Here is a 71323-nt window from a genome sequence, read left to right as displayed (position 1 = left end):
AGAATCGTCTGATTCCAGCTCTTCATTTGTTTCGCTGCTGACATGATGCTGATGTTTGACTTGACGTATTTATTAAAACAGGAAGGAAAACAGCGAGACGAGTTCATGAATATTAGATTATGATGCTGCGGGTTCAGATCAACCTCCTCAGTTTACATGAAACCCTTAAAATGAGGTCAGGGGGTTTTTATGTGACATCATAACATGAAACAGAAATATGTTTAAGAGCAAAACAATCTAATGCTAGAAGTTTTAACACATATGAACCATAAACTAATGTTCAGTATCAGTTTGTTTCTGATCATTTGAATAAACTGACATTAAATTTGTCCTTTTTCTCAAATCCGTTTCTGTTTGGGAGCCGAGGAAATGCTGAGCGTCTGAACCTGCAGAAAAGAGTTGCATCGTTTTTATAAGAGGATTTGAGTTTTAACTGGAACAGCCAGTAAAGTGTGAAACAGCTGCTGATTCACGATTTTTAGTCATTTTATTTTGAAAGGTCACGTTTTGCCCAACATGTTTGAGGTGAAATGAACGTTTATAACGAATTAAATGATTTATGTGAGGAGAATAAAATCTGCATCCTAATAACTGTAAACCGTGTTACTGTCAGACTGAACAGAAACATCATCATGTCTTCATTTACCCAAAACGAGGCAGCAGCTGGGAGAACCAAACACCTGGACTGGTTGAGCCCCGAGTCCAGCAGGACAACCAGAGCTCCCAGTCTGAACTGGTTTCATCAGGGATTGTTGGATCCATAACGGATCCTGCAGCCTGTCAGCCTGGAGAACTGAAAGTTTGATGTTTGCACAAAGAGCATCAGCAGCAGCAGCAGCAGCAGCAGCAGCAGCAGCAGCAGCATCAGCAGTGCTGCAGCAGCAGCATCAGCAGCATCAGCAGCAGCAGCAGCTGCAGCAGCAGCAGCAGCAGCAGCAGCAGCAGCAGCAGCAGCAGCAGTGCTGCAGCCCTTTGTGCCTCTGCTGCCTAGTCAAAGCAAACAGATTCATCTCCCATAAAGGCTGAAGAAGCACTAATGAAACATCCCATTACTGACAGCAGAACCCGATCCGGTTTAAAGGCTTTAATCCAATAAAAGGCCTAATGATGAAGAAGTGACTCTGATCCCCGCAGAGACGGCGGAGCGGATCAGGAGCATCCGGAGCCCGCAGCGACACGGACTGCAGGAGCTGCAGCGCATCGCCAGAGAAACTTCAGGACAAGTCCTGATGTCCTCCAGGAAGCAGCTGCAGCATCAGGACAGCCAGTCCGTGTTGCTGCAGCAGCAGCATGAACCCAGAGCGCCGCACCATCCAACCTGGCAACCCGCAGCCCGCAGCCTCACCTGAGCACTCCTTGCCTCTGCCTTTGCACTCCCCGCTCTGCGGCTGGTAGGAAGCCCGAGCCTCCGGCCCGGCCAGCAGCAGCGCCAGCAGCCAGGCGGACGCCAGGCACCGCACTGCCCCGCCCGGGCGCCGGCGGCACCTCCCAGGGCCCGTCAGCATCATGGAGGAGACCCGAACCCCGCGGTCCGCTCGGTTCGGCTGGGCTCGGCAGCCGCACACGCTTCGGCGTAATTCCTGAAGAAACGCGGCTGTCCTGCAAAGAAGGAGCTCCAAATGCGGGAGAGAGGCAGCGGAGCACCGCTCAGGTCTGAGGCGGAGCAGGAGCGATGATTCCTGCGGGATTCCGGGTTCAGGAAGCCTCAGAGGCGGTCCGGTCCGGCAGCAGCATCCTCAGTCCGAGCCTCCGCCGCTCAAACTCCGAGTCTCTCACAGCGGATCTGATGTCACACCCGCACAGACCCGCAAACCACCGGGGCGCTCCGGCTGCGCGTCCGCCGCGCGGCAGAGAGGCGGTGAGGGGCGAGACGCGGCGCGCAGAGCGAAGCGGCAGCTGCGACCACAACAAAGAGACCCGGACTGAAGAAGAGGAGGAGGAGGAAGAGCAGGGGAGGCGGGATGGTCACGTGAGAGGATGCAACGCTCCCACACACCTCCACGCCTCTTCACGCACGCGCACGCACGCGCATCTCACACACACAGCCAGCTGCTGCAAACCGAAGAAGAAGAAGAGGCGGAAACAGAGGAAGGTCAAAGTTCAACAAGTTCAAGATTCATTTACTGGTTTTCCTCAAGAAATATTAAACAGTGACGACAGGCTGGAATGATTCATTGACTCTACAGAGAAATATATAAAATTACACAATTATTTATTTCTCCTGGTTTTTGTTGCTTGTTTCGATTTTGACTTTTTTCCTGTAAGAATTAAAATGTTTTCTAATTTAAATTGGATTATTTTGTTTTTCTTTTGCATTTTTACATTTAGTCTGGTGTAACAATAATGCATCATTTTAATAACTAAAGTCTTTTTTCAAAGCAACATTTGAGAAAATAAAAAATAAATAAAAATAAATACTTTATTGATCCCAAAGGGATAAATCACGTTTCCTTCCTTCAGGTGGAAACGTGAAACGTTCTGAGTTTTCATGATCTGTGGAAACAGGCAGGAGGATAAAATGTGATAAAGAAACTTCATAAAGAAAAATGTCGGCTGCTTCAGTTCAACCGGAAACTAAAATGAAGCAACTGGATAAAATCCCAGTGAAGCAGCTCAAACCTCCAGTTTATCCTCCACCGGTTCTGGTCCAGTGTTCGCCTCCACTCATTAAGCCCCCGGCAGCGTTTCCCAGCCGGGTCGTCTGTTGGGCCCGGCTGGTTCCACCTGGGCAGCCGCAGCGGTTCCCCTGGGGGCCGTCGCTGCCTGCAGGCGGAGGAGTGAAGGCATCGCGCCGTAAATCACCGCAGAACTGCAGCGGTTTGTTCCGGGCTAAAGACATTTTACAGGGGAAGGAAAAGCAACCAGTTTCATAAATGACGTTATTAACTCATAGAAAACAAGCCTGGAGTTTTGCTTTGATTCTTTCATGCATGTTTGAGAAATCCTTTAGTCTCCATGGCAACCATTCAGCTGTTTAAACGCCTGGTTGGACCTAGCCCCGCCTTCGAGCCGAAGCTCCTCCAGAGCTGCCCTCTGTGTCGCCGTCACTCAGCTCCTTCAGACTAGCCAGCAGCAATTAGCAACAGCTGCTGAGCTCATTATAGGAGCCCCTGCTCAGTGCAAACGCTGTTAAAGGGTTAATAGAGGAGCCATGTTGGGATGACTTCCTGAAGCTTCTTAAAGAGACAGAGGCCCAATATGAAGGTGTTAAATTACGTCACATTTCTCTTAAGTCATATTTTATGTAAGTTTCAGGTCAGTCTGACACCAGAACTCTACAAAATGAGTTAGTTAGCATTTGGTCATAATTACCTTCTTCCTGCTGCTGTACGGGGGAGGCTGCATCATGCTGTGGGGCTGATGCACTCCTTAAAGAAGATCCATAAAGTACTTTTGAAACTTTTAATGGATCCAAAGCAATAATTTCACTGTGATAAAATGAAAGATCCCCTGACCAGGAAGAGCTTCTCCTCTCTCTGATAAACGTTTCTGTCCTGCAGCCTGAAGAATAATTTGAAGCTGGCTAGTTAAAGCAGGTCAGTCCTCAGACAGCCGGTCCTGCTGGACCCGGCGCCGCTCTGACTCATCTGCTCACTCATGACTGGACACAGAGCAGAGAGTTCACATCTCCAGAAACATGCAGGTTCCTGAAAAATGTCAAAAAATCACGTCTGCAGCTTTCTGGACGTAAAAAGTTCTTCATAAATAACTTAAATTCACGAAAGGCGTTTAGGGAAATGAGAGAAAATGTTGTGATCCGTCACAAAGTGGACGACAGAGTAGATCATAAGTTAACAGAACTTTAATTTGACCCAGATATGTTCACTACAAACTGCAGCCACAGATGGCGCCGTATTTATAAACCCAACATTTATCCACACGGAAACAAGCAGCAAAGGAGGAAACAAAGAAACCAGCAGAGAAAGAACAATAGAAAAACTTTGACAGGTTTTCGTTCAGGATTAAACCAGATCACGGATCTGAATCCCAGGCAGCCGGAGCCAAACCTTCCTGATCCTGTTTCTGATCATTTGGTTTGTTACAGGACGTCTGAATATCCTGTAATCTAAAAGTTCAGTCATTTCTCTCTGAGCTTCTGCAGCTTCTGTCTGGGTTTTTATTCTCATCTGATTTGGTTTCACATATCTGACACCCAGACGAGTTTTTAACAGAAACTATAAACTTTTACTCATCGCTGGATTTCATTCAGCTTTTTAGACGACGGCTTTTTACTTCTGCTGGAGTGAAAATAGGTTAAAGTGCCGTGGAGCCCTGGTGTGGCGGGTTAGAGGCCACCTGCAGATCCTAATGCTGTAAATACTTCAAACCTCCTCTAAGATGCTGATAAAACTGCCTGTTTTAACCGTTCAAACACTAAATATACCAAATATCCATCACTATAAGAAACCACCTTAGCGTTGAAGCTAACACCTCCAGCCTTCCTCATCTTCTCTCCACCAGCAGCTCGTTGCTCCACTTTGTTTCCAGTAGATATTAAATATGCTCTAAAATATTTTTCTGCAATAATTAAAAATAAAAGCTACAAATCGGTGACATTTCTGTGAATCCTGAACCGTGAGAAGCCGAGTTTCCACGCCAATGCTGTTCTTACTTGAGTTAAGTTTTTGTACTCGATTGAAAATATTGATCTTTTCCAAAGTATCTGCACCGATTCTGCAGAAAAGCAGAAATCTGACGGTTCCTGAGAGCCCATTCAGACCCGCTGCAGTAACGGAGCAGAAGGTGGGGGGGTCTGGGGTCTGCTGGACCCAAATGGAAAGAGGAGGATTGCAAAGCAGCAATGCTGATTTGATTAGGTTCCGTTATCGTTTTCTGTAATTGGCTTAGAGCGTTTGCTGAGGATTGTGCGGCTCTGAGTTTCTGTCGTCTCGCTGCTCAGATTAAAGCAGGAAACTCCTGGAACCCGACCAGTCCTGGTTCTCCCCCAACACCTGCTCCAATCAGCTGAGACAAATGAGAAGTTTAACGCCCGTCCTCTCAGCGGTGCAGGGGCTGAGTCCCGGCTGGTTCCGGTTCTGGTTCCGACGGTGGCGTGCAGCCTTTAATTTCCTCCACCATCTGTGGCGGCAGCTCGCCGCTCTGCTGCGGGTTTCAGATAATCCCACGCATCCTGCCGGGCCGCAGGGGTTAACTCTGCTAATCACCAGAACCATCTGAGTGCAGGAATTAGGTTTTAATGAGACGTTTAATCTGAAGGAAGCAGAGGACGGAGCGGGTTCGGGTCAGAACCTCTGAGGTTCGGGTCTGTTCAGAACTGAGAGGGAAACCTGCAGGTCGGATTAATAATCCAGACAGAAACGTTCAGAATCTGCTCTCAGCATCATAGATGATGTTTCTGAGATTCTCCAGACTTTGGTTCTGCCTTCAGGTTCTGGACTGGGCTTCCAGTCCAGAACCTGACTGGTTCTGGACAGAACCTGGACTTCCAGCCAGAACCTGAACATTTTCAGAGGAAACGTTTCTGACCTGTGAATCATGATTCATCTGTTGTTTGGGTTTTTGTTTCCATTTGTTCAACAGATGGAAACAAAGATCCATTTAACAGAAAATGGGTTTTAGCTCCAAAAAAGAAGTTCTGCCTTTTTGGTTGAGCTATAAAAACTTGGACACTGGGAGGTTTCAGATGGATTCCCAGTTAAATGTTTGGTCAGTCGATCTGGACACAGCACCACTGAGGAACCAGAGCCTGGCGGTTTGAGCAGAAATGAGTCTGTGACGTTGGCAGACATCCATCCGGCCGTTTGAACGTCTTTCTGAACGTTTTCCGTGATTCCTGACAGTTTCATCTTCCACAGCTGATCTGCTGCTTCCACACCCTGAAGGTAACAAACTGGCGTTTGGCCCACAGTTCAGACAGGAGGCTGCAGAGCATCCATGTTTCAGCCTGGTGACAGGAGGTCCGGACCGGTCCGAACCTTTTTCAGACCCGCGTCATCGAAGACAGAACCAGGTCATCATGAAGAGGCGATGACTCCTTTCTCTAAAACTGTTGGCTCTTAACAGGAAGACGGTGAATCGCTGCTTCCTGGTCGGTGGTAAAACTCTGAATGGCGTCGTGTCCAGATGACAAAATGTAATGATTATTGGTGACTGTGATGTTTTATGATGTAGTAAATAAACTGGACTTGATGGTTTGATGCAGCCAGAGTCAGATCGGCTGGTCAGGTAGTCGGATCGGTCGGTCAGGGAGTCGGATCGGCCGGTCAGGGAGTCGGATCGGCCGGTCAGGGAGACGGATCGGCCGGTCAGGGAGACGGCGGTCAGGGAGTCGGATCGGCCGGTCAGGGAGACGGATCGGTCGGTCAGGGAGTCGGATCGGCCGGTCAGGGAGACGGATCGGCGGTCAGGGAGTCGGATCGGCCGGTCAGGGAGACGGATCGGTCGGTCAGGGAGTCGGATCGGTCGGTCAGGGAGACGTATCAGTCGGTCAGGGAGACGGCCGGTCAGGGAGACGGCCGGTCAGGGAGTCGGATCGGCCGGTCAGGGAGACGGATCGGCCGGTCAGGGAGTCGGATCGGTCGGTCAGGGAGTCGGATCGGTCGGTCAGGGAGACGGATCGGCCGGTCAGGGAGTCGGATCGGCCGGTCAGGGAGACGGATCGGCCGGTCAGGGAGACGGCCGGTCAGGGAGTCGGATCGGCCGGTCAGGGAGACGGATCGGCCGGTCAGGGAGACGGATCGGTCGGTCAGGGAGTCGGATCGGCCGGTCAGGGAGACGGATCGGCCGGTCAGGGAGACGGCCGGTCAGGGAGTCGGATCGGCCGGTCAGGGAGACGGATCGGCCGGTCAGGGAGTCGGATCGGTCGGTCAGGGAGACGGCCGGTCAGGGAGTCGGATCGGCCGGTCAGGGAGACGGCCGGTCAGGGAGTCGGATCGGTCGGTCAGGGAGTCGGATCGGCCGGTCAGGGAGTCGGATCGGCCGGTCAGGGAGACGGATCGGTCGGTCAGGGAGTCGGATCGGCCGGTCAGGGAGACGGATCGGTCGGTCAGGGAGACGGATCGGCCGGTCAGGGAGACGGCCGGTCAGGGAGTCGGATCGGTCGGTCAGGGAGACGGATCGGCCGGTCAGGGAGTCGGATCAGTCGGTCAGGGAGACGGCCGGTCAGGGAGACGGATCGGTCGGTCAGGGAGTCGGATCGGCCGGTCAGGGAGACGGATCGGCGGTCAGGGAGTCGGATCGGCCGGTCAGGGAGTCGGATCGGTCGGTCAGGGAGTCGGATCGGCCGGTCAGGGAGTCGGATCGGCCGGTCAGGGAGACGGCCGGTCAGGGAGTCGGATCGGCCGGTCAGGGAGACGGATCGGTCGGTCAGGGAGTCGGATCGGCCGGTCAGGGAGACGGTCGGTCAGGGAGTCGGATCGGTCGGTCAGGGAGACGGATCGGTCGGTCAGGGAGTCGGATCGGCCGGTCAGGGAGACGGATTGGCGGTCAGGGAGACGGATCGGTCGGTCAGGGAGACGGATCGGCCGGTCAGGGAGACGGCCGGTCAGGGAGTCGGATCGGCCGGTCAGGGAGTCGGATCGGTCGGTCAGGGAGTCGGATCGGCCGGTCAGGGAGACGGATCGGTCGGTCAGGGAGTCGGATCGGTCGGTCAGGGAGACGGATCGGCCGGTCAGGGAGACGGATCGGCCGGTCAGGGAGACGGCCGGTCAGGGAGTCGGATCGGCCGGTCAGGGAGTCGGATCGGTCGGTCAGGGAGTCGGATCGGCCGGTCAGGGAGTCGGATTGGCCGGTCAGGGAGTCGGATCGGCCGGTCAGGGAGTCGGATCGGCGGTCAGGGAGACGGCCGGTCAGGGAGCTGGATCGGTTGGTCAGGGAGATGGATCGGCCGGTCAGGGAGACGGCCGGTCAGGGAGACGGATCGGTCGGTCAGGGAGTCGGATCGGCCGGTCAGGGAGTCGGATCGGCCGGTCAGGGAGACGGATCGGCGGTCAGGGAGTCGGATCGGCCGGTCAGGGAGTCGGATCGGCCGGTCAGGGAGACGGATCGGTCGGTCAGGGAGTCGGATCGGCCGGTCAGGGAGACGGTCGGTCAGGGAGACGGATCGGTCGGTCAGGGAGTCGGATCGGCCGGTCAGGGAGTCGGATCGGCGGTCAGGGAGTCGGATCGGTCGGTCAGGGAGACGGATCGGCCGGTCAGGGAGTCGGATCGGCCGGTCAGGAAGCTGCTCCTGTCTGTCCTGGTGAAGAAAGAGCATTTTGAGAAGAAGATCTGGGAACAAGCAGCTGAATTGAGACTCTGTGTGTTTTAGCTGAGCTCTGGCTTGGAGACGGGAAGCTTCAGCCCACCGGAGAGCTGGGAGCTTCACCAAACGAACGGATCAGAACCGCTCCTGGACTCTTTTCTTTCCAGACGGATCCAACCGGGAGGAGAAGAACGAGCGTCCAGGTTTCACTTCTGGGATAATCTCCATGTGACCTCAGACTGTTGGACCGTTGGGGTTTTTCCTGACGAGGTCCAGACAGATGTCCAGGCCCGTCTCTCGCCGTCTCTCCTGTCCTCCACCAGCTCTGCTTTTCTCCTGGTTCTTTAAGGCTTGATGTGCACAAAGCTCAGAAAACGACAGATTTCATTTCTCCTCCATCGCCTGAACAATAGAGTTGGCCTTCAGAATATCTCAGTACTTAGTTTTGCATAATTAAGGATTCCATAATGTTTTAATAAGCCGATCCCTCCGCACCAAAAAGATCATAAACGGAGTCCCTTCATAAAATCTGTCATAAAAAGATAAACGGCACATAAAGAATCGGTTTTTATGTCGGGTCTGTCAGTCTCACATCAACGTGATTCATTCAGGCTGTAAAGGTGAAATAATGGAGTCAGAGCTTCAGGAAACTGTTGGTTCCGGTCGGGTCCAATCGGGTCAGCGGAGCGGGTTCGTTGGTGATGTAGAAACTCTTAACGTTGCCGAGTTTCCAGCCGTTTCCTCTCTTATAATATCACCTACAGCTGATTGTAGAATATTTAATAGGAAGGAGATTCATGTCTGGCCTGGCCGCTCAGCTGGTACCGTCCTGGTACCGTGAGCGACCCGTTCATCATTAACGCTGGCCGGACTCTGCCCGGCCAAACCCTGGACTTCAGACACCATCGTGGCTCTAAACGGCGCCTAAAGCTTCAGGTTAATTTGTTGGTTTAATGCAGTTTTTATAAAGTTGCAAAACGCCTCAAAAACACACGAATGATGAAAACCACAGAATTTAAATAAAAACGCTGCATCAGCAGGAAGCAGAACCTAAAGGGAAAATAAGTTAAATATCAAAAACAAATGTAATACAGTTAAATAATGTTATTTAACTGTATTAACATGCTGCTGTTTTGCAGTGCAGTGAGAGATAAAGTGTAACAAACCTTTTCTTTCTTCATTAAATCATGACTTCCTGATTCGTTCGTCTGCAGCTCATCTCAGAGTCCTGATCGGTTCTACAGACCCGACTCGGTTCTGCCAGGAGGAATCAGACAGTTTCAGGTCGATAATCCAACAAGCTTGATAACTTTGTAATCCCACTGACCTGAAACAGGATTAATGTTTTCTGCAAACAGATGGTTTTGCATCGTTTTACACAGTTTTGAATTTGTGAATTTTTAGTAAATCACGTGGCGCCGACTGCAGACTCAGATTATCAGCTGATTGAAACGTGGACATAAAACACATATGTGAGTATTGGAGGAACAACCTGAGCACATCTCAGGATTTCACTCCGATAATCCATTTCCTGCCCGGATTCATCCGCCTCCAGCCTGAGGAGGGAATAAATCGCTTCTCGCTCCATCTGTTAGAGACGCAGCTAATTGAAAACTGAAAGCATGAATCCTGTTCGAAACGTTTTCATCTCCATGAAACTAAACTCACCCTGCGGCTGGCGGTGAACGGCTGACATGATGAACACATGAAGCTTCCGGTCAATCAGCCTCTAGTGATGATGGTGACTGTAACTGAGGTCACGGCTCTCAGGTTCTTGGTTTGCAGATTAAATCGACTTTTCAAGCTTCGGTTTCTCTTCCTGTCGTTTATCATCCGTGTTGGTTTTTCAGCCGTTCACCAGAAAAACACACGATCAGCGGCTTTCACAAAAACATGAAGAAAATGAGAAATGCTGGCTTTAACAGCAACGTTTACACCAATAGGAATCATTTTGATGAAGCTACCTGCTACGTTGACGCCGTTTTTTAAGAACTTTGGATATTTAATTGAAGAAAATGCATCAAACCTGAAAACTGAGCTACCGTTGTTCTTTATCGGTTTAAAAATCTGAATGAATTTCCTGTTTTAGGCCTCAAACAGACCAGCAGGTTTCACTGGACCCTGGTCTCCTCCTGACGCCTCACTGGTTGCTCCTGAACCGTTTTATTTTGAAAAGACTAAACCAGCTTTGGTTTATTCTAAAGGCAGAGCTGGTGCTTTGCAGCAGAAGCTCCTGGTTTCTGGCAGAACAGGCAGGTATAAATGATGGAAGGTCGAACCGACGGCGGCGTCTGAACACCGGCTTCCTGCCTCTGATTTAAATGAACTGAAGGTCATTAAAGGTCACAGAAAGTGAATCTCTGAGATGAAAGAGGCTCCAGCTTGGACTGGAGAACCAAACTGTTTCTGTCAGTATTTTTACTCCAGCCATTCTGAAAACACTCATCTTTTTATCTGCACTGGATGAAAAAGTCTTTTCAGAGAAACTGTCAGACCTCCAGGGTTTGACTGTGAACAGAGACCTGAAGGAGGCACAACTTTGTTTTTACCACATAATCACCACCAACATGTTTTCCCACCTCCGTCTGGGAGGCCTGGCCATGATGGGGAGAAAAACACTCAACATTGTTTTAAAGCGAGAATGTTAGCCTGTTAGCCTAAAAGTTGTCGTTTATGATACATAAGGACTCATAAATACAACAAAAATCCTATATCTTTATTGTATTTTTACCCAGGTTTTACTGTCGCCATTGTTTCAGCTGCAGGATGCTGTAACTGCAGGGTCGGTTATAACGCTCCTGACCGAAGCCTTTAATCAAATCACAGGCAAACTGCCTCAAAGTTTTCATGAGAAATCTGGTGAAACAAACTAAATAATCGGCTTATGATGTACTGCTTGTTGTTGCCATCAGCAGGATCTGAAACCATTAGCTAGATCACCATAGGCATGAGCTAACTCCATTAGCATGAGCTAACTCCATTAGCATGAGCTAACTCCATTAGCAGAAGCTAACTCCATTAGCATGAGCTAACTGCATTAGCATGAGCTAACTCCATTAGCATGAGCTAACTCCATTAGCAGAAGCTAACTCCATTAGCATGAGCTAACTGCATTAGCATGAGCTAACTCCATTAGCATGAGCTAACTCCATTAGCAGAAGCTAACTCCATTAGCATGAACTAACTGCATTAGCATGAGCTAACTCCATTAGCATGAGCTAACTCCATTAGCAGAAGCTAACTCCATTAGCAGAAGCTAACTCCATTAGCATGAGCTAACTGCATTAGCATGAGCTAACTCCATTAGCAGAAGCTAACTCCATTAGCATGAGCTAACTCCATTAGCATGAGCTAACTCTATTAGCATGAGGTAACTCCATTAGCATGAGCTAACGTGGAATCTAATATTGAGATGATTAACAGATGTTTAAAGTGAGTCTTTGTAACATCGTTCTGAGAAAATGCTTCGATTAGGATGCTAACTGATGCTAACCGATGCTAACTGATGCTAACAGCTTCAGTTAGAAACTGGAGCTTTCTGACCTTCAGTGTCTGTGAGGCGACATGGACTGGAGGAGGAAACTACTTTGCTCTTCATTTTGTTTTTGTTCATATCAGAAACTGGAGCTTCCTACCTTCCTGTTAGCATTTCCCAGCAGCTCCTTTTTCTGTTGATTTTCTTCAACTGAATTTTACTCACTGCGCTGAAATGACTGTTCTGGCTCCGCTAGCGCTTAGCATGCGTCATCTACCCATGAAGCATTGCAGCGTAAACAACATGGTGGAGTCAGTGTCGTTGCATTTTATTTAAATGCTTAGAAATGAAACAAGCTTCTGTATTTTCACTGTGTTGTTTTTTAATTGTCTCTCAAATAAAGCCTTTTGTTTCGACTCCTTTTGAAGCCATGATGGGGATCAATACTGATCGGTGTGATTGGATTCATCAGCAGCAGCAGGATTCCTGTATTTGTGGGTGGACTATAGGTCAGAGGTCACCCACCCCGCCCTGCGTCTCGCTCTGGTTCCTCCTGCTGGTGACGTTCGATTGAGCCGCGGATCAGAGAGCCAGTTTACCAGAGCGGCCGGTGTTGATCCGGTATTGATCCGACCCGTTATGAAGTCCACTCAGTGCTGACCTGTAGGAGCCGCAGTCGCCCAGGCGGCTGTCAGGCAGGACAGGCGCAGATAAAGGAAGGTAATAACACGGCTGGAGAGCAGAGAGGCCTGAGAGCTGCAGCGCGGCGATAACCGGACACAACCGGACGGTTTTATTTACGGCCCGGCTGCTGACCGTCTGAACCGAGTCCATCTGGATGAAACGGCCGGTTCAGATACTTTATCTACCAAAGGCTCCTCCTCAGTGGATCCCAACAGAAACACGATTCAGGCATTAAACTGCAGGACATTTTAAACAGGTGAAAAATATGCAGATTTACGGTTTTACTGTCATTATGATGACATCATAACATCATATTATATATATGTTGACATCATAACGTCAAATATGAATTTAGATCTGGACAGATGGAAACTGGCCTCAGTGTCGTCTGCAGATTGTCTGGCCTCTCAGGACTCTGATGTCAGACTTTTTCTCCTTTTGTCGGCCATCTGGAAGCGTTGTGAACGGCTGAATATGGCAGCATGAACATTGTCCTGCACAGTAAATGTCCCAATAAATGCTTCACAGTGTGACTGCAGCTCTGATGCAGCCTGCAAGAAAACAACTGACTGGATGTCAAATCTGAATCCACAGCAGTAAAAATGAAATGAAAAACTTTACATTTACTCGTCCAGGTGCAGAAAATATGATTCTGGGATTGTCTGGGAATCTTTATGGAAAAATGAATCGACTTTCTTGTTCTTTCAGGAATTTCTGATTCTTGAAACTAGAGTTTAAAAACTCAATTTTAAGTCTAAAAATGAAGTTTTCTTTAAATGATTAAATAATGTTTGTTGTTTCAGTTTTCAGGTTGGAGTTTTACTGAAACCAAGTCACACCTGTTCATTTCCACAGGTAAACTTTGATGTGGAAGATGCACCAGAACGTCTTGAATAACTGGAAATAAATCCAGGTTTTATTTATCCTCCATTTTTATTAAATGTGAACCGGATCAGATGTTTGACGGCCTGGTGGAACCAGGTGGATCCGACCCAAATCCAGGGCAGGAAAACGGCACAAACTGAGCCGATGAATTCATGTCACTTTGCATTAAATCCCATTTCTGTGCGGCAAAGTGCTGCATAATAAATGAGGCTCAGAAGTGTCTCATTATGGCTGATTAAACCAACGTCGGCAGTAAAAGCTTCTTCATCAGGCCAAACATCTCAGCCTCTGATGAGAATCTGTTGGGTTGGAGCCGCCTGGCAGTAAATGATGCTGACAGCTGCTGCAGCGCCGCCGCCGCCACCGCGGCGTGACCGCTGGCTGCCTGGATACCAGAACCGAACGGAGAAACTGTTGAATCGGGTCAGAACTGTGAGGCTCTGCAGCTGAAGTCTCGTCGTTTCTCAGCAAACAAACTTCAAACCTGAACTTTCAATGTTCATCTCATAACTTGAAGTTATATTGGATGTTATTGAGCATCTGGATTAAGATTAAACATGGAGGTGATTTAATCCCAGGTTAGCAAACATCCAGAGACGGAGCTCAGAGTTTCTGTCTGCCATGAAGATGCAGCTGGACGGCTCACCGTTAATGATGAAGATGATGAAGATGAATGAACCACAGAACTGTCAAGAGACATCGATCACCGATCAATACAGCCAATCAGAGAGTTTACCCGGACTGGCTGAGCGTCAGGCTGAGTTTAAATGCTGCAGGAGGAACGAAGGCGACGCTGAGATGAGACGACGTCTGAGAACCTGTTTCTGTCTGCAGAGGATCAGAAATGACAGAAATATAACCGAGACACACAGAAACACGCTGATCGCACCTCAAGCTGCTTCTTTCCACACACAAAGAAAGACAGAAGTGGAGTTTAATACTCGGCTAATGAAGCTGCTCCCGTCGCCGCAGAAGCATCTGAATAAACCTGGATGTGACGTTTAACGCCAACCAGTGGCGCAAAAAGTGGGTATGCAGGGTATGCAACGCATAGGGGCGCAGCACCAGAGGGGGCGCCAAAACCCCGTCTGGAGGGGGCGGCACACCGATGTTCTCCCATACACTTCAGCGCGCCTTACCTCGCGCACATAACGAGGTAAATGTAGCGAGTTTTACCTTTCACGTATCGTCGCCTCGGGGGGTGGGGGGGTGTTGAGTGAGCGTCGCTCCTTCACCCTGACGTTCCTTCCCTGGGGGGAGGGGGGCGCCGATCTATGTTTTCGCATCCACCTGAATAATGTGTAGTTGCGCCACTGACGCCAACATCTGAGTCCCTCATTCCAATAACTGCTTGACTGTCAGAGCGGCTCGCATGCCGAGTGCTTTTCCCAGGAACGTGGCGGAGAGGAAAACCTGGGAGAAACGTCAGGCGTGGGAGGACAGCTGCAGCCGGAGCCATTGTTCAGAAGCATAATGAGAGCAGCTGCTTTTAAAGTCTGAACAAACCGGGAGATCAGGCAGAGCTGAACGATGATGAGCTGCAGAGCGCCATGACATCCTGTCAGCTTCCCTCAGAGTCAGAGAACATCCTGCATCCTGAGCTCAGAGGTTCATCCAACGGGAGGCAGACAGGCACCGGATCCACCAAGAACCAGACAGGAGCAACAAAACCTCCCGATTTCTGCTCCAAACGCAGCCGAGCGTCTCCAGGAAATGTTGGTTTCTCTGCATGAAACGCAACAAGTAGAAAACTATCCACGTCCGTCTGAACTAAATGATTTATTCATGGTTTATCTGAGGGAGGATGCAGATTATCTGCAGAACGATTGTTTCTGTGGACTTTAACTCATTTGGTTTTACTCACATTTCAGCCACTGAGATCCCAGCTTTGACAGTGAAACCAGAGCAGAAGCCAAGTCTCTATTTGTAATAGTTGTGCAAATTAATATTCTGCACAAATAAAACAGGCTTCAGTATTTAAGCATCTTAACTTTTAACTGTATCAATTGTTTTAACAGACTAACAATGTTTTGTCTCTACAAACCTGAAAAAGTTAAATGTTCCTTACTACTGCGTCTCTAAGCTCCATTACGTTCTCACAGAAGATCATAACAATATGGTTTCTCTGGTTTTTCAAATAATCAATAGAGATGAAAATTTTACAAATAAAGAGACCAAAAAATACGTTTTGAACCGTTTTGAAATGTGCAAAATACAATCATTTCAAAGTGAATTCAGTCCTTCTGCTGTTTCTCAGCTTCCCTAACACACATCCACAAAGTCCGCTAGCATTAGCATCAATTAGCCTTCAGAAAAACGTCCCTAATCAGAACCAGCATCACGTGACTCACTAATTACTCACCATTCAATAACCTCTTCAACTCTAAAAACTAAACAATATTTATGCATCAAAATACATTTTACTGACCTGTGATACAGAAAAGACACAAGTTTAGCTTTCATTAGCATCCAACAGGAAGGCTTCTTCTTCTTCTGTGTCCAACAGTCTCTATGCGACAGGCGCCCCCTAGCGGTTATACGTGGAATCACACAGAATAAGTGAAATAACTGAAAAACTTCCTACGATGAGAAAACAAGGGTATAAATAAATAATGTTGAGTTGCCTATCTATCTATCTATCTATCTATCTATCTATCTATCTATCTTTGATTCAGGTGAAACTTCCCCAGTTAACCAGCAGGAGGCGCTGTTGGTTTGCCATTTTCAACACTGTCTGATTTCTGAAGCTGTTAGTGATGAAGTCCAAAGAATCAAGAACTCCAACGAGTTATGATTAATTACAGAGGAATTATTACACATTATCATGAACATTTCAGTGTATTTTACCGTTGTTCTGCTGTCAGGTTGTTCTTTTTACAGCTGCCAGAATATTGGAGCTTTTCATCCATTAATTCACACAGAGCTGCAGGAGGTGAGAGACATTTTCAACCCACTCACGTCTTTTCTGTTCTCCGAGTTCCTGGAAGCTGCAGGAAGCTGAGCATAAATCCAAAAACATTCACAGAACAAGAAGCTGGAGGAGGGAAGGTGACATGAGATGTGGAGCTTATCTGGGAGGAAACAAACAGCAGAAGGTGGATTTATTCTGAATCAGCTCAGTAAAATCTGCTTTAAGTTTCTTTGTGTTTCAGGGATCTGAAACGTGCGTCGTGCCGGGGTTTACTGGTTTGATCCCTGCTTTAAAAAACGGCCCCAGCAGGACGGGCTCAACTACTAATTAAAGAGTCAAAAATCCATCAAATCAGCCAGAAACCCTGGAAGCTGAGCAGCAGTTAGTCTGAAGTTACTCCCTCCAGCTGCAGGCTGGGATTCCTGCAGATCTTTGGAAAATCGGCTGGAGCTTCCTGACGGGGCTGAGCAGCAAAATAAATCTGGACCTGCTGGTTCACAGAAACATCTTGCACCAGATATTCAACAACTGCAGCCATGTCTGAAAAGTAGTTTTGTTCTTTTGAAGCAAGGATGGAAATGAGAGCAAACAGCCAGACGACTAACAGGAAGTTGGTGCTGAAGCCTCTTCCTGCCTGGATGATTCACAGGTCAGAGTTCAGCTTCTCAGATGAACTGAGAGGGAGAAAATCAGACATGGACCAGAACCGTCTCACATTGACTGTTCATTATTATCCTGGATTCTGCTGAGGCTCAGTGAAAATCCGTTTGGTTCCGGAGGAACAGCAACAAGATGGCCGCCATGTTCGGCAGCAAACATGGAGGACGCTCAAACAGGAAGAGGTTGGAACAAGCTGTAGCTCCGTCACTTCCTGTCGTGTAGATTCCATCACATCCATGGGATTAAAGAGGAGAAAGTTGGTGAGGCAGAAAGGAAAAGTTCTGCCTGCGGTAAACTGGGTCATCCAGAACCGTCATCTGGTCCTAATTATTCCCTCTGTTCTCCTCCAGGTCGGCTCCAAAGCTGCTTCCTCGGTTCCCTTCATCCGACCTCTCAGCGACGGATCAGTGAATCGTTTGAACGGTTTGAGCAGATCACATGTTGGGTTTTCCACAGCGGGCCGAACCGAGCCGACGTTTCAGAACTTCAGAGGAAACATCCGACAGAACTGATCAGAAATCAGATTATTGAGATTAAAGCTGACTTTTTAAATCTGTTTTTAGCTGCATCTCAGTGAAAACTACAAACCAGAGGCTGATGTTTCACTCCTGAGGTTTATCAGTTCATATTCCTGTCAAAGAAAGAGAAAAATCACCAAAAGGCCTTTTTCTAATAACTATATAAACTTTTTTACCACAGAAATGCTCCTCAGATTATTTAATCTGATTAATATTAATAAATAACAGGATCAATAACTGGACTGATGTGAAGCTTCTGGTCACAGATGTCTGGGAAGGAAGGAAACTAGGAAGGAAACTAGGAAGGAAACGGAAGAGCCTCATTTAGCCGGATGTGCTGTGAGGTGGCGCCACCTTGTGGACATGTGGAAAATTACTGGTCATAAATCAAAACTCAGCCCATTTTCACAACAAATCTGGTGTAGAGGAATTTTACAAACAGCAAATAAAGGAAATGGGAGAGAAGTAGAAGAAAAAAGGCGAGGAAAGGTGAGATCATCATAACTTCAGAACAAACTGATGTCATTCAGGTGAATGAAGTTAAAGTTTCATCCATTTTCTCTGGTTAGGTTAAGGACAGAAGGTTGTACCTCCTGACGCTCCAGCAGCAGAACCAGAACCAGAGCCTGGTTCTGAAATGAGTCTCTGCTGTTCTGGAGGTGATTCTAAACCCAGAAGCTCTAATGCTGCTGTTGACGTGTGTTTGGGGCGTCGCCTGCTGCATTATGGGTATTTAACGGGACTTTCTTGGAATTGATTTGAACTAAGAGACCAAATGATCAGAATCTGAAATAATCTTGATCTGTTTCTCTGTGAGCAGACAGGAAGACAGAAAAACCTCCTGGTGTGGATCAAACGCCCTGCAGCCTTTATGTAGAAATGACTAACAGGAAGTGATGAAACATCTGCAGGAGGCGTGACCTTCTGACTCAGTTTGACCCCAGAACATCGTCCAGGTTTGATTCTCCCTGCAGGCGGCGCCTCATCAGACGGACCAGGAGACGTTGGATCAGTTTAATGTTGACAACCAGACAGTCGAGGCTTCATGTGAGGCTGACCGACACCGGGCCCCAGACAGACCCGGCACAGCAGCAGCAGATCAGGAGCTCTACTGCTTCTCGCCATCCTGAAGGCAGGAGAAGCAGCCGGTTTGGTTCAACTCGGTTTCAGACAACAGAACTGGTCTCTGGAGCTTTTAGTTTGAAATGAAAGAACCTGTTGATCTCAGAAAACTGAAACTGTTTCTGTGTTTCTCCTTCATCTGCTGCTTCCACAGGATCAAATCCTAAAGAATAATCGATTATTCTAACAATAACTTGGATTAAATTGGCACTTAAGCCATTTGATGCAGTATTAGAAAAGGAGGTAGCTCAGATTGAAACCTGTTGTAGATGTTGAACTACAGGAAAATCTCCTAAAATCTCAATTTCTTATTGCATTCATGATCAAAAACATTTCCTTTTCGGGTTGTGGGAGTGGAGAGCTGCAGACTGGAAGAGTGAAGAGACGTCTCTTCTGATGAGATGTCTCCTCTGATGTCTCTTCTGATGAGACGTCTCCCCCGAAGAGATGTCTCCACTGATGCGTCTTCAGCCCAGGAGCATCAGAGGTTTAAGACCAAACAGCTTCTCCTCCTCTCAGGTTTTCAGCTGAATGAAGCCAACGGCTTCAGTCAGGGTCGAGTTTTCAGGGTCGGGTTTTCAGGGTCAGGGTTTCAGGGTCGGGTTTTCAGGGTCGGGTTTTCAGGGTCAGGTTTTCAGGGTCAGGTTTTCAGGGTCAGGTTTTCAGGGTCGGGTTTTCAGGGTCGGGTTTTCAGGGTCGGGGTTTCAGGGTCAGGTTTTCAGGGTCGGGTTTTCAGGGTCGAGTTTTCAGGGTCGGGTTTTCAGGGTCGGGTTTTCAGGGTCGAGTTTTCAGGGTCGGGTTTTCAGGGTCGGGTTTTCAGGGTCAGGGTTTCAGGGTCAGGTTTTCAGGGTCGGGTTTTCAGGGTCGAGTTTTCAGGGTCGGGTTTTCAGGGTCGAGTTTTCAGGGTCAGGTTTTCAGGGTCGGGTTTTCAGAGTCGGGTTTTCAGGGTCAGGTTTTCAGGGTCGGGTTTTCAGGGTCGGGTTTTCCGGGTCAAGTTTTCAGGGTCGGGTTTTCAGGGTCGGGTTTTGGCTCATTTGAAGCTTCTTGGTTTCCTGTTGATGTGAAAGAAGAGATGGACGGCGGCTCAGAACCAAACGTCTCATCTGGACGCCTTCAGGTCGTCTCCGTTTGGATTTTCACCCAACTGGGAGGAAACCAAAGATGGATGGATGATGAATGATCCCAGCTGGATGTCTGATTGCTGCTCATTCATTCAGATTGTGAACTAGAGGCATTAAAGCTGCAGCTTGGATCTGGTAGTTCACCTCAGGTCGCCTCCCTCCTTCCACATGAGTGGAGGTTGGGAGTTCAGGGCCTCTCCTGTGTTTTCTGTTCTGGGTGGGTTTGTTTACGGCTCTGGGATCCATCTGGGATCAGCCGGAAAACTGTTATCTCAACTGTGTGTGGGACTCTCACCATCTGATCCCGCGTTACCTCCGAGGAAAACAGGGAGATTTTCCACTGCAGCTTCAGCGGCTCGGCCTTTAAAGCATGATTACGCAACAGAACATGCAGGGAAGTACGTCTGATCGTTTTACAGAAACATGTTTGATCAGAAAAGCTGCTCAGGATCAGGAGAGAAAAGACACGAAAACAAGAAATATGGAAAAAACGGAAAGGAAATCACCTCTGAACAGCTGCAGGTTTCAGTGGCTCATTTCTGCGGCTGCATTTAATAATCTCTTCACAAATCAAAGACCAGGACGTTCAGATTAGAGTCAGAATGGAGAGTTTGGACAACAAATGTCTGTTTTTGTTGCAGAAAAGTAACAACTTTACACACAAAACGCTCCGTCCTCCTCCTGGGGAGGAATGTGAGAGGACAGCTCCTGAACCATAAACAGATGTGTAATAAAGGAGCTGTGATTCAACGACGCAGCGGGAATTTAAACCAATAAAATAATCCAGATGAAGCTCCAAACTGGCGGCAGTTCTCACCCAGCCATAAACAGATGAAATGTTTCCTGTTTGTTTATTCAGCCAGTAAAAGCTGGGAATATTTCCAGATCATTCCCAGTCGTCTCCCTGGAGCCGAAAGTGACTTCCAGACGCGGGACGTCCATCGTGGGAGACATTTTGGACAGAAAGACAGCGGTCATCTTAATCAGGCCTAACAGGAGCTCAGTATTAACTCTGGTTTCCTCTCATCAAAACGATTCTAACAGATCTGGGAGCAAATGTACAGATTTGAACCTTCATGGACAGAACAGCTGTTTCTTTGGGTCATTTTGGATTTTTAATTTCACGTTGATTTAAGATGCACCGTCCTCGTATTTATTCAGTCCAGGAAAAACGAGCTGAACTTTTCTCACTTCATCCTGAAGGACAGGCTTGGTTGTCAGGCCCCTTCTGTCCCGTTCAGACATTAATACATGGAAAATAACTTCACCTTTCAGTAAATACATTTAAATGTTTAAAGATGTAAGCAGGATTTTTTTTAAAACAGTGAACATGCAAAAACATTACAAAGCAGAAAACATCAAAATATAAGTAACTGAATAAATATTTTCCAACATGATTATAATTTTAGTCTGGTAAAAGAAACGTTGCTCCTGGATTATAAGTAAATTATATTTTCACGTTTTAAAATAAAGCAGCCTGATAATTGCAACCACTTTGCATAATCTTAAAATGTTGCACGTTTTATAACTAATTTAAAAAAACATTTTTTCCTCTTGTTGGTTTATTTAACTGCTGCAGAGTCAAACAACCTTCATGTTTGTGGATGGAGATAACGAGCTCTGCAGCTTCCTCCGACTCATCCTTCCTCAAGTGGGTTGAGCTCAGATTTCCTACAGTCCGCGAAGGCGCCACCGAGCTCATTCATTGTTGAACGAAGCGGACGGACTGGAGACGCCGAACCGCACCGAGCAGCTGCTAGAAGAACCCAAAAGACCCGGTTTCCCCGCTGTAAGTCGGCCCAAGTCGTTTAAATGTCGGTTCGGTTGGGTTTCTGAGCCGTCTGGAGCCGCTGCTGCCCCGCTGCGGTCCTCTCCGCACGGTGCGGCGTTCAGCGGCGCAGTTTCCGGGTTTTGCCGCCTTTGTGCACACGGCACCGGACTGGTGCGGAGCGCACAAAACCAACGTGTTTCTGTTTACCTCCGCTGTGTGAGTGGGTCCGGAGTGGGACACCGACACGCGTGGCCGCTGAACACGGTGTTTAATACGGTTCAGTGGTTACATTTCACCGGCAGGCTGCGGTCCAGACTGGGCGGCAGCACGAGGCCTGATTCCGGGCCGCAGCCACCTGGAACATCCCGTCTGTCAGCATCCAGAGCGGGAAAGCCCAGTCCGGGCTGATGGCATGGGGGGGCAACCCGGTAAAAACACGGTTTATTTCAACAAGTGACCGCCTTATTTTACTTTAATTACCTCTAATATCAGCAATAGTAACATTAATTTCGTTCTACAATAATAATCCGGAAAGACTCGGGGCTCTCATTTTCTTTTTGGCCAAACTCCGTTCAGAAAAACAAACATTTTAATATTTCTTTGCCACACATTTGAGGAGCGGTGTATTTTTTTGCCACAGTATTTATTAAAAGCTCCTTTTTAATTCGGCTCATCTTCTAGAAAACCCTGAACCTGATTTTGTGCTGATCCTCATCTTTTCCCTCTGTCTATTTATAAACTCCAGTGACCAACTTAACAGGATTTCCAGAGGAAATGTTGCTTTTAGACTAATCTGATGCTTAAGTACCGCGACATGCGGCTCCCTTTGTGCAACACTGAGCCTGTTGGGCTTCACTATAACTGCCACTTATCATCACCATCAACTTCTTTAAAGACACACATTTATATGAGCAAAATAATAAAGAATAAAATCCATTAGCTGGTCCTTTTGTTGGTAAATATTTAGGCTGATTAAATGTTAAAGATGTGGACTCTAAGAGCCGCAGCGTTCCCCTTTGGCCTCAGTCAGCCTGTTTCACTTCCTTCCTCTGAAACTGTTTTAAAGGTTAGAAGGTGATTAATTTGGTGGTTTTTGGTCTGAAGTGTGAAAACAAGCAGCTTTAAGAAGCTGATTCATCCTCTGGTAACATTTTGGACATGTTTGACCTGCTCATTCTGCTCAGAAACCCTCAATTTTCCAGTTTTTCTGTCTTCCGGTGATCCAGACGTGACGTTTTGTCCCAGCAGAGATGCTGACTGACCAGATGGCGGCAGCCATCTTGGCTGCGACGCTCTGCTTCGCTGCCAGCTGCGTTTGGGCGGCGGCGGACTGTTCGCCGTCCCCCACCGAGGCCTCCGGCGGCGCCCGGCTCCTGACCGCGGTGGTGGACGCCCAGAGGGCCGAGCGGGCCCGAAGGCAACACCTGGAGGCGCTGTTCCACAGGTGAGTTGGTGCTTTCAGCGAGAAGAAACGAAACGGGGAGAGGAAAGTGTTCATGGTTATAAAAACTCACATTTATGGTTCAGAACATGCAGCCACAGCTAAACTAACTAAACTGCTGAAGATTTTCCTGACACTTTTTCCTTCCACTCAACTTTCTATGACCTTAATGGTTTTAATTAATCATTTTTTTAGTAATCAATGATTTTTACGATTAATCAGATATTTTTAGTTTTTCATCTTAAGTGATATTAAAATTTTGTTTAGCAGGTAAAACATAAAAAATACTAATTTTGCATTATTGATTTATCACATTTTGTTAATAAAATGAATTATAAAGAATCTAGAAACTAAACTGTCCTTCAGAAAAAGTTTTATTTGAAACCAAAACACCTGAGAGAAACTTTATCACCCAGTTTGTTATTGATATTGTTTTAATTTATCATGTGATCAACTGATTTATTGGTTATTGTGAATATTTGACTTGTTTAAAGTTGCGCCTAAGAAACTGATCATTAATATTGTTAATATATTGAGAGAGTTTGATCCTCCATGCAGATACGGAGAGAACGGCTCCATCTCTCTGGACGGCCTGAAGCGTCTGCTGCAGAGCGTCGGCCTCGACCGGATCCGGAACGTCATGGTGAAGCACCGGGAGCAAGCCGGCCACCACCATGACCACCACCACCACCATCATCATCATCATCACAGACACCCGGCCGCCGACCAGAACAGAACCGAGGACCTGCAGCAAACCCCGCCCACTGTGTCTGCGGCGCCGGGTCGGGGCGGCAGAACCGCCGACGGCGCCGGGTTGTTGGTGAAAACCCAGAAGAGAAGCTTGGCTGGAGAAGGAGCGGTCGCCACGGCGACGGCGGCTAAAAGCGAGCCAGTGGAGCATCGTGATGAACTGGACCAGGATCATCTGGAGGAGGAAGAGGTCCGACTGACACGGGGAGAGGTTCTAGTTGGTGTAGATCTATGAGAACCATGGTGGAACGTGTGTCCTTTAACTCCAGCTGCTCCTCCTTCAGGTTTTCTGGGGGAAACTGGAATAAATAAAGAGAAACGAGCTGAAAACAGAAATATTCAGGATTTTAATTCAGCCGTCAGTTTGGATCAAAGTTCGTCTCTCAGGAACTCCTGATCCGTCATGGAGCTTCTTTAGAAATGTTAGCCGCTACACGTTTAGCATTGAGATGCTATTTCATGCTAGCATAGCGCCACTGCTATGCTAACTCCTTTTAGCACAACTTTAACACAACAGCAGTCTTTTCCAGCGTCCAATCAGATCGCTTGAAGCAGAAATTAACCCCGACTGGCTTCAGATGCAGCTGTGATGGTCTAAATTAAGACTGACTGAGTTTTGGTATTTCCTGCAGTGCCTGAACGCCTCGGCTCTCCTCCTCTCACACGGCATGTCCCAGGAAGGAGGCGTCGCCCCGGGAGACTTCTCCTTCCTGTGCCCCGCCCTCCTGCACCAGATCGACAGCGGGGCGTGTCTCCTCCACGGCGACGCCTCCCGACACCAAGACACGGGTAGGAAAGTCGGGCTGCAGGTTTTCCTCCACCGTCATCAGAGAAAACATCTGGAAATGTTGGTTCATCTGGATTAACAGGCTCTAATCTGAAACCTCGTCATGTCGGCGGCTAATCGCTTCATCAGCAGTTTCTGCTTCTGTTCATGGAAGATAATTATTTGACCAAACAAGTTTGATTTGTTGCTTCTTTTTTTTTTATGGAAAGAAATCTGATTCGACATTATTGCAAACAAGAACTCTTCAAAAACTAAAGTTTTAAATAAATCCAAATATAAAAATGTTAAAACCTTCTGAATAAAAAGTATTTTTGAAGAGTAACGTTTGTACCTGCTCCACACTGACCAATAGGAAAGCCGTTGCCAACGGCGACGTGGATGATGCAGCTCCTTCACAGGAAGCTCCGCCCCCAAAGCTGTGGACTGTAATCTGTGAAATAAGATTAGAAAATAATTTATAAAACTCAAATTTAAAAAATAAAATCTGAAAATTTTAAAGTTTATTGACGTTTCAGAATCTTATTATTTCAAAATGCTCAACACATTAACGTTATTATTGGATATAATCCGTCTGCTGTGTTTTATTTATCTCTCTGTATTTTTAGGACTTAAACACCACAGACATTCACACGGTCACCATGGAAACCACGACCACAGCCACGCCACCCATAACCACAGCGAGCCCAGCGGCGGGGAAAACGGCAAACGCATCGCAACAGGTGAGCTGGTTCAGGCTGGGAGGTCAAAGGTCAACGTTCAGCGGTGGAACGGTGAAACGTGTTTCCTTTAACTTCCTGTTTTCTCTTCAGTGTCTCTGGTTCCTGCTAACCGTCGTCTCCTCCACTCCGTCAAACAGAAAACCTCATAAAATTCACCAAAAATCACAAATTCTTCAGGTTTTAAACTGATGGATCATTTTAAATGTATCATTTACCAAAACATTAAAGTCTTTTGTTGTTTTTCACCTTTAAATAAATGCTAATGCTAACCTGCTGCTCCAGCCTCGGCCCGACGAAGCAGAGAATCGCTGAGCTGAAGTTCTGCCTCTCGACGGCTCGTCGTCCCGGTTCTGGTTCCTGACGCTCTGCTCTGTTGCAGCCTGGGTCGGCGGCTTCGTCTCCATCACCATCATCAGCGCGCTGTCCCTGGTGGGCGTCCTCCTCATCCCGCTCATGAGCAGAGTCTTCTTCAAGTTCCTGCTCAGCTTCCTGGTGGCGCTGGCCGTGGGAACGCTGAGCGGCGACGCCTTCCTGCACCTCATTCCACACGTGAGTCGGAGACACTTTGTGTACATCAACATCAACTCCTGACTCCATCAGTCGGGAGTTTTTCCTTCCACTAAATCTCCTCTCTGTGCTGATCTGAGTGGAGCAGCCGCAGCATCGCTGAGGCGTTTTGTTTCCGTCTCTTCAGTCCCACGGGAACCACGACCACTACAACCACCTGGACGACCACAACGACCTTCACCCCGACGAGGAGAACATGGACGGCGTGTGGAAGGGCCTGACGGCTCTGGGCGGAGTCTACGTCATGTTCCTGATCGAACACTTCCTGACGCTGGGAAAAATGTACAAAGACAAGAAGCAGAAGGTTGGAGACGAAGCTTTGATGTTTTCTGTTGATTCACATTTTATTTAAAAACTCGACACAGAAAGAAGCAGCAGGAAAATTACATCCGTCGCTATGGCAACGATATCTGCTGATTAATGCAGCAGGAAGGAGTTTAAATGTTTAGTTCAACCAGCAGATGGCGCCACATGCAGCTTTTTCAACAAAACTGAATTTAACATTTACAGTCTGTCCTTATGAAGTAAATATTGAAACTAAACACGTCATAATTATTTTATTCTCATAATATTATGACTTTATTTTTATCTTATTGTGACTTTATTCTCATGACTTGTTGTAATTTAACAGTTTTTCACATCCTGTCACATAAACACACCGACTTCCTGTTGATGTGGAGCCTCAGTGTTTATGGAACATGGAGGTTCTGGTTCTGTTGGTTCTGTTGGTTCTGATGTTCATGTTGGTTTTCCTGTCAGGTCCAGAAGAAGTGGGACCAGACGGACAAATCGGACCCGGAGACGCAGCCGTCTCTGGGGGAGAGCGAGCTGAAGCCAAGCGAAGGTGAGAGTCCCTTCTGGTCTGGTTCTGATCCTGTTCTGGTCTGATCCGGTTCTGGTCTGGTCCGGTTCTGATCCGACCCAACTCGCTCCTCTCAGACGCTTCCTCTCCATCTGCTCTTCCTCCACCAGACGCGGAGCCGAACGGCGCCGGTGCGTTCGGCGAGCTCCCCGGCGGCGTGACGGAGGAGGAGCAGGTGATGCTGACGCCGCAGGTTTCCGTGGTAACGCAGCAGACGTACGGCCGGCCCGCGGGGGACGGCGGCGGCTCCGGATACTCGGCCGAGGACTGCGAGAACAAATGCCACTCCCACTTCCACGACACGGTGGGCCAGGCGGACAGCCTGCACCACCATCACCATGACTACCACCACATCCTGCACCACCACCACTCCCAGAACCACCACCCCCACAGCCACTCCCAATCCTACTCCGAGGAGCACTTCCAGCAGGCCGGCATCGCCTCGCTGGCCTGGATGGTCATCATGGGCGACGGCCTGCACAACTTCAGCGACGGCCTCGCCATCGGTGAGCCGCCGTCGCCACGGAAACGGCCCGGGAAGCCGCCGGTGGGCGTGGCCTGACGGGGTGTCTGTGTGTCTGCAGGAGCCGCCTTCAGCGAGAGTCTGTCCAGCGGACTGAGCACATCGGTGGCCGTTTTCTGCCACGAGCTGCCGCACGAGCTGGGTGAGGCAGTGAGGAGTTTTATTATAGAAACATAGAAATACCAACATAGAAAGACCAACATGGAAATACCAACATAGAAGTACCAACATAGAAGTACCAACATAGAAGTACCAACATAGAAGTACCAACATAGAAGTACCAACATAGAAGTACCAACATATAAAGACCAACACAGAAATACCAACATAGAAGTACCAACATGGAAAGACCAACACAGAAATACCAACATAGAAGTACCAACATGGAAAGACCAACATAGAAATACCAACATAGAAGTACCAACATGGAAAGACCAACATAGAAGTACCAACATAGAAAGACCAACATAGAAGTACCAACATAGAAGTACCAACATAGAAGTACCAACATAGAAGTACCAACATAGAAGTACCAACATAGAAAGACCAACACAGAAAGACCAACATAGAAGTACCAACATAGAAGTACCAACATAGAAAGACCAACACAGAAATACCAACATAGAAGTACCAACATGGAAAGACCAACATAGAAGTACCAACACAGAAATACCAACATAGAAATACCAACATAGAAGTACCAACATGGAAAGACCAACATAGAAGTACCAACATGGAAAGACCAACATAGAAAGACCAACATAGAAATACCAACATAGAAAGACCAACATAGAAGTACCAACATAGAAGTACCAACATGGAAAGACCAACATAGAAAGACCAACATAGAAATTCAGCCACTGTCAGCAGATTGGTGAAAGAATCAGACGTCTCCATGTGACTGAAGTCATGAAGAATCGTTTTTGAATGGAAATATTTAAAAAGATCAACATCTGTGGTTCTATTGTTTTACCTCTACGTCTGTCTCTTTCCCTCCAGGTGACTTTGCGGTGCTGCTGAAGGCGGGCATGACGGTTCGCCAGGCCATCCTCTACAACGTTCTGTCGGCCATGACGGCGTACGTCGGCTTGGTGACGGGCATTCTGGTTGGCCACTACGCTGAAAACGTTTCCACCTGGATCTTCGCCCTGACGGCCGGACTCTTCCTGTACGTGGCGCTGGTGGACATGGTGAGTTGGACCGAACCGTCTCTGGGGGACGGAACCGACTCTGGGGGACGGAACCGACTGTGGGGGACGGAACCGTCTGTGGGGGACGGAACCGACTCTGGAGGACGGAACCGACTGTGGGGGACGGAACCGACTGTGGGGGACGGAACCGTCTGTGGGGGACGGAACCGTCTGTGGGGGACGGAACCGACTCTGGAGGACGGAACCGACTGTGGGGGACGGAACCGACTGTGGGGGACGGAACCGTCTGTGGGGGACGGAACCGGCTCTGGGGGACCGAACTGTCTGTGGGGGACGGAACCGGCTGTGGGGGAGGGAACCGACTGTGGGGGACCGAACCGTCTGTGGGGGACGGAACCGTCTCTGGAGGACGGAACCGTCTGTGGGGGACGGAACCGTCTGTGGGGGACGGAACCGACTCTGGGGGACGGAACCGTCTGTGGGGGACGGAACCGTCTGTGGGGGACGGAACCGTCTGTGGGGGACGGAACCGTCTGTGGGGGACGGAACCGACTCTGGAGGACGGAACCGACTCTGGGGGACGGAACCGTCTGTGGGGGACGGAACCGTCTGTGGGGACGGAACCGTCTGTGGGGGACGGAACCGACTCTGGAGGACGGAACCGACTCTGGGGGACGGAACCGTCTGTGGGGGACGGAACCGACTCTGGAGGACGGAACCGTCTCATGTCTTCATCAGCAGAGCTTCATGCTCTAACTGCAGTTTGGTCATAAAGTTCAATCTAACGTTTGATTAACAGCCTAAATTTATAAAATATTTTCATTCAGCCCGTTTTCTTCGCTCCGCCTGATTCGTTGCTGCTTCGCTGCTTCAGGTGCCGGAGATGCTGCACAACGACGCCGGCGACCACGGCTTCAGCCACTGGGGCTTCTTCCTGCTGCAGAACGCCGGCATCCTGCTGGGCTTCTGCATCATGCTGCTCATCGCGCTGTTCGAGCACAAGATCCGGCTGGACCTGGGGTACTGACCCGCACCGCACTGCATGCTGGGAGGGAACCTGGAGGGAGCCTGGAGGAAGCCTGGAGGGAACCTGGAGGGAGCCTGGAGGGAGCCTGGAGCCGCTCAGCCGGGTTCACAGGTGGAAACTGTCTGGAGTTTCTTTCACTGTGAACATTAATTTTCTCTCTGAACTTCATCTGTTGGGTCAATTAGTTTAGTTTTTATATAATTTTCCTGTTTTTCTCAGTGAAACCTGATCAATGTTACAAAGCTGAACTTTCCAAACCTCAGTTAGTTCCTCTTAAAGCTGTGACTCTGTATAAAAGCTGACAGGAAGCAGAAGGTGGTTCATGTTGAGTCTGGTGTTACTTTTGTTTCTTTTTTAAACTAAAGCTGGTTCTGTTCATTCATTCTTCTGCAGTTTGTTGTTCATGTTGAATTTGTTTCTCGTCACTCCGTCTGGAATAAAAATTAAATTTCCCCAAACAGGAAATAAACCCTGAAATAAAAATGATTTAAAGAGACAGAAGCACCACCAGGCGGTGCGTTCAGGAGCTGAAGGAGTTTTTAGACTCCACACGTTTTCCTCTAATTCATCTGTTGCAGCTTTTAAAGCTGTTTTATTAAATAATTCCTGAAACGTTTGGACTGAACCGGAGAGAAAACGGATCCAGTTACAGGAAAAGTCCTGAACCAGAGCTGTTGAAATGCTTTTATTTTGAAGGAAAGACGCTGATTTGGGTTTAAATCTTCAGGTTCTGGTTCCTGTTGGTTTAGTTTTAGGTGAAAGTTTGAAGCCAGTTTGTTTCTGTTGTATATTTTATTGTTTTGGTTTATAAAATGAAGATGGATGCTGGTTATGAATCGATCATTAAAGCTGAGATTTCTCTGACTTTCCCAAACAGCCAAACTGTGAATTTTCATCCAATCAGCATCAAACTGTTTTATTATGAAGCTAAAATAAGCTTCATGTTTGCTCTGCTCTCATTGGACCATTTTTCTGCTTCAAGCATCGAAGAAAAACATCTTTTATTTATTTTATTTGTATTTTAATGCACAAACCTACATTATATTCCTCTGTTTGTGCAGATAAAAGTTGTAGAAATGTTGTTCATCAGACTTCAGGCCGGATGAGAATCTGCTGTTTCTATGGTTACAGGTTGAAGATGGCAGCTGATGGAAAACAGGTTTTAATTCTCTTCTGTTCAGGATGAAGAGCAGCAGAAACTGATTCCTCTGAAGTTCAAAGTTTCCTCTCTGGATCCAACATGTGCAGAAAATGTTAAACTGTAAATATTTATGTTTCTGATGTTTGTGTAAACAGTCTGCATTATGTTTCACTGACACAAACCTGCTGCAGAAACATGGAGAAACAATTAAAGGTTTGGGAAACGAGAGAAAAATAAAATCCATCAAAGATGAAATCTGATGTTTTGGTTTTTATTTATTAATTCAGATGGATTATATACTACTCAAAAAAATAAAGGGAACACTTAAACAACACAATATAACTCCAAGACCCTCGTCGGGTCAATCAGTGTTGCTTCCTAAGTGGACAGTTTGATTTCACAGAAGTTTGATTTACTTGCAGTTATATTGTGTTGTTTAAATGTTCCCTTTATTTTTTGAGCCGTATATATGCAGTTTTATGTTTTTATTTAAATTTCTTCTGTTCATGTATGTCATGCATTTGCATTGTATAGTTTTTATTTTGACGTTTGTGGACCATGAAGTATACATCTATACCTATTTATATAAAAATTGACTAAATGCTTTTTTTTAACAGGTGAACAGTTTTACTTATTTCTTCTTTCTACACTCAAGTTTTAACATTGAACATTAAAGACACAGAGACAAAACTAATTATTTATTTAGTTCAAGTCAAACATATAGACTTATATTTTCTTTAGATCTTTTCACATAAAGATAATTTTACTGACATTTTGTTGCAGATGTTTTCAGGTCAAATTACAGAAACTGACAATTTAAGCTAATTAAGAACTGATTTGTATATTTTATGCAAAAGTTTAACACATTTTTACTTGAAAACCATCTTGATCATTAGACTTAGAATTAGCATCCAGAAGTAGACTGACAGAAAATCTGTTTTATAAACTAAATTACATCATGTATTAGATTAAAGAAAGAATAACTGAACCCAAAATGATCTTAGCAAATAAGATAAAACTTAAAAAGCATAAACCCAGATATTACCAACCCAGCCATCTATAAACCCAAACAGCTTTAATACTTTGACTATAAACTACATGAAGTCAACTGAGAAGATTATCAGCCTAAATATCTGAATAATAGTGATTGTTTAAAATATGAAAATATGTTAGAAATAATGTTGGTACTTTTGTATTTCAGGCATTTCAGTCAAAATCAACAACAAATACTTAAACTTGAGCATAAAAAAACATTTCTGCTTTGGGAACAATTCTAGTTGAAATAATTTTAATTTATTCGTTCTAACTGTTCCAACATATCCAGACCTGCTGATATTCTGAATATCAAAAAAATAAATTTTCCTCAACATTTGCTTTCCTCCTCCTTCTGTCTGCCAACAGAAAGTTGCTCTTCTGTTGTTGAGAGTTTTGGTAACGTCCACTTCAGCCTCAAAGCTTTAATTTGAACGTATAATGGCTTCATGCTCCTTCTTTCCTTTGGTTTTCTTCATTTCTTTGAGTTTAAGGAATCCAGCTTTGACCTGTGGATGTAAATCTGCAAACATTCGATGGCTGCCTCCAGTTGCTTTCTCTCCTTTAAAACTTCCTCGGTCAGCAGCTGATACTTTGTACAATGTTATTCAGAAAGACTGAAGGTCAAAGTTCAGTTTTACAAGTAAAACTTTATGTTGTGTTCTCACTCTGGTGTTTTATAGCATTAAGGTCAGGAGGTGAAAGGTCAGTTTAAGAGAATCAGATAAGAGGTTCAGGTACCAAGACTGATAATAACTTTGACCTGGTCTGACTTCCCCAAGTAGCATCTGATGCGTTTCATTATAAAGTGATTAAAAATCTATGATTATGTAAAGCAATTCAGGTAGATTTACATTTTATCTCTCCTGCTGTGTCAAAAAGAGTAATAAGAGAGTCAGGCCAACATTCCCCAAATGTTTTTGATGCTGGTAAAATAATTTATGAAGGCCAACTTCCTGTTTCAAGCAAAACAAATCGCTTTGAACAAAACCTAAGTGTAGTAATAATTTAAATGGTTCTGAGGATCTGTTGACTTAACATCTCACATCAAGTGACTGTTATCAGAGGAGAAGTTTTTCTCCTTTCTCAGCTTTAGCCATGATTTCTGCTCTTGGTTTCATTTTCATCAGTGACTCAACTCGTTGTTTCCAGCCTGGTTTTCCCTCCTGTTTCTCTCCTTCAATCAGCATATCAATGTACTCTGGAGTGGTGAGAAGATTGGGCCTCAGTGCTATCTCCTTCAGTCGGTTCAGACACTTTGCTGACTTGTCTATTAATTTATTCACCTCATTCTGCATGATACCATATTCAGCCTCCAGTTTTCTCATCAGTCTCTCAACAATCTCGGCTTCATGCTCTTTGATTTTTTCTCTCGTCTCTCTGATCTCCTCCATTTTGGCCAAACCAAGTTTAACCTGAAGCTGCAGATTCTCAACTGAAACCTCCAGCTGTTGTCTTTCTCTCAGGACCTCATTTGTCAGTGTCAAACTTTTGGTTTCTATCTGATTTAGAGCAGCAAAAAACCTTTTCATGCTTTTTGTTCCCATGTTCCAAAACATCTGATCAAAGTTTTCATCATCATCATCCCCACTCTGAGCATCTGCTGCAGAGGATTTATTGTCAGCAAACAGAGCAGAGTTGTTAAATTTGAAGTGAACTGGAAGACCATCTTTCCCTTTCGGACTTGGTACGCCTGATTCTTTGATGGCTTCTAGAACTGGAGGCTTCTGACCATCTGCAAATGTCACCAGGATCCTGATGTTTTCTGCTATATCTTTGCCAAAGATGGAGAGAATGGAATCAAAGACATATTTCTGTGTTGGTGTGAGACGAGCTAAAGCTGATTGAGCTACGAAACACACAGCATCAATGTCACTGACCCCGTCTTTACTGGTGAAGAGGTTACGGAGCTGCTCTGTGATCTCCCTGTCTCTGTCTATTCCTCTGGTGTCTCCAAAGCCTGGAGTGTCTATGATGGTCAGAGAGAAGGGAACCTCAAATCCGTCCCTGTAGTTGAGTTTGTACACAGTGACCTCAGAGGTCTGACTGTGAGCTTGGGATTTTGTTTGACCATCATCCACTAAGCTGAACCGATACGAGTCTGACCATTTAACACCTAGCATGTAATTTATCATCCCATTGATGAGGGTTGACTTCCCAGCACCTGTAGCTCCAAGAACCATGATGGTACGACTTTGTTTAGCAGCAACTTTGCTTTGTTCTCCAAACCTGAAGAACCTGCATCCCTTTATTCTGATGTTCTCCTCCTTCAGAGGAACTATATAAACAGGCAGTGGTCCTTTCTGTGGCTTCAGCTTTGTGCTCTCAGCTTTAACAGCATCAGGAAGCCTGTTTGGCTTTGTTGTATTAATTTGAACACTCTTGCTTTCCTTGCTTCTGCCAGCTCCACCACAGTCACATGTGACCCTGACTGCATATTGTGTTTCTGACTGAAGCCCTGAAATGATGACCTTTTCACCTTTTGACCTTGTTTGGTTCCAGATGAGATCTTCTGCCTTTGCATATTCCACAATGTAGCTCAGGATCTGAACATCTGGTCCGAGCTCAGCAGGTTTCTCCCAACTCACTGATATATTAGAAGAGTTTGGTTCACCTTGAGGTTCTCCAGGAGGGCCGCAGGGTAAAGTTTTAATGGGATAATTGAATACATTGGCCGGTCCAACACCTGCTGAGGTCACAGCTCTGCATCTGAACACGTACTCTGTGTTTGGCTGCAGTTGGGTCACTGTGATTTCTCCAGATTGTGGTTCAATCTGTTGTCTCCATCCATCTTGTCCTCTGACACAGAACTCAACAGAGTAGGATGTGATGCTCTCTGCTCCAAACCTGGGAGGAGAAACCTTCAGAGTCACACTGCTGTGGGTTATGTCAGCAGCTGTCACAGTTTCAGGCTTTGAAGGAGGCTCATAGTTCTCATTGATGAGGAAACCATCTTTATAAAGGTAGATGGTTGAACCTTCATGGCTATTATCAGTTAAACCTGCAGCCAGGAACTTTATTTCCTTGTTATCCTTGTTGGTCTCTGAAAAATCATGAAAGAGTTTGGCTTTAAGTCTGATTTCATCCAGAACCTTCTTTGAGGTAAACCATGGTTCCTTCTCTACTTCATGACGATCATCTGGTCTGGTTCCTTTCAGGTGGGCTGATAAAGCCCAGAGCAACGGGTCATCACTCCCCAGTGAGGTGAAGACAAAACACAGAACTGGACCCTCAGTGTTAATAATCTCATTGAACTCATTCTGTGAGATTATCTCAGTTTGTGGCATCATGTTGGTCAGAGATTGTAAGAAATTGATCTCTTTTTCTTTGTACATCATCCACCTCATGAGGTCGGTCTTGTTGAAAGGAGTTGAAAGACGAAGTTGGACTTCATTCTCTATTATCTTCTGATTTTTCTGATTGCTTAAACATGATGGAGAACTTTGTTTTAATCTGACGAGGATTTGATCCTTAAACTGAAGGGTTAAGTCTTTGAAAGTTGTCAGTTTGTCTTGAATCTCCTGGAACTGCTGAGCTGTGATGGACTGCAGTGCCTTTTCCCACCTGGCTTCCAGGTCTGGAAGATCCTTCAGAATCTCCTGAAGCTGAAGCTCATATGGTTCTGATGTTCTAAAGAAAGCAGCTTCACTTTCTCTGCTTCTTCCAGATTCTCCACAATCACATCGGACCCTGATGGCATATTGTGAGTCAGACTGAAGGTCTACAATGGTCTCCTTCAGGGTTTTTGTCTTTAACTGGTTCCACTGGACTGCACTAGCCTCTCCTGTCTCTGCGTACTCCAAGATGTAGCCTGAAATCTGAACATTCGGTCCGATCTCAGCTGGTTGCTTCCAGGTGACTGAAGCATCAAATGAGTTTGATTCAACATGAAGCTTTCCAGGAGGGCTGCAGGGTAACGTTCTGATGGGATCATTGAATACATTGGCCGGTCCAACACCTGCTGAGGTCACAGCTCTGCATCTGAACACGTACTCTGTGTTTGGCTGCAGTTGGGTCACTGTGATTTCTCCAGATTCTGGTTCAATCTGTTGTCTCCATCCATCTTGTCCACTAACACAGAACTCAACAGAGTAGGATGTGATGCTCTCTGCTCCAAACCTGGGAGGAGAAACCTTCAGAGTCACACTGCTGTGGTTTATGTCAGCAGCTGTCACAGTTTCAGGCTTTGAAGGAGGCTCATAGTTCTCATTGATGAGGAAACCATCTTTATAAAGGTAGATGGTTGAACCTTCATGTTTCTCATCTGTTAGACCGACTGCCAGGAATGTTGTCCTCTTGGTCTCAGTGTTGGACTCTGCAAAATCATTGAAAAGTTTTACTTTTGTTCTCATTTCATCTTTCAGGTTGTTTGAGAGATACCATTGTTCCTTCTCAATATCATAACTGTGTGAATCCTCTGACTTGGTTCTGCCTTTGAGGTAGTTCAGCAAAGCAGAGAGGTATGGCTCATCTCTTTCCAGTGAGCTGAACACAAAACACACAGCATGCTCTGCAGTGAGAAGTTCTTCATCAAGGATGTTTTGAGATGGGATGATTTTGGTGTTCTTCATCATCCTGGTGTAGGATTTCAGGGCATGTATTTCTCTCTCTTTGCAGTCAATCCAGTCATTGAGGTTTTTGCTGTTGAAAGGTGAGGAATGAATCTTCTTCAAGACATCTGCGAGCTCAGACTCTTCTTCTCCTCCTCCTCGGATTGATGGGAGTTTCTTTGTTAGCGTTTTCTGAAATCCAAGCCTGAATTCAGAGCACAAACTTTTAAAACATTTAAGTTTTTTGTTAATCTGAGGAAACTGCTGTGTTGTTGTGTTTTTCATTGCATCATTGCACCTTATTTCCAGGTCACTGAGCTCCTCCAGGACACTTTGTACTTCTTGAACTAACCTAACACTTATTTCACGGACAAGTTTAGCTGCAGAAGAATCTAAGTTGGTCAGAGGCAGCATCCAGACCTTGATTGGTACGGCGTTTTCTCCACTGGCCCCCAGCAGCTTGGGCAGGCTTTGGTAGGCTGCTACTGCATCCTGGAAGGTTGTTGGAGTTTTCTCAAGCAGGAAGTCTCCATGAAACTTACAGGAGAATTTCTGGATTCTTTCCTTGTCCTTATCTTCCATATGTAAGGAACCTTTACCATCAATAGATAGCAATGGAATCTTCTCAATCAAAACTTTCAAGTTGCCCTGAATGTCTTGGTGATTTTCTGTCTCAGATTTTTCTTGGTCAAAGACAAAAAATGCTTGAGCTCCATACAGAATGCCTGTCACCACATGTGTTGCTATTTTGTTCTCAAAAACATAAGGATGCTTCACGTTGCCTCTTCCAAGATGATTCATTGATAATTCTTGGAACTTTGTGGTAACTTTGTACTGCAGTGTTACTCTGGCTTGATTTTTGGACGTCATCTGATCATTGAGGTATTTGGCTGATCCTTCAACTTTAACTAGGCCACCTAAAAAACTTGCTTTTAAAGATGCTTCAACACCCAGGGCTGAAGATTTGTCCTCAATAGATTCAGAAGCAACTATTTCAAATTCACTGTTTCGTTGTGGGGTTTCTCTTTTGTCTTTTTCCAATTCTTCACAGTCCCATAGTGTTAATCCTGTAGAAAGAGAAAATATTCATATTTTGGGGATTTCAGAGGCAATTAATAGATTCAAAACATTGACGGTTACCAGTAAGAAACAGTCATTTCACAGTCTTTCAAATGATTATTCCATTTTGGGCAACTACAAAATTTTTAAAGACAACATTGTATCAGTTTTTCATATCAGTGTCAAGCACAAAGCTTTAAAAGAAGGCAATGTGTCATGAGGTTTGTCTTATAGGATGGACAAAAGTGCAGACAGGAGCGTGGACTATAGATCATGTTGAAAGTATTTAATGAAAGATGAAAGAAAACAAAAACTACCAAAAATGACTGAAGCCAGTGAAAAACACAGATAATAAATCCAGAAGACATCCAGCAAGAAGGGGCTGCACAGTGGCGCAGTAGGTAGCAATGTTACCTTGTAGGAAGAAGGTCTTTCTACATGGAGTCTCCATGTTCTCCCTGTGCATGGTGGGTTTTCTCCAGTTCTCTGGTTTCTTCCCACAGTCCAAAAATAGGACTGTCAGGTTAATTGGCCTCTCCAAATTGTCCCTAAGTGCGAGTGTGTGTGTGCATGGTTGTTTGTCTCCGTGTTGCCCAGTGACAGACTGGTGGCCTGTCCAGGTGACCCCGCCTCTCGCCCAGAACGTTAGCTGGAGAAGGCAGCAGGACCTCCTGACCCCACTAAGGGACAAGGGTGTGGAGAAAGTGGATGGATGGATCCAGCAAGAAGACACAAGGAGAACATAGAGAAGTACAGAGAAATGACAGACTTTAACGACAGGAACTGGCCAGGAATGACTGAGAATGAGAAGCTGAAATACTGGGGAAATTGAATGCTGAGCTGGGCTGATGAGTTAACAGGTTGCAGGTGTGAGTGAAGGGGGAGAGTATACAAGGAAACTCACAGGACAAACTGAACACAGAAAAACCTTACAATAACTAGACAGAAACACAGATCATGACAGTACCCGCTCCTCAAGGGCAGCTACCAGATGCCCAAAAACAAGACAGTCCAAATCCAACAAGGGTGGGTGGAGGGGCGCTGGACGGGTGGCTAGAGTCCAGAAAACAAAAAACCCAGTCCAAGCAAAAAACTACCCAACCAGGGTGGGCAAAGAACCAGGAGGCGAAGAGGCGGGTCCGGCCGCCACTGCAGGAAGCGGATACGAGGAAGCGGAGACGAGGAGGCGGATCTGGCGGTCGCCGCTACCGCAGGAAGTGGAGACGAGGAGGCGGGTCCGGCGGTCGCCGCCACTGCAGGAAGCGGATACGAGGAAGCGGAGACGAGGAGGCGGATCTGGCGGTCGCCGCTACCGCAGGAAGTGGAGACGAGGAGGCGGACGCCGCAGGAAGCAGAGTCGTGGAGGCGGTTTCAGTGGTCGCCGCCGCCACAGGAGACGCTCGGGCCCGTCGGGCCGTCTGGAGGCTCTGGAAGGCCGGCAGAGGGGCGGGCCGGCTGGCGGGCTGGACGGAGCACTGGGAAGCTTGGGAGGCTGCTCCACTGCAGCAGTGGGTGCAGGAAGCTTGGGCGCAGGAAGGCGGGGACACCGCGATGGCGGCGGACTGGGGCAAGCATGCAATTTTGGCAGGAGACAGGCCGACTGTGGCAGACGCTGGAGCTGGTGGTGCTGGCTTAGATCTTACAGCCAGCGCCGCCACCACTGCCTGCCGTTCCTGCTCTACCTCTTGGTAGAAGTCCTCCAAGCCCAGCAGAGGAAGAAATGGGATCCATCTGTCCAGGTGGACCGCCATACGTGTGGTGGCGTTGAGACGGCTGAACAGGGAACTCGGATTGGCCATTTCGACGTCATACTTCCTGATTTCCCTTAACAGGGAACGACGGTCTGCTGGGTCCATGGCGGACTAGGCTGCGCTCCTCACCATAGTTTGGTCGGGTCCTTCTGTCATGATTTGTATGGTTTGTGGTGGTGAGGATGAACGCTGAGACCCAGATGATGATGATGAAGATGATGATAAATTTAATGAAAGTGGCTCAAAACAGTCCAGATCAGGCAGAACGGCAGAGACAAAAGCACGCAGCTAAATACCGGTAGCAACTGACACAAAGACTGAACATGGAGCAAAGTAGCCTCAGGACTATACAGTTCGACTGAGAACTACTGACGACAAGCTACATATGACGAGGACCCGACAAGAGACAAAGACAACAGGTGGGTTTAAATACACTAGGAGGGTGATCAAGGAACGAGACACAGCTGGGCACAATCAATGGGAAGACGCAGAGACAGACTCAGGACAGAAACTGAACACAGAGAAACCTTACAACAGGGGTGTCAAACTCCAGTCCTGAAGGGCCGCTATCCTGCAGTTTTTAGATGTGCCACAGGTACAAAACACCTGAATCAAATGGCTTAATTACCTCCTCAGTTCTCCAGAGCCTTGCTAATGACCTAATTATTCTATTCAGGTGTGGTGCAGCAGAGGCACTTCTAAAAGTTGCAGGACACCGACCCTCGAGGACTGGAGTTTGACACCCCTGCCTTACAATAACTAGACTGAAACACAGATCATGACAGTTACAACCAGTAGTGAGATGAAGGAAAGCAATTTAAACTTTATTCTTTTACTTCTGTCTGTTGTTGCAAGCTTGTTAACCTAAAAATAAACCCAGATGACAAAACACGTCAAAACTTTTTACATTACTGCATTTTCTCTGAGGGTTTTTATTTTCTGGCCCAATGCAAAATAAACTCAGCAGCTGCTTTGGACCTCCAGACTGATGGACCTCCAGACCATCAGGGCCTCCATTAAAGCTTTAGTTGCATCTCATAGATCTAAAATGTTAGCATTTGTTTATTGAGAATGACAATGCTATTAAATTAGATTTAATGGTTTCAGCAAAAATCAAAGATTAAATTGTAAATGTGGAATTTAATTAGGAAGTAAAAGTGCAAAGAATTATCTTCATAGTTTGATTGTTGTGTTGCCATGGCTACAATCTGATGCTATCAGTAACCTTTGTTCATAAATACAACTGGTACCAAAACTGACCTTACATGGTGCGTTCAAAGACTGCTAGGAAAATCACATTATGACATGTTGAGATCAGATTTTACAGTTGTAACAACTGAAAGTGCAGGACACACAGAGGGCACAGAGATGGGAGGTCCAGAGATCTGTCTTATGGGGTCTGGAGGTCAGATGGCTTTTTAATACCATGAAAATAAAACGTTTTTTAAAAAAGAAATCCTATTTTGTTATACTTATGAACACATCAGCTGCATTTCCAGCCAACTTCTTAATTAAAAGAAAAGCTCTTAAAAATGTAATAATTTTGGTTGTACATTTTTAGTTTGCATTTTATTACACTTTTGGTTTATTATGATCCATTTACGTGGTCATTTAGCTGTAACAATGTTTTACAAAACTTGCCAAGACTTTGGCAACGTGAAACATTCATTCAGGTCAAATACTGTTTCTTTAAGACGTGTTGAAACAAACATGGACTTTACCCCCACATGAGCGTCTCATAAAGTGAATGCTTTTAGTTTGTGGGAATAATCACATGCAATATGAACACAATAAATGTGTTATTTTATATTGTAACTAACTGTGAAATAAACAAAACTCATCACTTTTCACAAACATAAATCAGTTCTTCTGGGCCGATGGAGAAATTTGAAATGGCCAGATGACACCTGACAGCCACACCCTCAAAAAACAACCTCAAAACTAAAAAAAGATTTTTTTCAAAAAGTGTAACTTAAAACTAAACATATAAAAATACAAGGATAAAAGGACAGGAAAAAATGAACGACCCCCCGCTTCTCTCCCACCACAGTCCTGTTCTCTTCTCCAATAAAATAAATAATAATTTAAAAATGACCAAATGTGAATCCTTACCAGGAATGATTGTGTCCCGGCGGCAGTCGTACAGCATCCCGAGTCTGAACGGTCGGCCCAGAGTCACCACCTCGATCACTTCCTCAGACGCCATCCTGTTTTGTAAATCATAAAAGAGGAACACTACGGGTCAGAACAATCTGATAACTGCTTACAAACGTTGAGGATAATCTGACCGAACAGTGTTCAAAAATCTACAACAACAATAATATTATTGATGAGAACAGAAAGAGGACAGTGATAAAAACTCCAATTTAAAGAACTGAATAGAGAGAAAACTGTTACTCACCACAGAAATATACCAGAACTTTATGACAGAAGTTTCATTTTCAAACTTTCATTTTCAGTGAGGGAGACACTCCTCCTCATGTTTACTAAGTAAGGCTGCTCTTAAAGGGAAAGCAGCTAATTTCCCCTAAATGGTGACCAGCACAATGAACTGCAGGAATATAGGGAAGACCATCCAGGTCAACAATCTGTGACTTTTAACACTAAACAACACATTGTTGGCATCTTGTTAAAGTGTTTTTAATGTGTTAATGATATAAAGCTGTTTTTGTAAATAAGTAAATATTCTGCAGGTGTCTGCAAAACAACCTGTTTCAAAAACCTCTAAATGTTTGTGTTACTTTTTTTTGTCTAGCAACCTCAAGCCCAGCCCCTCACCTGGCCACCGAGCTGGAGCTCCACCTACTTTATTACAGAGACGCTAAATTTATTCTGTTGGATTTAAGCTGCAAAATGGCTGCTGGAAAAGGAAACAATACAGAGCATGTGTCCTTTCTGCCAGTCACAGAGAACAGAGCTGTGTGTGTTGTGACTATTTGTCCAAATCCAAAAATAAAAACTTAAGACTTTAACGTGATCAAAGCAAAAGGTGAATTCAACTCAAACAGCCACTTGATGCACCGTGAATTTCTGTCAGTTCCAAAAATATCAAAAGTCTAAAATGCAGTTCTTTGTTGCTTTATTCCATACAAACAAGTTGCAGGCTTCACAGGATTCAGCTGCTTCTCCTGATTGTCTCACCTGTTCACTGACTGAGTGGCAGACTGACAGACTAGTAGACTGACTGGGTGAAGTGACTGGCTGGATAGACTGGTACAAAACCATGTGACCACCCACATGCATAATGAGCTTCCTAAAACCTACCTATTTATACTGTGAATCACCCAAGTCCCAAACTGAAATGAACTAATTCAGGGAACTCATAAAAAATTATTCTAAATAACTCAAATTAAATAAAAATTATATTTTATTTCTATTTAATTTTTAAATAAAAATTTTAATTTTGGTCAAATTACCAAAATTGACTAGAGAAGAAACAAAAATAAACTAAATAATCTAAATTCTAAAATTTAACTGAAAATAGAGGAATAGCTCCTGTAGCTTTGATACATTTGATATTTGTCTCCAGTGTCCCTGTGATGTTGCCAAGTTGTAGTTTGCACAAATCAGTTTAGGAAGGAGTTCTTTGAGAACTACCAACACAACATGACAGGATTCTCCAAAATCCTTGGACTGAAGGAAAGTTCTGTTCCTGTTGTTCATCACTAATGGCGTCGTTGTTCAGCCTGAACCTGATTTGTGAGCTTTAGACTAACAATGAACAGTGGCTGCATAATGTAACTTTAATGTTAATATTCACATGATTTGTGTAAATATTAACAAATCCTATATGATTAATTTCTTTGGATTATAACACTCAGATTTCAATAGTATAAGCAAACCTATATTCAATAAAGGTTTTATATAGAATATTGATTAAACAAAATCACAGTTATATTTTGATTTATTCCAGAATGAGGGGAGGTTCAAGGTTTGGTGATAATCAGGTTTGAACGTTAAACAATTGCTTGCAAATGCAAGATTCTCTCTATTAATTCCATATGTAAGTACTAAATACTTTTTGAAAGGTCAGATGTAATACTCTAATTTTAACTGTTTGCATTACTTTTAAGTGGACAATAATCATAATTAATAGAAACATTGGTTTCAGAAATAAATGAGCTTTTCAGTAATGTAATTTATTTAATGGGTCTTTATATGAAAATTGCAACCTGCCTGAAACGGTACAGCAGGCGCATTAAATTATGAATCAGAAAGTACACATTTAAAGTAAGTAATTAATAAAATGGGCACCAAATGTACAATTAAAAAGAAGATTGGAAGTGATGAAGGTAAAATAAAAAATTCAATAGAGATAATTTAGTCAGCTAATGTTAATTTACCGACGTGGTATTATTAATGTATCTATATAAATGAGTTATTTTACTTTTTTCCTGTTTATTTTCGGTTTACGAACCAGTCCAGTTGGTGGCGGTAAGGAACCATGATTGTTGGTCTCCCGACGGCCATTAATCACAAGAAGAAGAAGAAACGTAGTTTGGCGCCGTAACCCACCTGCTGGAGTAACAGGCCGCTGGATATTCTGAGATTGTTGGGATTATTTACCGGTAAATTATACTTCGAACACCTTTTTCCAAAGTATAACTTATTTCGTTCAGTTTTTTTCCTCGCCCTGATTAAGTTATTGAAGGCATTTTTGTGTTTCATCGGATCTTCTAAGCATGACGACAGAAAACAACTTCGACTTCTTAGTGGCGTTTTGTTTGGCTGCTGGCGGCTGAAACATTTGCGAAACATAAAGGGCGTCAGGAATCAGCAACAGATTGAGGATGGACTTTAAAGAGGAATCGCCACAATCAAGTGAGGATTAGAGGTTGCATCGATTAGTCGACTAGTCGATTCTTTTCTCTGCAATGACTTTTTTCTGGGCCAGTCGACTAGTCGCAATCACGTGAGAAAACAGATTTTTCCAAGGAAATGAAAGAAGGTGGACTAGGTGAGTTCGTCAGAAAGCTCAAATTGTATAAAAATGTAAATAATTTACCAAAGAGAAACTGTAAATTACAGCACAGGCCCCCGCAATAGGGGCGTTGCGCGGCGCGGTGGTTACCGCGGCGCCCCGCATACAGAGACCTGAGCCCGCGGTAGTCTGGAGTCCGACTCCCGTCCTCCATTCGCTGGGCCCATCAGGCCTCTCTCAGCTCTCTGCCGCCTTACAGTCAGATTGCTGTCAAATAAACTAGTGCCGAAAAAATCCTTAAAAAAAGACACAAAAACGACTACCGGAGTAATGTGCGACAGCGCGTCATGATGTCAGGCTTTTTTATCCCTCAACTGATCAGCGTCAACCTCCGTATTGAAGTTTTTAACCTGGCAGCTTTACGCTCTTATAAAAATATGGTTCGACTACATCTGGAAACCATGTCCAAGCTTCATCCGGAGGGTCTGATAGAGGTGATCTCTGCCGCATGTCGGTTCATCCACGGAGCTTCCTGCTGCGCATCGGGCGGAAAAGCAGCAGGTGGTTTCGTTGAATAACCAAACGGGATCCGTTCATAATACGTTTGGTTTGTGATGATCCAAAAGCGCCATTGTGGTCAGTGTGATAATTTGACTCCTATACCAGTAGCTATCCAGAGATCATCAGTATGAGCCGGTGTTTGGAAAAAAAAAAAGTAAGACCCGACTTTGTGCAACGAACTTTTCTCCGCTGCTCAGGAAGAAGTATGTGTTTATTGCTCTTTTAATTCTGCATAATAGACTTAGTAAAAGCGGGAGAAGGGGAGGGGGTGACAATATTTACCGTGAATTTAGCTGATAAAGCCTCTAAGTAGTTGTGAAGGTTTTTTGTGCTTACGTCACTATGGCGTCATTGCGACTAGTCGACATCGACTCGACCTTAAAAAAATATGTAGTCGTTCAACCCCTAGTGAGGATCTGCTGGACTCGTCTAAAGGTAGGTGAAGCAACTCCTGGGCCCAGAAGACGTCTCAAGGTAAGAGCTGCTGCTAGTCGTTGCTAGCTGTTGATGCTAAAATCAAATACGCTATAAGCTACGAAGCTTTAAAGCTTATAATCAAATAAACTTTGATAATCAAATAAGCTTTGATTATTTGATTATCAAAGCTTATTAAAGCTTTTAATTTTATTTAAGCTTTAAATAAGCTTTAAAGCTTATTTGATTATACTGTAAGTTTTTTTTCTTAATTATTATGTTGTGTTTTAACAACATAATTGTTAAAGTGCTTTATAAGTAAAGCTTTATAAGTAAAGTTGGATTGGAAGATGGATTGGAAAGCAGCAGGAAGAACTTTCACTCTAAAAATATCACTTTGATAAAACCTGATTTGAACATAAAGTGAGTAATTAATCTAAATAATGAACTGATGTTTTGGGTTAAAATAAGGTCTTCAGTTTAGATTTAAACAAATCAAAATACTTTTTTTTTTTAACACGGCTACCCAATAGATTGAAATTCAATCTAAATAATTCAGAAACTGGTATACATTCTCATCAGTATCATCTATTACAGTCAATAGTTCAAACTGATAGTATTCATGCTCTACAACAATATAATGTGAATTTTTCGTGCCAGTAAAATACTTGGCCACATTCAATTTCATCTTTCCTGCATGACGACTGTTAAAGGAGCGATTTAAACACAGCGGCACCATCTGATGAATCTGCAGGTAATTATCGGATCCATTATTTGATCTTTATAATATAATCTTTAGCCGTTGTACCCAAACGTTTATTCTGAAGTTAGTTGCTATTGTCATAGTTTGCCTGTTTTTACTCCTGATTCATGTATAGAAAATTAGAAACTTAAGGAAACCTAACACACTTTGGCAGGACTTTATCCTGTAATCTTATTTATTTTTTCTCAGCTATGCTTTACTGCATTGCAACAGTTTATTTTTTAGTTGTAGACCTAGGAGATTTTGTTTCTGTAAATAAATGAAACTGATTGTTCCTCCTTTTGTTTGGTAGAAAGCGGTAAATATAAGTTGTCCCCATTTCTCGGACTACTATCATTTTGGCAAAGTCTATAGCTTCAGTTGTGCAGCATGTCTGGTTTGTTTCTAATGTGAAATCCTCACCATTAAAGCCTGGTGTCTGACCTTTATATGAGTATGGTGCAAAATGTATGTTGTAACCTTGAGTTCTACAGACCCTATGCAAAATATTTAACATATTTTTTTCATTTCTTCCATTTTCTTGCACCCTTTTTCCCCTCAGTGGGTCAGGAGGTGCTGGTGCCTCTCCAGCTCACGTTCCGGGCGAGAGGTGGGGTCACCCTGGACAGGTCGCCAGTCTGTCGCAGGGCAACACAGAGACACACAGGACACACAACCATGCACACACACACTCACACCTAGGGGCAATTTGGAGAGGCCAATTAACCTGACAGTCATGTTTTTGGACTGTGGGAGGAAACCGGAGTACCTGGAGAAAACCCACCATGCACAGGGAGAACATGGAGACTCCATGCAGAAAGACCCCAGGCTGGGAATCGAACCCAGAACCTTCTTGCTGCAAGGCAACAGCTCTACCAACTGCGCCACTGTGCAGTTGGTATAAAAAATTGAAAATTGAATTTGCCCTCAGTTAGCATAAGAATCTAACATTTATTAGTTTCATAAGTTATGGCAGAAATTGTAGTGATGGAAAGTTTAGTCAGTCATGTTAAATGCTGATTTTTATCCTTTTTCTACCACCTGCTTTAAAAGGTCCAGTCCTGATAACCTTGCAGAGATGTTGAATCGAAGTTCTTCAGGAGGATCACACTGTGTTCTTAGCTGTGGCACCTCCCTGCCTGCAGGGGGCGTCAGCTAAGCTACTTCTGCACATAACAGCATGTTCTCCTCCTAGATATGATCCATTGGGCTCTGCCTTTCAGTGTTTTCCTTTGCCTTTCAGTGTTTTTAACCATCTGTTTCCTTGGCCAAGCACATTGTTGACCTTTGCTGCAACTAACATTATTCTTCCCTTTTGCAGTTTTGAATGTGAGACAAAAGCTGATGAAGAAAAAAAACATCAATAAAAAGAGGAAGAAAGACAAAGAAAACTGAAGTAATCTGAGTTCCTTAAGTGGAAAATATCCCCAGGACTGAAGACTTGTATGGAAAATGGAATGATTAAAGCAAGTTGCCCTTCAGCTAATTCTAAGTGCTTCGTTCAACAGATGATTATGAAACTGAAAGACGTGGAAGAGGAATGTGTTGATCCAGCATCAAGACTCCAAGAACTTATCTATCCAATAAACACGTCATTCACTCAGGAAATGAAGACAATAACATTTTACTGAACATGATGACCCAAATCCGACCACCTACTAATACAAAACATATTTTTAAGAAGCCCACAACACAACCAATATGGAACTCATCTTAAACCAACAAAAACTATATTATAGTATTATAAACTAATATACACAAAGAACTAATGCAAAACGCATTCTCAAAAAGCACACACCCCACCACCAACTAATACAAAACAAATTTTAATAGAGGTGTGCCAATCGATCGACCACCAATCATTATCGGCCAATTTCCGTGAAAAAGTGCATGATCGGTGATCGGCGATCATTGGCTCTTGTTTCCGATACCAATCACCTGCATCTGGTTCTGCTCTCGCTGTTGAACCGCTGCTACGCTACAGGTAGTAATATTTCACAGACGGAGCGCCGCTTCTGCTCCACCTGGTAGTGACTCTCACACCGAACCTCTGCTTAAAGCTGCAGCATCTAACCTAAAAAAAATACATTTTACATACGTATTAAAACTTTCGCTGACCTAACATGAGACAGATAATCTCTAAAAAATAATCGATCTCCTCCCTGCTCTGCATAATTACTCCACTCAGTCAGAAACAGCCACTCAGAACTAGCAGCAATCAGCTAGCCGCCATGCTAACAGGAAGTTTTCATTCAGTAACTCAGGATTGTTTATTGTAATGGATCCTGTATTTGGCTTTGAATGTTAAGTTTTATACTTGAATTTTTTGGCAATGTTGAGATGTTTTATTTCGACTTTTTGCATTATTTAGCCTCTTCAGAGCCTCCATAAGAGAAGATAAGTACACCCTTTATCTCAATCAAACTGGCAGGTGGGCGGGACTTCCGGTGTTTGATGCGGGACTTCCGGTTTCGGGGGCTGGTGGGGGTGATGATGTCAATATGCATGTATTGCTCCAGACTTGCTGTACTCAGCCCCGGCAATATACATGCATCCCGTTCCTTTTATCAAAGAAATGTTTTAATCATTTAGATTCATCACCTCGACTTTTCGCGATACCGGCTCTGTTATGCTCAGCGACTTGCTGTCCCCTTTAGCTCAGTCTGGCTGTGCGCCGGGATGGGGTGAGCTGGGTTTTAAATGTAAATGAATGTAACACCTCTGAGCGTAGCGGGTGGTGGCGCCTATTGTACTCAGCGACTTGCTGTCCCCTTTAGCCCAGTCTGGTTGTATTGCTCCAGACTAGCTGGACTCAGCACCGGCAATATACCTGCATTCCGAACCTTTTGTCAATCTGATCGTTTGTACTCAGTCGTTGGTAAACCTGTATTGTTCCAATCTAACCGGCTCCTTAGCTCTGATTGGTTGAATTCAACCAACAATATACCGCTATTCGGCGCCTAGCACACCCCCAACCGTGAGGGCGTGTTGAAGCATTACGTGGTGTGATTTAATAGGTCGACGAAAGATGGAGGATGGTTCCCCAAACCTTTCCTATTTATAACGGACACGTGGCTTTTCACAGCCCTCTCCGAGGTTACCAATGGGATCCGTCTGAAGGTACATTTGAGTTTTAATTGTCTTCTTTTATTTTAACTCTAAGAAAAAAATCTAAATAATCTAATTTCCAGTTCATCGATATATTCAGCAGCTGTAAGTAGCTGAACTTCTTTCTTTCCTTCTTTCTTAAAGCAGAGGTGTTTGGATGTTACATTCACGCCTTGTAATTTGTCTGCAGACCCCATCGTGGAGGTATCAGATGATGCCTTCCTAGCACAACCTGGTTCTCAGTTTGTTGTTATATCCGACGTCGGTAAGTAGAATTTTTTTTTCTTTCTTAAAGCAGGGGTGTTTGGATGATACATTCACGCATTGTAATTTGTCTACAGATGCGCCCGCCGTGGAGGGCGCATCTGTTAGGATGGTATCCTAACACATCCTAACACAATTTCTCACCAGTCAGTATATCTGTATTTTATTTTATTTTTTAAGAAGCTCTTAAATCAAATAAGATAACTAATAACTGTCATATACAGATTAACCGGACAGCCTGCCAGTTACCGTGGATGAAAGGGGGGTTCGATCCAGGAACCGCCTGTCACTAAGTAGATCAAGACCTCAGGGGCGTGTTCTCAACGAGTTAACAAACACACATCTCAGCCCAGACGTCTTCTGAGTCGGTTACCAACCGTTTTCCTACCAACGCAGCAGCGTGTTCGTTTGAGCACCGACGTCGGACAGCGGATCGCTCCAGCGACTACCAAGCACCGCAACCAGGCTAGCGGACCGCGTGCAACTGACCCCGCTGATGCTACTGATGCTGCAGTAGCTAACGGGGTTAGCTCACGTCCTACAGCAACTGGTGGATCTTTACCTAACCACACTCATGTTTGGTCAGATCTTCAACCACCACCTGTTGAGCGTGAGCGTTTTAACAACGTAAAAATAAGACGCCCATTTAGAGTTCCACCACCCTGTCAGGGGTCTGTACCAGACCTTGCCTCATTTTATACGGATGTTATGCACGTTCTTATTGATCTAGCAGATGTTTCAGGTTCGCTAGCCAGGCGTAACGACGTTGTCCAGTTAGAACTAGTTGGGGATAATGTTGCGCAGCATGTAAATATTTATGTTACTGGTGATGATGTAATAGAACCAGCCTTTATTCAATTTTTGGATGAACTCGTGCAACCAAATGCCGACTTGCCTTCATTTGGAAACCTTGAATTTGTTCTTCAGATTGTGAGGGATCCTCTCCTGGTGGCTTTAAACGTAAAGCGACAAAAACTTTAGATTGTGAACTGATTAATAAGAAGAGTCGCCACCTGTATATTGTAGACAACAGTGATAACGAGTTTGTTTTGCCATCAGTCTGACGCATGTCTATAATCAGGGTTTTACAGATAGACAGGCTGTAGAGCAGGGGAGAGAATTTCAACGGCTAGTTGGTCTTAGTGAACAAACGCCTGTTACATTCAGTGATGTTGCTAAATTTGAAAACATTTTACAAAGAAATGTTTTAATCTTTCACAAAATATCAAAGAATTCAGTTCTATCTACATTTGAGACCGGGTTCCAAAATCATTCAAATCGCTGCTTCCTCCTTCTGCAGCAGAACCACTATTATGGTATTAAAAACGTGAAGGGTTTCATGGGGGTGAGGCATTTCTGTGATTACTGCTTTAAAGGTTTTGAGAATTCCAGCACACATCTGTGTAAGGGGCATTGTTACATCTGCCGCAAATTCCCGTGTGTTAGTCAGAAGTACAACTGTCATGATCCGTGTTTCTGTGTGTTTATTTGTGAGTTTTTCTGTGTGATCCTGTGAGTACTGTCTCTGCGTCTTCCCCGTCGATTGTCTCCCAGGTGTCTCGTTCCCTTGATTACCCCATGTGTATTTAGTCTCACCTGTTGTCTGTGTTCTTCGTCGGATCCTCGTCGTGTGTACCAGTCTGCTTCCCTGTGTTCCTTGTGCTCCCCGTTGTTCTGTACCTGGACATTTACACTAAATGTATCATCATCTTCAGCCTGGCCTGCCTGCGTCCTACCTCACCACTTCAACCAGCACTAATCATGACAACAACCCTGTACACTGTCGCGATTGTAACAGGACTTTTTGTGACGCTTCATGCTTTGATAAACATAAGGAACCCCATTTCAAACCACGTGCTAGCGTTTTTAAAAGTGAATGTGAGACAACCAAATTTTGCTCGCTCTGTAAAAGAGTGTACTACGTCGCTGTAACAAAGCAGGAAACACCACATGTTTGTGGAACAAAATGTGTTATATGTGGTGAAAAAATACCTCCAGGTACAGATGTAACTCAGTGAACACCTGTGTTATATCCAGCCTGTAACTAAAATTGACGAATTAGATGACAAACTAATATTCTATGACTTTGGATCATTTTTCTGTGAAGGCGGTGTCCATGTTCCCTTTCTAGTCTGTACTAAAACTTTGAAAGGTGACCAGTGGTTTTCATATGGTCTTGATTGCGTCCAGAAATTTCTTCTCCATTTCAGAAGGCCGTTGTACAAATGCTGTACCTTCACAGCGCACAACTTGAAGGGGTACGATGGCTACCTTGCTTTGAATGCCATGATACAATTGGGTATAAAGCCACACATTATGATGCAGGGAGGTAAAATTCTGTTTTACAGACCCTGATTACAGTTTGAAATCCATCGACATTCTTTCATTTCTTACTATGAAGTTGAGCGTGATGCCAAAAGCTTTAGTTTGTGGGTTCACTCTTTGAGGCTGCGGGCCCACCACGATTGGTTCCCTGCCCACATTTAGGTACCTCAAAGGGTATGCACTCTCACTCGAGATCAGGGACCACCTTGAGCAACAGGGACTATCTTTTATGGTTGGTGTATGGTGTATACGGTGTGCTCCAGGGCGTCACCTCTTGGTTTGCATGTGCTGAGTGTGCTGCGTAGAATATGACTAGCACATTCCAGTGGGTGCAGATGCTCCATCTGAGCTGGGCCCAGATGGAGCTTGTGGTGCTGGAGGAGGGGGGAAAAGGAAGTTGGTGGTGGTGGTGGGGAGGGGGTTGGTTTGTGGGAGGGACGGGGGGTTTAGGGTTAGGTCAGAAAAAGGGTATGGTTAGGGTAAGGGTTAAGAATTGGTGAAGGTTTAAGGATATGGGAGGAAGGGGGGAGAAGGAAAGAGAATGGGGTGGAAAAGGGGGGGAGAGATAAAATGGGGAGGGTTGGTTAGGTTTAGGCAAGAAGGAGGGTGTGGTTAGGTTACGAGTGTAGGATTGGTTAAGGTTCAGACTAGGGGATATGGAGGGGGGGAAGAAGAGTGGAATCGGGGTGGGGGGAAGAAGAAGGGGGTGATTTGAGAGAAACTTGGCGTGGTTAGGTTAATAGTTTGGGCTTTGTTGAGAGTTGGCATGGGGGTGGGGGGGTTGGTTCTAATTGGTTTTTAGTAAGGTTTTAAGTGCTACCCTGGTTTATCGTTAGCTTACTTGTGAGGTTTACCTAATTTTTAGTAGCATTAAAAATTATTTTACATGCACTGATTTCTTACAGGAATTAAATTTCTTTTATGGTTTTACTTAACGTGTCCCAAACTGCATGCACATGTCTCTAGCATTTCATCAATTTGGTCTGGTGGTTTGTGTTTTTGGGGTGTGGTAGAGTCTGATCATGCTGAGGATTTCTCCTATTTGTGGTCTCCTCACTCCACCACCCCTCTTGTCGCCCCGTGCAGCATTCTTTGAAGGGCAGTTTCTTGCCCAGTGACCAATATTGCCACAAATCCAGCAGCCATTTAAATGGCATGAATTTTGTGGGGTGTTATTTTGGGGTCGTCGCCTATTGTGACTTCCTCTGCCTCTGCCTCTTCCGCGGCCTTTCGTCCGGCCGTTTAAAAAGGCAGAGGTATCTAAACCTCCAAATTCATCCAGCTGAAAAACATCTGATCCTTTCACAGCCTTCCTGACCTCTTCTAAGGTACAGGGTCTAAAGACATATAAGTTTTGTGTCCCTTCCTCTAGTGAGGGGTACAGTCGTGCTGCTGGGACTGCAGCGGCTGATACTGGGGCAGACGGAGCTGCTGCAGCGGCGGGGGGAGGGGTGGCTGCAGGAGCTTGCACTCCTCTCACCGCTACAGCATGCCGTGTGCTTGGAATGACTTTATTTTCTTCCTTCTCTATAATTAAGTTTTTAGATTCGTTTAACCATAATTTAGCACCTCAGCTCATTGTCCTTTTTAGCTTTTTATACCCATTTTTCTTTCTACACTACTCTCCAAAATTCCCACAATTGTTTGCCATTGATCAATTTCTAGCTTTCCATCAATTTTATATTTCTTTCTCCATTTTTTCATGTGTACAGTGCTACCAGGAAACCTGGACAGCATGCACTTTTCATCCCTGTTGGGGCCCTCAGCGAGTGAGGAATTACAAGAATGTTTATTTCCCATATTTAAAACACTTGCAATTTCAGCTTGAAAATATTATTTATTTGAATTTATTTAAATTTGGTCCAGGTTCGTTGACTCCTAGGGAGTCCTATGAACTGGAGATCTTTTCAGTGGGCCAGCAATTAAAATACCTTGTTGTGATATTCCCCGCTTCAACTCTTTCGAGTGGGAGAATCTTGCATATTGCATCCACAAGAAGTCTGCTGTTTAATCCCACTGAGGTAAAATACAGAGCAATATTTAAACCTCCAATCACTCTCACACTACTCTTTCACGCACACACACATCAAAGCAGCAGTAGCAAACCAGCAATATCAGCAATGACTCTATGATTTAGCGCAACATGATCTGGTTTTGCCTTGTAAGTAGTACTTTCAGAAAACTCAGCACCAGTCATATTTTACCCATCAAAAAATCAAAACCACACAGCAATGACAAGCTTCCTATCCGCCTGAGGACTTACCCTTAAGGGGTCTCCCAAAAACAGGCGGCTCTAAGAGCCTTTCCTTTGTTTAGTTGAAACGACGTCAACAGGGACTTCAACCCAAAAGCATTTAGTTGAATCAAGTGCCAATGTCAACTGGGACTCCAACCCTCAATTTTAGTAGCATTTAGTTGCAACTGGGACTCCAACCCTTTATTTATGTCGACTTTATTTTAGTATCATTCGTTTGAAACATTTTACAATTCACTTACGTTTCTGTAGTTTTCGCACTGTCCGGTTGGATCTCGTCACTCCGCCGTTGGCAGACAAAGTCGGCCCTTGACATGCTGGCCCAGCGAAGAATTTACTTCCTGGGTCTTTCTTTCCAGGTCCAAATGACTTCTGGCCATCCATGGATTCAGCGCGTCTTCCTCTTCCTGACAGCGGTCGATGTGAGAGATCCCGGGTTTCGGCACCAAAATGATAGGTATTTTTCTAGAACCTACATAAGAGAACCACAAACAACATATATGAATTTTATGACCAAGCTTTTGCAAAAGGAGAAAACTCTGTCAACTGCTCCTCCAAGCTGTTCACAGAGCATTCTGAAGATCTTTGGGTACAGCTTGTTCTTTTATTATCAAGCAACAAAGAGGGAGGATAGGCAAGATAGACAGCAGAGGAAAAACAGCAAAGGTCGTAAAACATTTTACCTAAACAACTAGCAACCCAGTTCCACATGTGATATCTGTTCTACGGTCTGAGCCCGGTTCAAATCTCGGTCAAACTGCTTCACATGAAAATGAACAGGCAGTTGTGACCTCCAGGTTAGTTACACTAAAGAAGAGAACACTTTAAACTGACTAACATTAGACTGAATATGAACTAAAGTAACAACAAAATGATAATACCAAAAAATCTCTATCAGGAGCTGCTCTCATATTTATAAGCTCCTCTCACTTCGTTACGCTTCGTGTTTTTTTAACCTTTATTTTCAAATGGAGTCCCACATAGCGAGCAACAGTCTTTACATAAGGGTGCCTTATGTAAAGTGCTTTACATAAGGTACCCTTTGAGGTACCTTATGTAAAGCACTTTGAAATGCCTTGCTGCTTAAATGTGCTATACAAATAAAATTTGATTGATTGATTGATAGTTTGGTGAATATTTTTCCATTAACTGAAAAAAAAAAACAATTCACAATGAATAAAATAAAGAATTATATAAATATGTGAGTGTGTGGCTGCTCTCCTATTTATAAGCTTTTTCTTTGGAGCTCCTACCACTTCTTTACTCTTCGTGTTTTTTAACCATTATTTTCAAATGGAGTCCCACATAGTGAGCAACAGTCTAGTTTGGTGAATATTTTTCCATTAAATTATGAAAAAATTCACAATAAATAAAATAAAGAAAACAAAGTATATTTTTTCATGAAAATCTAAAATACAAAAAGGATGTAATTTTAGTTAAAAATTAATCAAGAGTATGGACTCTGCCTTGACGTCCTTAATGTGTTATAGGTGCTATTTATTTATGAATTCTCTGTATATGCTTATGAACTTTTTAAAATATATATATTTATATTTACATTTTTTAGAACCTCCTCCCACTTCGTTACTCTTCGTGTTTTTTTACCTTTATTTTCAAATGGAGTCCCACATAGCCTAACCCTAACCCTAACCCTAACACTGAACCTTAACCAATCCTTCACTCTTAACCTAACCACACCCTCCTTCTTGCCTAAACCTAACCAACCCTCCCACATTTTATCTGCCCCCTTTCTCCCCCCATTCTCTTTCCTCCCAGATCCTTAAACCTTCGCCAATTCTTAACCCTTACCCTAACCATACCCTTTTTCTGACCTAACCCTAAAACCCCCTCGCCCCCCACAAGCCAACCCCCTCCCCACCACCACCAACTTCCTTTTCCTTTTCCCCCCTCCTCTGGTGACTAAACACTACCAAATTTCTCCCTCCTATGATTATGAACACCAACATAACAGAGCACCACAAGCTCCATCTGGGCCCAGCTCAGATGGAGCATCTGCACCCACTGGAATGTGCTAGTCATATTCTACGCAGCACACTCAGCACATACAAACCAAGAGGTGACGCCCTGGAGCACACCGTATACACCATACACCAACCATAAAAGATAGTCCCTGTTGCTCAAGGTGGTCCCTGATCTCGAGTGAGAGTGCATACCCTTTGAGGTACCTAAATGTAGGGAACCAATCGTGGTGGGCCCGCAGCCTCAAAGAGTGAACCCACAAACCAAAGCTTTTGGCATCGCGCTCAACTTCATAGTAAGAAATGAAAGAATGTCGATGGATTTCAAACTGTAATCAGGGTCTGTAAAACAGAATTTTACCTCCCTGCATCATAATGTGTGGCTTACTCTTCGTGTTTTTTTACCTTTATTTTCAAATGGAGTCCCACATAGTGAGCAACAGTCTAGTTTGGTGAATATTTTCCCATTAACTGATAAAAACACTTCACAATAAATAAAATATTGTTCTCCAAACATTGGCTGCTGGGGGGAGCATGTGGGCGTGTCTGAATGGCTCATTCTAATCCCTTGCCATTTGCATACGGTTGTCTCTAAATTATACATGTATCATCCTATTTGCACTAAGCTTGATATTATTGACCTTTGATAAAGAGCTCAATAACATTGAATTGTAGTTTGACTCCACAGCGCCCCCTAGTATAGTCATTGGTGAGTCGGAGCGCAAGTTTTTCTGCCTGAGACTTTACCCCTGTTTTCATTGTGTGAAAATGCTGAGGGCATTGACCAGATGTCTTCACATTTAAATACCTATATATTCACTTTAGAGCAGCGCTCATCACGGTCACATGGCCAGTTGGTGACATCACCTTAGCCCCGCCCCTAATGCATTGGCCGTCAACCATTTTGCTGATGATGTTGTTCTTTACTGTCTGACTCAGAAAAAAGTGATGCCGAGTTGGTCTGTGAAAGCTGATTGGTGGATGGGCTGTGTGGGCGTGGCAGAGCGGCGTCTTGGCGATCCCTAGCCGTTTTCGTACGGTTGGCTCTAATTCGCACAGGAACGATCCGACTGGCACCAAACTGGATCTGAATGAGGTTTGCCAACCTCTGACACGCTTCTGTTGGAAATTGACTCCACAGCGCCCCCTGGACTGTTTCAACAGCAATATCTCCCTGATTCATCATCCAATCTGCTGAAGATTTTGTGAGCTTCATCAGGAAACACTGCTCAACACTTTGGTGTGGTTGATTGATGAAATCGCTTAGCTCTGAGCCTTACAACAGAAAATCCCTTATTTTAGCGGTCAGCTAGCTACATTCTAGGAAGAGAGCTTCTGGAGGAAAAGTGTTCAGGAACCGATAGTATGACTGTGATTTGACTGTGCCGTTTTGTACGGGGATTTTTTTTTTTGGCAGATTTTCTTTATTTTTATTTTCTTCTGGAGAAGAAGAAAATGAGGAACGCTTCACGAATTTGCGTGTCATCCTTGCGCAGGGGCCATGCTAATCTTCTCTGTATCGTTCCAATTTTAGTATATGTCCTAGAGAACTAGGACACTAGCACACAGTCTCAGAGCAGTCTTTATAGCCCTCTGCTCCACCCACTTCTCCATAACGGTTTTACTTTCACTTTCAGAACAAGACAAAAACGTCCAAACATGAAGGTCTGCTGCTAAATAAACTTTTGCCTCATACCTGGACTTGACTACTTTAAATATATACCCAGAATACCCACGAATGTGTTGTTTATTCTTGAAACTTGGTCGTTTCAATGCACAGATGCATGATGGGTAATCATGGACTCCATTACAAAGTAACCGGCCAGCTGAATTCACAAGAACCGGAGCTTTTGTCAGGCTCAAAGCTCTCCCAGCCATCAACTAAAATTGGAACGACACAGAGCAGATTAGCTTGGGCCCTAAAGGTAAATATGAGCCCATTAACATCCATCAGACTGAATAAGCTCTACAGGAGAAAACCGGTCTGCTCCGGTTCAACTGAGCCATACGATCTCTGGCCTATGACTGCCATCTGCTGGACAAACCGAGCACTGCAAACCCCAGAGAAACCCGGAAGTTTTCTACAGCGTTACTTACCCTGGTTTCTGAGGCAGGATGAACCAAAGTTAAAATGTTGTGGAAATACTACATTTAAACACCTATCAAATAAAAAATCAAATAACAGAAAAAACAAGGTAACAGAATTTTATTTTATTTTTTTAAATCAAAACAACAGAAAAACGGTAAACGATTTTACACCCTCCAGCTCTGTGTATACGGGTGAACAATTAGTAACCAAAAGGTAAAATCACCCCCCCTTCTTCTTTCCCCCCACCCCGATTCCACTCTTCTTCCCCCCCTCCATATCCCCTAGTCTGAACCTTAACCAATCCTTCACTCTTAACCAACCCCCCCACATTTTATCTTCCCCCCTTCTCTTTCCTTCCCCCCCCCCCTCCCACATCCTTAAACCTTCACCAATTCTTAACCCTTACCCTAACCATACCCTTTTTCTGACCTAACCCTAAAACCCCCTCGCCCCCCACAAGCCAACCCCCTCCCCACCACCACCAACTTCCTTTTCCTTTTCCCCCCTCCTCCGGTGACTAAACACTCCCAAATTTCTCCCTCCTATGATTATGAACACCAACATAACAGAGCACCACAAGCTCCATCTGGGCCCAGCTCAGATGGAGCATCTGCACCCACTGGAATATGCTAGTCATATTCTACGCAGCACACTCAGCACATACAAACCAAGAGGTGACGCCCTGGAGCACACCGTATACACCGTATACACCAACCATAAAAGATAGTCCCTGTTGCTCAAGGTGGTCCCTGATCTCGAGTGAGAGTGCATACCCTTTGACGTACCTAAATGTGGGCAGGGAACCAATCGTGGTGGGCCCGCAGCCTCAAAGAGTGAACCCACAAACTAAAGCTTTTGGCATCGCGCTCAACTTCATAGTAAGAAATGAAAGGATGTCGATGGATTTCAAACTGTAATCAGGGTCTGTAAAACAGAATTTTACCTCCCTGCATCATAATGTGTGGTTTACTCTTCGTGTTTTACCTTTATTTTCAAATGGAGTCCCACATAGTGAGCAACAGTCTAGTTTGGTGAATATTTTCCCATTAACTGATAAAAACACTTCACAATAAATAAAATATTGTTCTCCTAACATTGGCTGCTGGGGGGAGCATGTGGACGTGTCTGAATGGCTCATTCTAATCCCTTGCCATTTGCATACGGTTGTCTCTAAATTATACATGTATCATCCTATTTGCACTAAGCTTGATATTATTGACCTTTGATAAAGAGCTCAATAACATTGAATTGTAGTTTGACTCCACAGCGCCCCCTAGTATAGTCATTGGTGAGTCGGAGCGCAAGTTTTTCTGCCTGAGACTTTACCCCTGTTTTCATTGTGTGAAAATGCTGAGGGCATTGACCAGATGTCTTCACATTTAAATACCTATATATTCACTTTAGAGCAGCGCTCATCACGGTCACATGGCCAGTTGGTGACATCACCTTAGCCCCGCCCCTAATGCATTGGCCGTCAACCATTTTGCTGATGATGTTGTTCTTTACTGTCTGACTCAGAAAAAAGTGATGCCGAGTTGGTCTGTGAAAGCTGATTGGTGGATGGGCTGTGTGGGCGTGGCAGAGCGGCGTCTTGGCGATCCCTAGCCGTTTTCGTACGGTTGGCTCTAATTCGCACAGGAACGATCCGACTGGCACCAAACTGGATCTGAATGAGGTTTGCCAACCTCTGACACGCTTCTGTTGGAAATTGACTCCACAGCGCCCCCTGGACTGTTTCAACAGCAATATCTCCCTGATTCATCATCCAATCTGCTGAAGATTTTGTGAGCTTCATCAGGAAACACTGCTCAACACTTTGGTGTGGTTGATTGATGAAATCGCTTAGCTCTGAGCCTTACAACAGAAAATCCCTTATTTTAGCGGTCAGCTAGCTACATTCTAGGAAGAGAGCTTCTGGAGGAAAAGTGTTCAGGAACCGATAGTATGACCGTGATTTGACTGTGCCGTTTTGTACGGGATTTTTTTTTTTGGCAGATTTTTTTATGTTTATTTTCTTCTGGAGAAGAAGAAAATGAGGAACGCTTCACGAATTTGCGTGTCATCCTTGCGCAGGGGCCATGCTAATCTTCTCTGTATCGTTCCAATTTTAGTATATGTCCTAGAGAACTAGGACACTAGCACACAGTCTCAGAGCAGTCTTTATAGCCCTCTGCTCCACCCACTTCTCCATAACGGTTTTACTTTCACTTTCAGAACAAGACAAAAACGTCCAAACATGAAGGTCTGCTGCTAAATAAACTTTTGCCTCATACCTGGACTTGACTACTTTAAATATATACCCAGAATACCCACAAATGTGTTGTTTATTCTTGAAACTTGGTCGTTTCAATGCACAGATGCATGATGGGTAATCATGGACTCCATTACAAAGTAACCGGCCAGCTGAATTCACAAGAACCGGAGCTTTTGTCAGGCTCAAAGCTCTCCCAGCCATCAACTAAAATTGGAACGACACAGAGCAGATTAGCTTGGGCCCTAAAGGTAAATATGAGCCCATTAACATCCATCAGACTGAATAAGCTCTACAGGAGAAAACCGGTCTGCTCCGGTTCAACTGAGCCATACGATCTCTGGCCTATGACTGCCATCTGCTGGACAAACCGAGCACTGCAAACCCCAGAGAAACCCGGAAGTTTTCTACAGCGTTACTTACCCTGGTTTCTGAGGCAGGATGAACCAAAGTTAAAATGTTGTGGAAATACTACATTTAAACACCTATCAAATAAAAAATCAAATAACAGAAAAAACAAGGTAACAGAATTTTATTTTATTTTTTTAAATCAAAACAACAGAAAAACGGTAAACGATTTTACACCCTCCAGCTCTGTGTATACGGGTGAACAATTAGTAACTAAAAGGTAAAATCACCCCCCCTTCTTCTTTCCCCCACACCCGATTCCACTCTTCTTCCCCCCTCCATATCCCCTAGTCTGAACCTTAACCAATCCTTCACTCTTAACCAACCCCCCCACATTTTATCTTCCCCCTTCTCTTTCCTTCCCCCCCCCTTCCTCCCCCATCCTTAAACCTTCACCAATTCTTAACCCTTACCCTAACCATACCCTTTTTCTGACCTAACCCTAAAACCCCCTCGCCCCCCACAAGCCAACCCCCTCCCCACCACCACCAACTTCCTTTTCCTTTTCCCCCCTCCTCCGGTGACTAAACACTCCCAAATTTCTCCCTCCTATGATTATGAACACCAACATAACAGAGCACCACAAGCTCCATCTGGGCCCAGCTCAGATGGAGCATCTGCACCCACTGGAATATGCTAGTCATATTCTACGCAGCACACTCAGCACATACAAACCAAGAGGTGACGCCCTGGAGCACACCGTATACACCATATACACCAACCATAAAAGATAGTCCCTGTTGCTCAAGGTGGTCCCTGATCTTGAGTGAGAGTGCATACCCTTTGACGTACCTAAATGTGGGCAGGGAACCAATCGTGGTGGGCCCGCAGCCTCAAAGAGTGAACCCACAAACTAAAGCTTTTGGCATCGCGCTCAACTTCATAGTAAGAAATGAAAGAATGTCGATGGATTTCAAACTGTAATCAGGGTCTGTAAAACAGAATTTTACCTCCCTGCATCATAATGTGTGGTTTACTCTTCGTGTTTTACCTTTATTTTCAAATGGAGTCCCACATAGTGAGCAACAGTCTAGTTTGGTGAATATTTTTCCATTAACTGATAAAAACACTTCACAATAAATAAAATATTGTTCTCCTAACATTGGCTGCTGGGGGGAGCATGTGGACGTGTCTGAATGGCTCATTCTAATCCCTTGCCATTTGCATACGGTTGTCTCTAAATTATACATGTATCATCCTATTTGCACTAAGCTTGATATTATTGACCTTTGATAAAGAGCTCAATAACATTGAATTGTAGTTTGACTCCACAGCGCCCCCTAGTATAGTCATTGGTGAGTCGGAGCGCAAGTTTTTCTGCCTGAGACTTTACCCCTGTTTTCATTGTGTGAAAATGCTGAGGGCATTGACCAGATGTCTTCACATTTAAATACCTATATATTCACTTTAGAGCAGCGCTCATCACGGTCACATGGCCAGTTGGTGACATCACCTTAGCCCCGCCCCTAATGCATTGGCCATCAACTCTTTTGCTGATGATGTTGTTCTTTACTCTCTGACTCAGAAATTTCAAACTACATGTGGTGACAGAAAAAAGTGATGCCGAGTTGGTCTGTGAAAGCTGATTGGTGGATGGGCTGTGTGGGCGTGGCAGAGCGGCGTCTTGGCGATCCTTAGCCGTTTTCGTACGGTTGGCTCTAATTCGCACAGGAACGATCCGACTGGCACCAAACTGGATCTGAATGAGGTTTGCCAACCTCTGACACGCTTCTGTTGGAAATTGACTCCACAGCGCCCCCTGGACTGTTTCAACAGCAATATCTCCCTGATTCATCATCCAATCTGCTGAAGATTTTGTGAGCTTCATCAGGAAACACTGCTCAACACTTTGGTGTGGTTGATTGATGAAATCGCTTAGCTCTGAACCTAACAACAGAAAATCCCTTATTTTAGCGGTCAGCTAGCTACATTCTAGGAAGAGCTTCTGGAGGAAAAGTGTTCAGGAACCGATAGTATGACTGTGATTTGACTGTGCCGTTTTGTATCGGGATTTTTTTTTTTTTTGGCAGATTTTCTTTATTTTCTTCTGGAGAAGAAGAAAATGAGGAACGCTTCACGAATTTGCGTGTCATCCTTGCGCAGGGGCCATGCTAATCTTCTCTGTATCGTTCCAATTTTAGTATATGTCCTAGAGAACTAGGACACTAGCACACAGTCTCAGAGCAGTCTTTATAGCCCTCTGCTCCACCCACTTCTCCATAACGGTTTTACTTTCACTTTCAGAACAAGACAAAAACGTCCAAACATGAAGATCTGCTGCTAAATAAACTTTTGCCTCATACCTGGACTTGACTACTTTAAATATATACCCAGAATACCCTCAAATGTGTTGTTTATTTTTGAAACTTGGTCGTTTCAATGCACAGATGCATGATGGGTAATCATGGACTCCATTACAAAGTACCGGCCAGCTGAATTCACAAGAACCGGAGCTTTTGTCAGGCTCAAAGCTCTCCCAGCCATCAACTAAACTAAACCTGAACAGACAGAACCCCAAATAACATAACTATAAATCAGGGTAGCACTTAAAACCTTACTAAAAACCAATTAGAACCAACCCCCCACCCCCATGCCAACTCTCAACAAAGCCCAAACTATTAACCTAACCACGCCAAGTTTCTCTCAAATCACCCCCTCTTCTTCTTTCCCCCCCACCCCGATTCCACTCTTCTTCCCCCCATCCATATCCCTTAGTCTGAACCTTAACCAATCCTTCACTCTTAACCTAACCATTCCCTCCTTCTTGCCTAAACCTAACCAACCCCCCCATTTTGTCTCTCCCCCTTTTTTCCCCCCATTCTCTTTCCTCCCCCCCTCCATATCCCCTAGTCTGAACCTTCACCAATCCTTCACTCTTACCCTAACCACACCCTCCTTCTTGCCTAAACCTAACCAACCCTCCCCATTTTATCTCCCCCCCTTTTTCCCCCATTCTCTTTCCTCCCACATCCTTAAACCTTCGCCAATTCTTAACCCTTACCCTAACCATACCCTTTTTCTGACCTAACCCTAAAACCAACGCCCTCCCCACCACCACCAACTTCCTTTTCCCCCCTCCTCCGGTGACTAAACACTCCCAAATTTCTCCCTCCTATGAATATGAACACCAACATAACAGAGCACCACAAGCTCCATCTGGGCCCAGCTCAGATGGAGCATCTGCACCCACTGGAATGTGCTAGTCATATTCTACGCAGCACACTCAGCACATACAAACCAAGAGGTGACGCCCTGGAGCACACCGTATACACCATACACCAACCATAAAAGATAGTCCCTGTTGCTCAAGGTGGTCCCTGATCTCGAGTGAGAGTGCATACCCTTTGAGGTACCTAAATGTGGGCAGGGAACCAATCGTGGTGGGCCCGCAGCCTCAACGAGTGAACCCACAAACTAACGCTAGCCAGATCCTTGGTCACCCACCTGTTGAAGCCTCGGGTGATCGCAAGATGTAAAGAAAGGCTATCTACACCCCACCTACAAACAACAAAACAAAACCCCATCACACCATAACACCAACAGAAAAATCACTCTCTACCCTTTTACCCTCTCCAAACTCTGCTTATAATTCAAACAACCCCCCCTCGTCCACCTCTCTCCCCACCTTTCCAAACCTTTTTTACTCACAACTGATCTTTTAACATCTATCTTCCATTACCTATGACCTACTACTCACACCATCCCACCCCTTATCCCCCTCCTCTCCCGCCTCCCCTTCCAACAACCCTCCTAATTAACAAACCTATTCAAATCAAGAACAATACGAACCAATAACAAAAGAGAGGAGTTAGGCCAACCCAACAAAATAGAAGTCTCCACCCAGAAAACTGAAAAACCAGTCCACCAACCAATAAGACCACGGTACAGTATATAAGGAGCAGCGCCAAGCCCTCAGAATCACTTCATTTGAACACTGGAGCCAAGCAGGAGACCACGCAGAGAAACAGAGACCAGACCAAAGCCGCAGCCGCAAACGCCGCCGCCACCTGGAGGGATTCCACAACGCAACCCCAGCCACACTAAACAGACAACACACCACCAAGAGCAAAGAACCAACAGTTCTTTTCAGAACTACCATTAAATAAAGAACCTAAACAGTTGATTACTTGTTTACCCTCTCCTTCCCTCCCAACCTCCTCTCATCTCTCCCCTCCCCTCCCCTTCCTTCCCTCTCACCTTTCTCTCCCTCCACCAGAAAACCAACCGGAAGAAGAGAACAGAACAACAGAATCAACAGAGAATCTCTTCTGCCTTTTGGGCTGGCTATGTCCTCCTAACGGTGATAACGGGTAGCTAGTTTTTGAAACCAAAAGCCTGGTAAGTATCTGCCCCCTCATGTCCCGACTATAGGGCAGCACTGTGAGAAGGGTGACTCTGGGACTCAGGAGTTGTTTGAGGTACCTAAATGTGGGCAGGGAACCAATCGTGGTGGGCCCGCAGCCTCAAAGAGTGAACCCACAAACTAAAGCTTTTGGCATCACGCTCAACTTCATAGTAAGAAATGAAAGGCTGTCGATGAATATCAAACTGTAATCAGGGTGTGTAAAACAGAATTTTACCTCCCTGCATGATAATGTGTGGCTTTATACCCAATTGTATCATGGCATTCAAAACAAGGTAGCCATCGTACCCCTTCAAGTTGTGCGCTATAAAGGTACAGCATTTGTACAACGGCCTTCTGAAATGGAGAAGAAATTTCTGGATGCAAACAAGACCATATGAAAACCACTGGTCACCTTTCAAAGTTTTAGTACAGACTAGAAAGGGAACATTTTCAAAATCAGCAGCCAACACCCCGCCCCTCCTTACAGCATGGTTCAAAATCACTTGTAAGCGTTCAAGATAAACTGATGGCTTTTCACCTGCGTCTTGAAACAGCTCCATAAACTTTGCATACAGTTCATCTCCATCTTGGACTGTTCCATAAGCAGAATCAAGAATTTTAAGATAACTTACAGGAGGTGCATCTGGTTGAAGGTGTTTAACCGTGTCAGCAGCTGGTGAGAATAGGCTGTCAAAAATCTTTCTGGAACGCTGCAAGTCTGATACAGCAGGGTCTCTTTTACTAAAGGTCCACAACAGATCGCCAAGTTTGGCGATCTGTTGTGGACAGATCGCCATCACACGAAATGAGTAGATCATTTTGTGTGATGGTCTTGGGGATCGACCAGAAAACGATCTTAATTTTAATAAGGACATATGTATTGCATTGTCTTCGCTTTTCATGATATGTTCAACCACATACCTTTGCACTCCAGGTGGGTTGAGGGCTGAGAAGGACATGGCTGGCAAAGTTCCAGAGGGTTGTGATGTGTTCCCAGTTACGAGATCAGGATGGACTTGTGGCAGCTCCCCGTCGTCTGCAGTGGCTTCTTCTGATTTAAGAAAAGTAGCATCCTTCGTTGCCATCTGCGGTGTTATACTGGGAGTAGCCATGACTGGCTCCTCTTCATCTGGCAAAGACTTCAAGGAAGCTGGACCGAGTCCAGTGATAGACCAGCCCAGTAGAGACAATCCACTCTTAAGAACATCGGTGTAATTCTGACCTGTGAGCTTGGCCAAATTTTTCATTTCACTCAAGTACGCTTGAGTTTTTTCTTTGGTTTCTAACTCAGAGCAAACCACTGAAAGTTCTTAAATTCATAAGTAATGTTTCCAGTTTGACAACTATATGATTAGGGAAAGATTTTACGCAACCTCTCTAATGCACTCCCTGACACAAACTCAAAAATTATACAGTCATAAAAATCCGAGTCAGAACCAGTTACAAATTCAAAACTTTTCCATTGGTCCATAACCAGTCAAAAAGTCAGCAACTTCATTATCAGCTTCTGTGTTTGTTGCATATTTAATCAACACTGCGTTAGGTATTTTAACCCCAAATTTCATCAAAACGTCCACACTGGCAAAAAAAAAAAAAAAAAACTGCAATTCTTCAACTGTCTACTTCTCCCTCCTGGCTAGCTCGCCAGAAATGAATGTAGTATATTTCAAGAATATAATATACTGCAAATTTAAGTAAATGGATCAATTGGGCTGGTTTCTCAGAAGACTAGCATTCGGCTCATGAAAGAGACACAGAGTCTGAGGATTTGCAGTGTGCCAGTGAGTTATATTCACGGTGAAAGACAACAATACATACAAATTCAACAAGAAAAACAGACATCTAAAAGGCCATACAAAAAAACAAATGCGCAATACTAGGAAAGAAAAACAAAAATAAATAACCAAAGTAAATTAATCCCACCGTTGACTAAACCACCCACACCCTTCAGTCCTTTGACCCCAAGCTGGGGTAAACAAATCCCAATACAAGCTGGCTTTGGGTAAGGTGCTTGATGTGGTATAGGTCCAAGAAATCAGGAGTCAGGATGAGACAGAAAGTGTTCTCAGGCTACAAGGAGCCTCCTACCATCCTGGCAGGAGAGCGGAAATCTTCACACATACAAGTGTAATCTGTTCTTATGGCTCTAGGCCTGGACATTTAGCTCGCCATCTTCTGGCCTGTATAAATAAACAGGACCAATAAACATTGAAATCCAATTCAATCGTTCTAATGTGTACACAAATCTATATTCAATAAATATCAAGTTCATTATCAATCCAATCAATATACAATTTAGGAAGATTAAAACTTCATTATTCAACCCAATGTGGATTAATTCAGTCCCACACAGCCAAGCATATTTCTAATCGCTACGTCAAAACAACGCTCACCAGATCCGCCGTTTGTTCTACATATAACCGACATCTCTCTTGGCTGGTCTGGTGGTAGTCGGCTCCTATAGTGTCATTATAGTTAGACGATTTTTGTATAAAATAAAATAAGGTGAAGAATATAAAGAAGACGCTCGACAAACCTGTAGCTCTGCTCCCCTCAACCCATCTAGTGTTCAAACTTCCTGCTCCAATTAATATAGCCAGCCGATAGGCTGCAATACTACATGTGACCTTGGAAACCGAGCTGTGATTGGTTGCTTAATAGTCTCATGAGAGCGACCCCATTATCAGGATTATCACGTGATTTAATAAAGAGGTTGAGAAACCGGAGAAAATTAGTAGGTGACAGCTAGAAATTTACACCCGGGTTACAAAGACATATGTTTGTTTGGAGAACTCCATTTCAAAGTAAGAGTCTAAAACCCACCATGTTAGCCACCACATATGCCCCTTTTCAACCGGCCCGCCCGGTTCGGCTCTGCTCGCTGTCCTTGTGTTCCCACCGGCCTTTTCAACGGGGCTGGCGCTGCTTTTTTGGGTCCTGCTTCAGAGCAGGGTCAGCAGGGCCGGGTTTGGTAGGTGACGCAAGCTGTTCACTGATTGGCCGAGGGCGTGGTCAGAAGAGCGAGGCGAAGAGAGAAGAAAAATGAAGGCGCAACGTTTGAAACTCGCTGCAACATTCAATATTCAGCGGCAGCTCGATGGAGCCGTGAAGAATGAGTCGCTTTTGTCACGTAGTGGAGAGAATGGAAAGCCTCGTTAGCTTCATTAGCCTCGTTAGCTTCATTAGCCTCGTTAGCGGCTTCGGAGCCCCTCGGTGAACACCGACTCAGACGCAGCTAACGCCGCTGCTGCTCCCAGCCAGGTGAGCAGTTTGTAGATATATCTGTCTGGTTGTTACAACATTTAAGGTTGCATACATGCAGCCATGGAAGACATTTAAAACACAAAGCCTGCTGTATTTTTATTACTCAAACACAACATGCGCATTTTCTGAAGACACTCAGACACTTAGTTGCACATTAGTTATAAATAACTCAATATTGTACAGCATGTTACCGTCATTTGTTTATCTTTGTGTGAATCTACGGATTGTTTCTCATTTTGCTGTTGCATCTGAGTTTCCCCCATTGTGAGATAATAAAACATGTTATATGACCTCCTATTGTAAAATGGCTAGATATCAGTTCTCTAATCAAATTGTTATGAATTATTAATTGTAGAATGAACAATAAACCTGAAGAAAACGATAGTGGTATTTTATCCATGGCTGTATGCCTGCATAGGTCTAAAACTTACAAGTAATTACATTTTGTCTTTAATTTACACAACTATTCCAGTTAATTCTGGCTGGATGGTAAAAAAAAAGGGTTGTATTATATATATATATTAGCTGGCCAATGGAAGAGATGAAGGCCACGGATGTTAAGACTAGGAAGCTACTAACCATGCATGGAGGGTTCCACCCCAAATCCAGCACCCTGAGACTGAACACGAGCCGTAAGGAAGGAGGCAGAGGACTAGTGAGTGTGAGAGTCACTGTCCAGGATGAAACATCCAAGATCCATAAATACATCAAGGACAAAGCCTCAACGGACGATGTGCTCAGCGAATGTCTCAGGCAATGGGGAACAGAAGACAAGGTGCTGGAAGTACCATCATGGGAGGACAAGCCCCTACATGGGATGTACCACCGACAAATAACTGAAGTGGCTGATGTCAGGAAAACCTACCAATGGCTGGAGAAAGCTGGACTCATGGACAGCACAGAGGCTCTCATCCTGGCCGCCCAGGAACAGGCCCTAAACACCAGAGAGGCTCAGATCTACCACACCAGACAAGACCCAAGGTGTAGGTTGTGCAAGGAGGCCCCTGAGACAGTCCAGCACATAACAGCAGGGTGCAAGATGCTGGCAGGGAAAGCATACATGGAACGACATAACCAAGTGGCGGGCATAGTGTACAGGAACATCTGTGCAGAATATGGACTGGAAGCCCCGAGATCAAAGTGGGGAACACCCCCAAAAGTGGTGGAGAATGACCGAGCTAAGATCTTGTGGGACTTCCAGATCCAGACAGACAAGATGGTAATGGCGAACCAACCGGACATTGTGGTGGTGGATAAAGAACAGGGGAAAGCTGTTGTGGTGGATGTAGCAATACCAAGTGACTACAACATCAGGAAGAAGGAGAAATTGGAGAAATACCAGGGCCTCAGGGAGGAACTGGAAAAGACCTGGAAGGTGAAGACCACAGTGGTGCCTGTGGTCATCGGGGCCCTCGGGGCAGACAGTCACCCCCATACTGGAGCAGTGGCTCAAACAGATCCCAGGAACAACATCAGACAAGTCAGTCCAGAAATGTGCAGTTCTAGGCACAGCCAAGATACTGCGCAGAACCCTCAAGCTCCCAGGCCTCTGGTAGAGGACCCGAGCTCAGAGGATGAAACAGACCACCCGCGGAGGGTGAGAAGGGAATTTTTTTTATATATAGAGAGAGAGATAGACATCTATATATAGATATACATACATACCTATATATAGATTTATATATATTTATAGAGAGAAGCACATATATATATATATATATATATATATATATATATATATATATATATATATATATATATATATATATATATATATATATATATATATATATATATATATATATATATATATATATATATATATATATATATATATATATATATATATATATATATATATATATATATATATATATATATATATATATATATATATATATATATATATATATATATATATATATATATATATAGAGAGAGAGAGAGAGAGAGATAGACATCTATATATAGATATACATATCTATATATAGATTTATATATATTTATAGAGAGAAGCAGATATATATACACATTTACATATATATTTGTATATAAATACATATCTATATATATGTATTTGTATACATAAATATATGTTTTTTTGTTGTTCTGGGTTGTTTATTCAATGCCACATGACTGTTTTTATTTTTAATGATGTAAAACACTTTGAAATGTCTTGCTGCTGAAATGTGCTATACAAATAAAATTTGATTGATTGATTGATTGATTGATTGATTGATTGATTGATTGATTGATTGATTCCCCAGAAAGACAGTTTTCTAAATCTTTCCCAGTTTGTATCGGTTCAGACTCTAAAATTCTCTCTTTGTTCCACGTTGTTTACATTTTCTTTCTCTAAATCTCCCTCTAATTAATTAATGTGGTTTTCTGATTTGAATTAGAATGAAACATCTCACAATGGATGAAGATGACTACTGATGTGGTTGAACGTGGGGGAAGCCGGAGTCCCCGGAGGGAACCCACACCTGCACGGCGAGACGTGTCCCACCGTGCAGTCCTGTCTTTTCAATATTAAAATGTCCAATTAAAAATCACAGTAGCTTTTTGTCACATTACCGCCAATCACCACAACACACGTGGCCCCGCCCCCTTTTAAATCTACTTTAGACATCAGTTGATGTCTAAGCTGGATGGACTTTGCATCTGTTTCTGAACAGGCGTAGAGGAGGTGGAGTCAGAGCCTTTTTGATTCGCTTCCACAGCGATTTCTTTTTCTTGGGGTTCTCTTCTCCTTCAGAAATATTCTTCTCCTCAGCTGATTCACCAGCTGCTTGCGGCTCTAATTCCTGAGGTGGTGTTTGGACTTTATCTTTGTTCAATGTTACATTTGTTTGTGGAAGCGATGTTGTCTGTTTTTCCATTGGACCACACTCCTCCTCTGTGGAAACTGCCTCAACTTTACATGCTACGTCTTCTGACACTGTCCCAACTGTTGTCTCAGCTGGTTCAGGAGCAATCTGGGGGATGTCAGGTCGTTCTTCTGGATCAGGATTTGTTGGATCACTGATTGGGACCAAGTGTTGATCTGAATCAATCGGGTTTACAGAAGTTTCCGGTTCAGTATTTTCTTCAGCGACCTGCTGTTCTTTAGAGATTTCTGTTTCTATTGTAAGAATCTCAGTTTCAACCAAGGCTGTTTGATCCTCAGTTGTTTGTACAGTAGAAACTTCTTTCTCTATGTTCGCTCCAGAAATGTTTTCCATATATATATATATATATAGATGCCTCTCTCGTTGCTCAGATGCCTTTCTCGTTGCTGCCTTTCTCTCGATCGTACGATTAGATTCCTCTGAACAGCTTTTCTCGTCCTGATGGTCTCCATTCTGTTGTGCCATGGAGACCGTTTCTTCATCTATCACCTGCAGAATTTCACCGATGGCAGTTTCATTTGTGAGAATCTCGTTTTCGATGATCTCTCTTTGGTCTCCAACTATTTCCGGTACTGAAATGTCTCTTTCAGTGTCACCAGAAATGTTATCATTGACAGCTTTCAGCTCAGATGCATCTCTCCTTGCTGCCTTTCTGATCCTGCGTTTAGATTTCTTTGAACGTTTTTTCTCATCCTGTTTTTCTCCATTTTGCTGTGTCATGGAGACCCTTTCTTCATCTATCACCTGCTGTACTTGACCGATGGCAGATTCATTTGTAAGAATCTCGTTTTCGATAC

General features: G+C 44.6%; 3 protein-coding genes, 1 long non-coding RNA gene and 3 other non-coding genes across 7 annotated transcripts in view; 1 reads left to right on the top strand and 6 right to left on the bottom strand.

Moving 5' to 3' along the window:
• The window catches only part of tmeff1a (transmembrane protein with EGF-like and two follistatin-like domains 1a), a 54680-nt gene extending 52763 nt beyond the window's left edge, over window positions 1-1917 (bottom strand). The window contains exon 1 of the mRNA XM_081598843.1: window positions 1346-1917. Within this exon, the coding sequence (XP_081454969.1) occupies window positions 1346-1508 (163 nt within the window). The 5' untranslated portion in view covers window positions 1509-1917. The remainder of the gene's footprint in view (window positions 1-1345) is intronic.
• Window positions 1918-21497: 19580 nt separating this feature from the next.
• slc39a6 (solute carrier family 39 member 6) lies at window positions 21498-30573 on the top strand. Its single transcript, XM_008434757.3, has 12 exons — window positions 21498-21778; window positions 22599-22794; window positions 23350-23731; window positions 24174-24330; window positions 24934-25047; window positions 25427-25596; window positions 25742-25918; window positions 26374-26458; window positions 26587-26982; window positions 27061-27141; window positions 27999-28189; window positions 29025-30573. Exons 1-12 carry the CDS (start codon window positions 21763-21765, stop codon window positions 29175-29177), a joined length of 2118 nt encoding a protein of 705 aa, XP_008432979.2. The 5' UTR covers window positions 21498-21762; the 3' UTR covers window positions 29178-30573.
• On the bottom strand, window positions 23143-24940 carry LOC145548152 (uncharacterized). The gene is made up of 2 exons (XR_014084444.1): window positions 24660-24940; window positions 23143-23840 (listed from the first exon to the last, which is right to left on the bottom strand). It is a non-coding gene; the product is annotated as an uncharacterized LOC145548152 (long non-coding RNA).
• A 1838-nt stretch (window positions 30574-32411) lies between the features above and the next one.
• LOC145547978 (uncharacterized) lies at window positions 32412-42013 on the bottom strand. Its single transcript, XM_081598263.1, has 2 exons — window positions 40823-42013; window positions 32412-36967 (listed from the first exon to the last, which is right to left on the bottom strand). The coding sequence occupies exons 1-2, from the start codon at window positions 40914-40916 to the stop codon at window positions 32412-32414; spliced, it is 4650 nt and encodes a 1549-aa protein (XP_081454389.1). The 5' UTR covers window positions 40917-42013.
• Window positions 42014-56729: 14716 nt separating this feature from the next.
• Window positions 56730-56835, bottom strand: LOC145548182 (U6 spliceosomal RNA). Its single transcript, XR_014084471.1, has one exon. It is a non-coding gene; the product is annotated as a U6 spliceosomal RNA (small nuclear RNA).
• A 2560-nt stretch (window positions 56836-59395) lies between these two features.
• On the bottom strand, window positions 59396-59501 carry LOC145548181 (U6 spliceosomal RNA). The gene has a single exon (XR_014084470.1). It is a non-coding gene; the product is annotated as a U6 spliceosomal RNA (small nuclear RNA).
• Window positions 59502-62084: 2583 nt separating this feature from the next.
• Window positions 62085-62190, bottom strand: LOC145548180 (U6 spliceosomal RNA). The gene has a single exon (XR_014084469.1). It is a non-coding gene; the product is annotated as a U6 spliceosomal RNA (small nuclear RNA).
• Between the last annotated feature and the right edge of the window lie 9133 nt (window positions 62191-71323).

The sequence above is a fragment of the Poecilia reticulata genome, chromosome 17, assembly GCF_904066995.2.
Source record: "Poecilia reticulata chromosome 17, P_reticulata-male-v2, whole genome shotgun sequence".
Classification (NCBI taxonomy): Eukaryota; Metazoa; Chordata; class Actinopteri; order Cyprinodontiformes; family Poeciliidae; genus Poecilia; species Poecilia reticulata.
This window is presented reverse-complemented; position numbering and strand designations above follow the sequence as displayed.

Excerpts from the sequence above, each read along its gene's own strand:
- LOC145547978 (XM_081598263.1), bottom strand. The coding sequence starts at position 40,916 with ATGGCGTCTGAGGAAGTGATCGAGGTGGTGACTCTGGGCCGACCGTTC. Across the intron at positions 36,968-40,822 it reads CCGGGACACAATCATTCCTG|GATTAACACTATGGGACTGT; the intron begins GTAAGGATTCAC and ends CTCTTTCTACAG.
- slc39a6 (XM_008434757.3), top strand. Across the intron at positions 23,732-24,173 it reads ATCATCTGGAGGAGGAAGAG|TGCCTGAACGCCTCGGCTCT; the intron begins GTCCGACTGACA and ends TATTTCCTGCAG. Across the intron at positions 24,331-24,933 it reads CTCCCGACACCAAGACACGG|GACTTAAACACCACAGACAT; the intron begins GTAGGAAAGTCG and ends CTGTATTTTTAG.